The sequence below is a fragment of the Humulus lupulus genome, chromosome X, assembly GCF_963169125.1.
Source record: "Humulus lupulus chromosome X, drHumLupu1.1, whole genome shotgun sequence".
In the NCBI taxonomy this organism is placed as follows: Eukaryota; Viridiplantae; Streptophyta; class Magnoliopsida; order Rosales; family Cannabaceae; genus Humulus; species Humulus lupulus.
The window spans coordinates 17,634,259-17,706,347 of NC_084802.1; the positions used below are offsets into that span (position 1 = coordinate 17,634,259).

The 72,089-nt window shown below is 37.6% G+C and overlaps 2 protein-coding genes across 5 annotated transcripts; one reads left to right on the forward strand and one right to left on the reverse strand.

Annotated features, from left to right (window-relative positions):
• Positions 1 to 21,815: 21,815 nt before the first annotated feature.
• LOC133805003 (LRR receptor-like serine/threonine-protein kinase RGI2) lies at positions 21,816 to 25,647 on the forward strand. Its single transcript, XM_062243100.1, has 2 exons — positions 21,816 to 24,931; positions 25,036 to 25,647. The coding sequence occupies exons 1-2, from the start codon at positions 22,114 to 22,116 to the stop codon at positions 25,470 to 25,472; spliced, it is 3,255 nt and encodes a 1,084-aa protein (XP_062099084.1). The 5' UTR covers positions 21,816 to 22,113; the 3' UTR covers positions 25,473 to 25,647.
• An 829-nt stretch (positions 25,648 to 26,476) lies between these two features.
• LOC133805004 (uncharacterized) lies at positions 26,477 to 36,015 on the reverse strand. 4 transcript variants are annotated; one of them, XR_009878745.1, is made up of 11 exons: positions 35,704 to 36,015; positions 35,520 to 35,585; positions 34,106 to 34,186; positions 33,946 to 33,999; positions 33,797 to 33,865; positions 32,428 to 32,490; positions 32,105 to 32,187; positions 31,954 to 32,019; positions 31,768 to 31,849; positions 31,049 to 31,104; positions 26,477 to 26,676 (listed from the first exon to the last, which is right to left on the reverse strand). XR_009878745.1 is itself a non-coding variant. In XM_062243103.1 (10 exons), the coding sequence occupies exons 1-9, from the start codon at positions 35,935 to 35,937 to the stop codon at positions 31,807 to 31,809; spliced, it is 759 nt and encodes a 252-aa protein (XP_062099087.1). In that variant the 5' UTR covers positions 35,938 to 36,015; the 3' UTR covers positions 26,480 to 26,676; positions 31,768 to 31,806. The 4 variants fall into 4 exon arrangements, 3 of the variants coding, with proteins under 3 accessions (XP_062099087.1, XP_062099086.1, XP_062099085.1); XM_062243103.1 differs by lacking the exon at positions 31,049 to 31,104 and having other exon boundaries at positions 26,480 to 26,676; XM_062243102.1 differs by lacking the exon at positions 26,477 to 26,676 and having other exon boundaries at positions 30,775 to 31,104.
• Positions 36,016 to 72,089: the final 36,074 nt, after the last annotated feature.

Sequence of the window (72,089 nt, forward strand, 5' to 3'; positions counted from 1 at the left end):
TTTCCCATGGAACGCACGTCCTGACTCTTTAATAAGGGCCTTAATATGTAGCTCGTTTTGTTCCTAAACCCCGAGCTCGTAACTTCGAGCTCGAAACTCTTGCCTGCATGGCCCTCACCATTTTTTCTTTCTCGCTAGATGTCACAGAATCTGGAAAGACGGTGGGGGTTGCTGCTGGAAATCCCTTACGAGCCAAAATCTCCGAGCCCAGAATCGCTGTTCGCCCGGAATCAACGTCGGATAAGAGAATACGAGCTTGCGCGCGAGCAAGAGGACATTCGAGCTCACTATTGCTGCCAGATAGTCGAGGTCATAGAGGGGAAAAGGAGAGTTCTTCGGGAGGCCCTTTATCCGAAACCCAATTCAGGACCTAGGCCGATTCCCCTCGACCCTGCACTGAAGGTTACTGTCGCATACCATCCAAGAGAGCTCAAATTTTTACTAATGGGGGAACCTTCTTCCTTGCAGCCGAGGAGAGAAATGTTTGAGGCCGAGCACTATTGGAGCTCAGTTACCACAACTAGCCAGATAACTGAAATCCTGGCTTTCCACGGCCTCAGCCTGTCAAGCTCCTTGAAGTGTCGAGCTCCGGTCGACCATGAGCGAAGCTGTTTCGCCCCAGGGGGGCCACGACGTCAGGTTGAAGTACGTGGCGTGGAGCCAGGAGCACATGAGGGCAGGAGCACTATTTCCCTTGAAGTCTTTTTTCAAGGACTTCACGGATTTCGTTGGGTTGGCCCCGTTCCAACTCAACACCAACTCTTACAGGGTACTGTCTGCCCTGAGGTCCTTATACCACGAGATGGGGTGGAAAGGACCTTCGCCTCAAGAGATCTTGTATCTCTTTTGTCTGAAAAGTAACCCCTCCCGAGCTCAGGGAGGGGATGGCTTTTATTACCTCTCGAGCTATCCCAAGGAGAAGAAGGTCTTTGAAGATCTTCCCAATCATCCGCCTGATTTCAAAAGGGCCTTCTTCTGGACAGACAATCTGTCCCCGTCTCGACACTACTCGTTCAGGCGGATTCATAAGTATTCTTGTTATCTTTATTTCTGTGCTCGAGATTTTAGCTCTTAGATCCGTACTTACTAGAAATATGTTATCTTTTAGCCGATTTTCAGCGTCCCACTCCTGACGATACAATGAAGGAGCATAGAGAGACCCTGCTCCAACTCCCCCGTGGCAGGAGGTCTCTCTTATACCTTTTACACGAGGAAAAGCTCTGAAAGTGCGGAATTTTGGGGGAGGGCCAGTCCACCTTTGACTGGTCCAATATAAAATATGAACACTGGGAGCAGGTGCCCCTGCCCACAGGCGCCTTTCCTCCGAGGAGAGAAACGAGGCCACCACTTCCAGTTCGCCAGAGGAGTCCGCTGTCTGGGAATGAGTCTAATGATGAAGCCTCAAGCTCGGATTCGGATGAAGGTAAAGTCCTCCCTACCTCGAGAATGTGGTCCCCCACCTTACTAAAACACAGGCCCAATAGGTTAGTCTCGTGCCCATAGGATAGATACCACTTCTACATATGGAGTTGGGTAGATGACTGTGTCCATAGGTTTGATAGTGGGCTCGGGAAATATGGCACCATGTATACCACGGACGAGGTGTGGACCGGGATAGCTGTTCAGTACGGGACCAACGATTATAGGGACCTTTCGAGGTTATCACCTACATATAGGGAAGGCACTCCCCCCGCCTCCTCTGAAGACGGGGGAATTTCATGGTCCCCAAGCTCGAGCTCGGGGGAGAGTTACAGTTAGGTTTCTTCTATCATCACTTTATACGTCTGTGACACTGAAACAATTTGTATGCTTCTCATTTATTAACTCACTCTGTTGTGACTTGTGCGGGCAAGATGGACTCCGACCTCGACAACATCATCGATGGTGCTGGCGCCAAGAGGAGCAAGCGTCCCAGAGCGGGGTCGCTGAAGACTGACCAGCCGGGCAAAGGCCCCAAGAGGTCCAAGAAAACCCCTCCTCCCGCTCTGCCGGTTTCGAGCTCCATCGCTGCGGCGACTTCCTAGGCCGGCGCTTCCACAACGGCGCCGTCCTTTCAGGTCATCGCCTCTGCAGTGGCGCCGACTCCGCTGGTCGGTCCCTCCACTATGGCTGAGTCCCAACCTCCTGTGGTGGTTCAGTCATCCTTAGGTCCGCCTTCTAGAAGGCCTTCTGCTTCTCGAGCTCAGAAGCTATCAATTTCCACCCACATGGACGCATATGTGGTCGACAATGCCGTTGGGTCCCATGGATCTACGCTGGTCTCGGATGTTATGTCCCGGATCGGCCAGAGCTTTGGCGGCCTCGAAGCTCGCCAATGGCAATGCTTGAACGATACTCAAGATTGCACTGTCCTCTATGAGAAGAGTATCGAGCTCGCTGCCGCGGTAAGTATCCTTCTATAGTCCTTCTTCAAGGTTATGATCACACAGATTTGGCGTTAATGATGACTTTTTTCCTTTTCAGTCTCTTGCCTTTACTACCCAGCTCAACTATAAGCTGAACAATGAGATCCACTCGAGCAAGTCTCATGCTCAGGAGGCGAAGGATCTCCAACTCAAAGCATGCGATGATCTGAAGGCAGCGAATGTAAAGCTTGAGGCATGAGCCAAGGAACGTGAGAACATGGCCACCGAGCTCGGGAAGCTAAAAGCTGAGCTCGAGGAGCATAAGAAGGAGATCACCCAGCTTCAGGAGACCAACAAGAAGCTTGAAGAGGAAAAGGCTGCCACCTTCGACATCATGGAGGATGAAAAAGCTCGCCTCCTTGCTGAGTACAAAGAGAAGAAGGATCAAGCGGTTGACTCTGCTATGTACCGAATGTGGGCCTACAATGAAGATCTGGACACTAGCTTCTTAGGTCCTCACGAGGCGCCGCTTCTTGAAAGGTGGAATGCTTGGCTCGAGAAGGAAGAGGCTGATCATCTCGAGAAGGAGAAGGCTGATCAGCTCGAGAAGGAAAAAGCTGCTCGGGACGCCATTTCGGAGGGAGCCCAGGAGGATAGCCATGCTATTCGTCCTGAGGAATCCGGTGCTGCTGATGCTGAGAAGGCCAAGGAGACTCCTCTTCCTTAACTCTGTTCTCGGGGAAACCATTTATTAGGGCTGCGTCCCCTTATTTTTGTAATTATTTTAATTTATGCCCTCGGGGCTGATACAATTTCTTTAAATATTACTTATATATGCTTTACATTTCTTGGCTCGAAATATTTGGCACATTTTTTATGGATGAATCACTTATGTTTATTTATCCATACAAACATATTGTGGATTTAGGTTCGAAGCTCAATGCATTCATGCACAGTTTGTTCAAATTATCCGCTTCCGACCTCGTTATTTTTCAAAGTCGAATATTACTTTAACCATGAACCCAAGAGTACTTATATGGTATGTAATATAAATTATTTGGTTATATCTTTTTTTCTAAGTCACTTTTCCTCATCCTCAGTTTTTGCTCCGAGGTTAAGAGTTTGAAACTACTTTCTTTAAGATATTCCAGCCTCGATTTTGACTTATCTCGGAATAGGTTTAGGTTCCTACTTATCATCGATTAGTTTTTTGGCTGGTTTGTTCCAAACCTGTTAAGTTTGATAATTCGGTTATGTCCGAACTATCTCAGCTCACGTATTTGGTTATATCCAAATACTTTATATGTTTTTGATAATTCGGTTCTGTCCGAACTATCTAAGCTCGCGTATTTGGTTACATCCAAATACTTTATATGTTTTTGGTAATTCGGTTCTGTCCAAACTATCTAAGCTCGCGTATTTGGTTATATCTAAATATTTTATATGTTTTTTTTTTTTTGTATATGTTTTTTTTTTAAGATGATTGTATATGTACCAATGATGCCCCCTTAATATCCTATGAGTGTGACCATATGTTATTAAATTAAGAGAGATTGCAAAAATAAAAAGAAATAACATATTTGGACGAAATGGATCTTTTATTTGATGAAATTCAAAAACAAACAAATTAATACAAATAGAAACTCATGGTTATAGGCAACACTTTTCCTACACTACTGATAGTAAGGTCTTAGGTGTTCGCCATTCCATGCTCGCGGTACTAGGCTCCCGTCCAATCTCGCAAGTTTGTACACACCAGGTCGGATGACTGATTCTATCTGGTATGGTCCTTCCCAGTTCGGCCCGAGCACTCCAGCTGCCGGATCTTGAGTTGCCAAGAATACGCGTCTCAACACCAGATCTCCCATTCCGAATTTTTGATCTCGAACCCTCTTGTTGAAATATCTGGTGGTTCGTTGCTGGTAGGCAGCATTTCTCAGCTGAGCCTCTTCTCTTTTTTCTTCAATCAAGTCTAAGGTCTCCTCGAGCTGAGTATGGTTTAAACTTTGGTCGTAAATCTGAGTTCGGATCGTTGGGATTTCGACTTCTATGGGCAACATTGCCTCGCAGCCGTATGCTAGAGAGAACGGGGTATGTCCTGTTGAGGTTCGAGCCGTGGTCCTGTATCCCCAAAGGACTTGGGACAATTCTTCGGGCCACCGTCCCTTTGCTTCCTCCAACTTTTTCTTTAGAGAACTCTTGAGAGTTTTGTTCACAACTTCGACCTGGCCATTCGCTTGAGGGTGAGCCACTGATGAAAAACTCTTTATTATACCGCTATTTTCACAAAAGTTGGTGAATAGGTCGCAATCGAACTGGGTTCCGTTGTCGGATACGATATTCCTTGGCACTCCATATCGGCACACGATGCTTTTTACAACGAAATCAAGGATCTTCTTTGAGGTTATAGTTGCCAACGGTTCAGCCTCCGTCCATTTTGTGAAGTAATCCACGGCGACTACAACATATTTCACTCTGCCTTTGCCAGTCGGGAGAGAGCCTATGAGGTCGATGCCCCATACCGCGAAAGGCCATAGGGATGTCAACATGGTCAGCTCGGATGGTGGGGCTCGAGGTATCGTGGCGAATCTCTGGCATTTGTCGCATTTCTTCACATACTCGAAAGAATCTGCTTTAATGGTTGGCCAGAAATATCCCTGGCGTATAATCTTCTTGGACAGGCTGTGCCCCCCAGTGTGATCTCCGCAGAACCCTTCATGAATTTCTTCAATGATTTTCTTAGCTTCGGGAGGGGTTACGCACCTGAGTAACGGCATGGAATATCCCCTTCGGTACAGCCTTCCATCCAAGATTGTGTAACGAGGAAGTTGATACATCAACTTTCGAGCTTGGTTCCGATCATTTGGAAGAACCCCGTTTTCGAGATAATCAACTATCGGGGTCATCCACGTCGACTCTATCTCGATCATACACACATCTTCCTCTTATGGCTCGTTAATGCTAGGCGCTGATAGGTGTTCTATGGGTACAACATTCAGCTCTTCATTTTCGGCGGACGTGGTGAGTCGAGCTAAGGCATCTGCATTTGAGTTCTGCTCGCGGGGAACCTGTTCGATTGTATAGAATTCGAAACACTCTAACGCTGATTTTGCCTTCTCCAAATAACCTTCCATTCTCGTGCCGCGAGCCTGGTATTCACCCAAGATTTGATTAACCACTAGCTGGGAGTCACTGTAGCAATGTATAGCTTTAGCTTTGAGCTCCTTAGCTATACGAAGTCCCGCGAGTAAAGCCTCGTATTCGGCCTCATTATTCGACGCTTTGAAGTCAAATCTTATGGAAGAATGAAATCTGCTTCCCGCGGGGGTAACTAAAATGACCCCTGCCCCCGCTCCATTTTCATTTGACGAGCCGTCGACGTAAAGTTTCCACAGCTCGTGGGTCGTGGTTATTACCTCGTCGTCGGCTATACCAGTACATTCCACTATAAAGTCCGCCAATGTCTGTGCCTTAATGGTCGTTCTCGGGTGGTAGGTGATCTCGAACTGTCCGAGCTCAATAGCCCATTTAAGAAGTCGACCTGAAGCTTCTGGTTTAGACAGGACTTGCCTAAGTTGTTGATCAGTCAGTACATGGATGGGATGTGCCTGAAAGTAGGGGCGGAGCTTACAGGATGAATGAATTAGACTGAGCGCGAGTTTCTCCATCATTGGATATCTTGATTCTGCACCCAGTAATCTTTTACTGATGTAATAAACGGGTCTTTGCACCCTCTCTTCTTCTCGGATGAGCACCGCACTTATCGCGTGTTCGGTAGTTGAAAGGTATAGGTACAGTATTTCCCCCGTTTCAGGTTTTGACAGGATAGGTGGCTCTGCAAGGTGCTTTTTGAGCTCATGAAAGGCCAACTCGCATTCCTCTGTCCATTCAAACTTCTTACCTCTTCTCAGTAAGTTGAAAAATGAAAGACCGCGATCTGTAGATTTCGAGATGAATCTGCTTAGGGCTGCCATCCTGCCAGTCAGACTTTGGACATCTTTGTGCCTTCGAGGTGAGGGCATGTCAATTAGGGCTTTGATCTTGTCAGGGTTAGCCTCGATTCCGCGAGAGTTCACAATAAAGCCCAGAAATTTTCCTGAAGATACCCCGAAAGTGCACTTCTGAGGGTTTAGCTTCATGTTGTATTTCCTGAGCACGCCAAAGCACTCTTCGAGGTCATCAACATGGTTCTTGTTGAGTTGAGACTTTGCAAGAATGTCATCAACATAAACCTCCATGTTGTTCCCTATTTTCTCTGAAAACATCATGTTTACGAGCCGCTGGTATGTGGCTCCAGCATTCTTGAGCCCGAATGGCATGACATTATAACAATATAGCCCTTTATCCGTGAAGAAGCTCGTGTGTTCTTGGTCGGGGGCATGCATGGGAATCTGGTTATATTCAGAATAGGCATCCATGAACGACATCAGGCCATGCCCCGCCGTGGCATCTACGAGCTGGTCAATCCTTGGTAACGGAAAACAGTCTTTTGGGCAAGCTTTGTTGAGATCTGAGTAGTCAATACAGGTTCTCCACGTCCCATTGGGCTTTGGGACCAACACCAGATTGGCTACCCAGCCAGGGTAAAAGGCATCCCTAATGAATCGGTTTGCCTTTAACTTGTCAACCTCCTCTTTTAACGCCTTCTTTTTGTCTTCATCCAATTGCCTTCGCTTTTGTTGCTTCGGGGGAAAGCTTTTGTCTATGTTTAGTGCATGGCTTGCTACATTCAGGCTTATCCCCACCATGTCTGAGTGCGACCATGCGAAGACATCCTGGTTTTTCTTCAAAAAACAGATTAATTTCTATTTGGCCTCGTCTTGGAGGTGTTTTTCGATCTTCACCTTCTTCGAGGGATCAGCTTCCTCGAGCTGAACCTCTTCGAGCTCCTCTAAAGGTTCGAGGTCAACCTTCTCCTCAATCCTCGGATCGATCTCTTCGTCAACCTCTAAGACCGTTCCGTCTTTGTTTTGTATGATGACGAGTGCTTGAGCGTTCGTTTGTTTCTTTCCTCTCATGGAGATGCTATAGCATTCCCTCCCTGCCAATTGGTCTCCTTTCAACGTCCCGACTCCGCTAGGGGTCGGGAACTTAAGGGCCAGATGCCTTACTGATGAAACTGCCCCCAGCCCAACCAGGGCGGGTCTCCCGAGCAGCACATTGTAGGCAGATGGTAAGTCTACTACTACGAACTCCATTATCTTGGTCACCGAGACTGGATAGTCTCCCAAGGTTATGGGGAGCTCAATGGATCCCATACAGGCAGTTCCTTCTCCTGAAAAGCCGTACAAAGTAGTTGCACATGCTTTCAGGTCGCGAAGGGAGAGTCCCATATTCTCGAGGGTTGCTTTATAGAGGATGTTGACTGAGCTCCCATTATCTATGAGAACTCGGTGGACCCTTTTATTTTCCAACTGAAGAGTAATAACCAGCGGATCATGATGAGGGAATTGAACATGGGAGGCGTCTTCCTCGGTGAAGGTTATTGGTTGCGTTTCAATCCTCTGGCTTTTTGGTGCCCTGGGTTCGGGTTCATAAGGAGACCCGTCCCCTGTCTTCAACTCGTTAACATACCTCTTTTGGGCATTCCTGCCCCCTCCTGCGAGATGAGGCCCTCCCGAGATGGTTATTACATCCTCTCCATCTATCGGCGGGGGCCTATCTTCTTCCCGAGATCGGGAGTTATTGTTTTGTGTGGTCGGAGGCGCGGCTACTCTCTGGCTCGCGGCCACCTGACCAATATTCTGGTTTTTGACATAATGCCGGAAGTAACCTCTCGAGATCAACCCTTCGATCTCGTCCTTCATTTGTCGACATTCATCGGTTGTATGTCCGGTGTCTCTGTGGAACTGAAAATATTTACTGGAATCCCTCTTTGATTTTTGATTTCTCATCGGGTCCGGACGCCTAAAGGGGACCTGGTTTTCATTAGCCAGATATATGTTCTCCTGAGACTCATTGAGCTCGGTGTATACCTTATACACGGAGAAATACCTCTCCCCTTTCTTTTTCTTCCCTCCCTTAGCTTCGGGGTTACTTCCTTCATTCTTTTTCCTCTTGGAGGGGTTCTCCGAGGCAGGCTTTGGTGCCGCTGGGTCCGCCGAGGTTGAGGCAGAGTTGATGTTTATCGTTGTAGTTTCGGACTGGGAGGTCGCTTTGAGCGTCAACCTCGCTTCCTCTACATTGACAAACCTCTGCGCTCGTCTGTTAAACTCGGTTATTGACCTTACCGGTTTCCCTTTCATGTCGTCCCAAAGGGTACTTCCCGGTAATACGCCAGCTCGGATAGCCATGAGGTGTCCACTATCATCCACATCCCGAGCTCGGGCTACTTCCAGATTAAATCTTGTTAAGAAACTCTTCAATGTTTCGCCCGGTTGCTGCCGGACGTTAGTTAAGGTGGATGCTTCTGGTCTGACCCCTGCCATTGCTCTGAACTGCTTCTTAAAGTCTTTAGACAACTGCTCCCATGAGGTTATTGAGTGTCTCTTATACTTTTCGAACCAACTTTTGGCAGCCAATGATGTTGGAAACAACATGCACCTGAGCTCGTAACCCACTTTACTGGCTCTCATGATAGTGTTGAACATGCTCAGGTGACTACACGGATTGGTCTTTCCTTCAAACGTAGGGACGTGAGGAATCCAAAACCCTTGACGAAATTGAGTGTCAGAAATATGGGGAGCAAACGGCTCGAGCTCCTCATCAGAGTCCTCATATCGACCATTTCCTCGTTCATTCTTTAAAAGCCTAAAGGCTCTTTCGAGCTGATCGATTCTTTCTTGGACTGGGTCAGTTGAAGGTACTGCCTGGAATTGATTGTCATTGATAGTGATTCCAGGCTCGCGTCTCCGCAAGGGATCTCTACGCTTATTAAAATGATCCCTCAGGTCCGAATTTGTTTGATCTCCATTACCCCGACTCTGGTTCAGGTGATTTCGCAGGTCGGGATGATTCTTGCGACTTCCAGTATTCTTACGACCTCGGTCATGTTTACTGACGGACCTGGTCTCTCCGGACTCATCACTGATGGAACTCATTGCTTGGTTATTTCGCGATGGATTCTTTCCACGTCGCCTCGTCTCCGCAGTGCGAGACTGAGACGTCTGACTTCTCTCAGATGGTGCGCCTCTCAGCTCCTGGAAAGTCTCTCTATTTCCTTGTCTTTCCCCCGCACGCCCTTGATCCTGATCTCGAACAGGTTGAGCGTTTCTGTGTGGGGGCGAAGGATATCTTATGGGTGACGGAGGGAACCGTATAGGCGACGGTGGCTGCCACCCTTGTCGCGGCCTAGAGGGTCCAGAATTTGCCCGAGATGGGTCAGTCGCATTCGGTGCGCTCCCAGGTACCTGAGTCCGAGTCTCTGCAGGGGTTCGGTTATTCTCAGCTCCTGCAGGCACTTCCACAGGCGGGTTAGCCGGGGCCCGAGCTCGAGTACTCCTCTGGGGCCTAGGTGGAGCGGATGGCTCTGCTGATGCCGGAGGTTGAGTCGGCCTCCTTGTGGCAGCATCCTTTCGTGGACGCCCGTGGGGCCTCCGGGGAGGAACATGTACGTCCCTTGGAGGAGGGACTTGGTTTTCGCGTGGAGGCGGGGGCTGAGCCACCTGCGCCTCTGCGACTATCCTTGTCAACTCCTCATTCCGTTTGTTGGCTTCTGCCAACAACTGCTTCAGTTGTCGGTTTTCAAGTTCCACAATAGGAACGTATCGCTCAAGATTGTAGTACATATCCTCATCTCTTGGTGGAGGAGGTGGTCCCCGGGAATCAGAGGACCCACTTCTCTCTTCAACATCCGAGTTCTCCATTGGTTGTTTTCCAGGACGTCTTGGGTAATTTTCCTCAGGTGTGTTCTGATTGTTTGTGGCCATGATTTTCTCAGGGATGAATGCTTAAGGCTCTCAATGAAAGCACCAAACTGTTGACGCAGTTTTTCTTCAAACAGTGAAAGAAGAGCACGTAAACAATAATTGATAATGGCCAATTGAAATAAGACAATACAAACACACGATTTTTACGTGGTTCAGCAGTTAAATCTGCCTAGTCCACGAGTCTCTGTTATTAAACTCAAGATTATCTCTGAAAATTCTTCAGGAATGAATTCTCTAGAGTTTTCTCTCAAGGTTCAGAATTTCGGTCTTTTACAATGGTGCATGGCCTCTCTATTTATAGAGAAGATCGAAGAATACTATCCCACATATTTTGGGTAGTTACTCTTTTTTTTTAATAAAATTAATGGCTTTAAATGCCTATAATCAGATATAAAAGGAAACGTCCCCTAAAGACCAGGGGACGTATAACTGACCAAATAATATCCCACGATTCTAGGGGATTTACAGTAATAAATGAGGATTACATCTCGTATTTACAACACTTGTAGATATTCAAGGTGGTTATCACGTATCTCTAAGGCTTTATCTTCCCAGGTTTCCCGTCATCTTTCGAGCTAGAGACATCTCCCGAGGTCACATGGCTTTTGAGATCGTATGTGCGTCGAGCTCGGGACCCCTGATCCGAGGTCATCCCTGAAGATGAATGCGTCCCTGGAGCTACCTTTCGAGATCATGAACACTCCGAGGTCACCATATTCGAGGTCGTCTATGTCCTGCAGGCTCGATATTTAATCCTGGAGCATACTTCCAACCTTATGAGTCCACTTGTTTGTGAATCCAACTTTCGAGGTCATATTTAACATAGCTCGAAATCTGGGTATAACAGTAGTTATAGTGGGCTGAGGGGTCATTTTTAATGCTAACCTCGCCTCCTCTACATTGACGAATCTCTGAACCATTTTGTTGAACTTGGTTATTGTTCTTATTGGTTTTCTCTGCATATCATCCCAAAGATGACTTCCTGGTAATATACCAGCTCGAACAGCCATAAGATGACCACTGTCATCGACGTTATGGGCTCTCGCCACCTCTATCTTAAACCTCGCAGATAACTTTTTAACGACTCTCCCGGCTGTTGTCTGACATTGGTCAAGGTCGAGGCCTCGGGCCTGACGCCTACCATGGCTTTGAACTATTTTTTAAATTCCTTCGCCAATTGATCCCAAGACAAGATCGAATGTCTTCTGAATTTTTCAAACCAGTTTTTTGCTGGTCCAATCAAAGTGGTTGGATATAACATACACCTGAGTTCGTAGCCAACGTTACTGGCTCGCATGATGGTATTAAATGTGCTCAGGTGGCTGTACAGGTTTGAGTTCCCGTAAAATGGAGCTACATGGGGTATCTTGAACCCGACATGGAATGGCGTGTTTGAAATATGTGGAGCGAAGGGCTCGAGCTCCTCATCGGAGTTGTCGGCCCTGTCCTTGATCCTTTCATCCTGAAGGAGCCTGAACGCTCTTTCGAGCTGATTAATTCTCTCCTGGACCAAATCCACTGGAGGCTGAGCTTGTGATTGGGGTAGTTGGTTATTATTTATAAAAACTCCAGCTCCCTGTCCCGACATAGGGTTATATTGGTTCCCATATACTGGCTGCACAAGTTCCTTTTGGTTGTTCAAATGATCGCGCAAATCGAGGTTTGAGGGATTGGCCTGCCCCTGGTTCTGGTTCAGATGATCTCGAAGATTAGGATTATTGCCATAATTCCCAATATTCCTGGGTTCGGTTTTATATACGCCTACAGACCTAGTGAGGTTTAAGCTTCCATTCATAAAACTAACGTTTCTTTCTGGTTGATAGGCTCGATGGTTACGAGGTGGATCTTCCACAGGCCCTCTCGCTCTAGTTGTTTGTGATCTTGACATGTGGTATCCCGCTGGTTGGGCAGCCCTATGTCCTTGGGTTGCCTCTCGCTTTCCCCCATGTCCGGTTCGAGTTCGACGGTTCCCGTCTCGGCTACCACTTCGAGATGGCCTTTGTGGTGCACGCTCCCCTGCCTGGTTCCTATGAGAAGTTGGCTGGGGTGCCTCTCTGAGTGGTGAGGGGTGTCTTATAGGAGATGGTGGATGCCTTGCAGGTGATGGTGGTGGCCTCCCTTTGTTGGGCCTAGAAGGCCCAAAATTGGCCCGGACGAGTTTCGGGTTATTCCTGAAAGATTCAGAGTTAGAGCTCCAAGCTGCTGGGGGAGCTCGGTTATTCCATGTTCCTGCAGTTACTGTAATGCCCTACTACCTTAGAGTCGTTACTAAGTGAGTTTAAATCGTGCAATTAACTCGCTAAACGAGATTCTTAGAACAAAAGTGTGACTAAGCTAAACTCAAAGTCATTATCTTTGAAAATAACCTCATTTCATTGAAAATTATAAAAGTTTAACATTTGGGATCCCAAAATACAGTTTAGCAATATTTACAACTCAAAATACAATTACAGTCGACTAAATGAAAAAATCCAGTTTCATACATTCATCTCCCAAAAATGCCCCTGACCGTGGCAATCAGGCTGACCAAACATGTACACACCACCTCACGCTCGCCATACTCATGATTGGTTGACTTTCTCCTTGCCCTTACCTGCACCATAGAGCACCCGTGAGCCGAAGCCCAGCAAGAAAACTCACAAACAGATAACATATGCATATCAAACACTTATCAGTTAAACAGGCCATCAACTGGCTAAACACATACAGCCACGCCGTCCCAGGCGCCTTACCATGCCCTGGATTCGCGGTCTATACCATGAGAATATCCTAGGTATCCTTTAGGATCTATCCTAGCAACTCGCACTCCGCGTGCTAAACGCTGCTTCCGGCCCTGGCCCCTTGCCGCACACGGCCTTGCACTCCACGTGCCTATCGCCGTTCCCGGCCCATTGTCGTTCTTAGCCTTTGCCGTTATCGGTCTTCACCGTTCACGGCTCATGTCGTACAGTCATCACACTCACATATGATAAAGGTAATCAATAAGCTAAATATACATAAACTCAAACAAAGGGTCAAACCCCACATCACAGTCATATAGGGTCAAGCCCATCAACTCATGCTCTACGGGAAACAGTAGTTTTCTTACTTGTGTCCCGAGCTTCTTACGCACCAAAGTCACGAGCACGGTCCTCTAACCCAAGCCTCTCTGAAAACCTAGTCACAACACATTTAAAACGTTCTTTAATACTAACCAATCCAAAATCATTTCCCGGGACCAATCTCGTACTCTTGGGACCTCCAATTTCCCAAAACAAAGTAGCGGAAACATCCCCCGAGCCCCCTTGGCAAAATCCCTAAAATGGAAAATTTCCCCTACCCAAAAATATCCTAGTGCCACGGCACTACCCATTGAGGGTCGTGGTGCCCAGAAGGGCTCCTGATGCCTGATACTGCTTTGCGCCGCGGCACCAAAGAACATGGCCACGATGCCCCTACGCGAACCCAGAATTCTAGGTTTCCCCCTGCATTTTCCCCGAGCCATAACACTCCCAATTCAACCCCAATGCATACCTAAACCCCAAAATCACTCTAAAACCTCAAATAAACCATCTAGCAACCTATAAACACCAACATCAAGCACAAACACATAATCACACCCACAATTCACACTTTGGTTTCAAATTTCAGAAGTTTAAACCAGTAAACCAGAAACTTAAACCAAGGCTTATAAAACTTAAACCATGCTTCAAAATTTCTTAAACGACACCAGAAACAAACCTCAGAATTACATAGAATTCTTACCTCAAGTGGAGAATTCGACCTTAAGCTTCCTTCAATTCCAGCTTCAAGCTAAATCCTCTTGTTTCTCAAACTGAATTCCCACGCAAACCAGCCACAAACCAACTTTCAATTTTCATGCTCACACTCTAAAAATCAAGCTTAGAGACTTAACAAAACATAGATAAATTCTTACCTCCGAGAAAATCTTGGCCTATACTTGGTTTTAGTTGCCTCAAGCCACTTTGATTCTCCTCCTAGGTTTCACAATTCCAGCTCTCTGCCTTTTCCTCCTTTCCTTCTTGGTTCTCCTCAAACTTCCAGCAAGAACAAGAGCTTCTAGGTGCAAAACGTGAATGACTTCTCTTCTCAGCTGAAGTTATCTAAATCCTTGCCAAAAGACCATTTTACCCTTCCATCTAATTCCATTTTCTAACTAAACCTCAAGGGCATCCTAGACATTTCACATCCCTTACAAATATACCATTTTATCACTTAGGGTAGTTATCCTCAATGGTTACCAATGGTTACTCAAACCACTAAAATACCATTAATCAATACTTACAAATTCCCAATCTCAAATTATAATATTCCCAAAATACCCCTAGGCTCTTCCCGAGCCAGGTATTTAATCCCGTTGTGACTTTTAAACTAATTAGCTCCCTAGGACCGTCTCGGCACGTGCATCACAATTATATCACCGTTATACCATAAATTTCACATATATTACGTTTATGCCCTCAGCGGGCTAAAATTACCAATTTACCCCTAACAATCAAACGGGGCCCACATTATTATTTATTCCACCTAAACATGCATTCTAATCACATATTCATTTAAATTCACATAGATTAACACAGTATAACAATTATTGCCCTCCAGGCACACTAATCAAGGCTCCAAGCCTGATTAGCAAATTTGGGTCGATACAGTTACCTCCACAGTCGGGTTACTAGCAGTATTGTCTTGAGTATTCCTTCCAGGGAGTTCATTGCCAGTGTTTGCCCTGGGCCTTGGCTGGGCCTACTGAGCCCCTTGTTCGACCCTTCTAGCGGTCATCCTCTGGGCCTTCGAGGTGGCGTCTGGACCTCGACGGCCTGCCTAGAAAATTCTTCATTGCGCCTTGTGGCCTCTGCCAATTGCTGACGTGGTTAGCGATTCTCCAGCTCCACGATGGGAATGTACCTCTCAGATTATAATAGAGGTCCTCATCGGACCTGGGAGCGGGCGTCCCCCTGGAGTCAGATGATGCACTCCCCTCGTCTAGGTCGTGGTCTGTCATTGGTTGCTTCCCATGCCTCCGTGGGTAATCTTTAGTGTGAGGAGTTTGCTCCTCAGGTATTTGGGGCAATGGTCTCTCACCAGCTCCTGGGTTATTCGCACGGCCATTGGTAATACAGGAGGTTTCTGATTAAACATTCCAAAGATTTGCTTAATGCTCTCAATGAAAGCACCAAACTGTTGACGTTGTTTTTCATCAACTTAAATCTGAAGAGCACTAAAAAAAGATTCAGAAAAAAAGAAAAGAACAGTCGGGTTTTTACTTGGTTCAGCTGTTAAAAATCTGCCTAGTCCACGAGTTAATATTATTAATTCGTAATACTCTCTTAAAGATTTCTCAGAGCAATTCAACAGAGTAATCTCAGTACCAGATTATGCGTGCCTACAAATGAAAAATATCATGCTATTTATATGCTTGGTTAGGAGAATATCTTCTCTTGATTCAGGGAAGTTACAACTGATTATTCTAATCTGAAATAAATGTAATTAAATGCAATAAATACATAATATCCTATGATAATTGAGATTTAATTATCAGATAGAAACAAATCCTTAAAGAATATGGATCTCCTAATAGCTACAGTATGGAAAATGCGTTGCTGACCTCGAATGTGAGGTTAACGCGCTTTCGAGATCGACATAAATTCGAGCTTGTTAATTCAGTCAGCCTCCTCCTCAGCTGGTGGTTTCATCGAACTCAGTCTTTGTAGACCAATACCTTCGAGCTTGCAACTAAGGCTCGAATAACACCCATATGCGTCGAAGAAGATTTGTTCTTTCGAGCTTGATGCTTAAGCCTCGAGCCTTTTAAACTTGTGCTCAAATCGCCAACAAGAACAAGTCAGGAATCATGCATATTTATACAAGTGTTCAGCCACTGCTTGTTATTTTCGAGTTTACGCTTTACGAGCCTACATTTCGAGACTCATTTATTCATTCTCGAAAGTTGGGTGTAACAATAGTATTAATATAAACAAAACCAATTAAGCTAAAAAATAATAATTAAATTACAAAAAAAAACTTCCAATTTAATAAACTTAATTAAGAGTAAAACTATGGCATAAACCAACTTTTATACAAAAACATGTGATACTAAATCTATAAAATTATAAATTCTTTAAAAAAAGGCATAAAATAAGTTTTTTTTTTTAAAAATTAAATCCATATTTTTTATACTTGATTAAAAAGGCATATAAAATATAATTTCCACTTTTATATAGACTAGCAATCAATCTACTAGCCCTCCATTGAGCCTAGCTCACAAATTTTTTGGCTCTTTAATTACACGTGTTAGTTTTTTTTTCAGTAATTAAATGTGTTAGTTATATATGCATATGTACTGTTCTTTGTTCTTTCTGGGAGGCTCAAATCCTGTTAGAAAATTTCTGATGCATCTCCAGTGTGAATTCTTAGTATTTATCTTAAGAGATTTTTAAGTGCCAAAGTTAGGAAGAGGAAGAAAAGAGAATTTCCTTTTTAATAGATTTTATTTTATTTTCGTTAATTAATAAATAAAAACTAAGGCCATTTGGTCTTATTAAAAATATTTTAATTAAATTTGAACTCGTTAAACATTTTTAACCATATTATAAAATAGCATGGTTGACTTGTAATTTTTTAAAATGGGTCTAAACTAGAATAAAACTTATACAACGAGGACACCAAAGTTCAACTAGAATAAGATCCTTTTAATTCATGTTGTTGAAAACTTTATGTGTTAGTATTAAATTGAATAAATTTTATTAAAGCAAGATCTCTATAAATATATATAGTGCATACATCAAAATTACAATCCAATATATTTGGTTCAACAACCTACATCAAAATCAAAATCAAACACTAAATTAAAACTATATACAGTATGTTCATGATATTATATTATAATAATCCCTGGGAAAAAAAACTAAGCCTGCTGAATCTGGAGAACTTCTAGAGACTACCCTTAATCTATAAAGATAAGTATAAAATAGAAATTTATAAATTAATTATGTAAAAATAATAATCCACTAAATAAAGAGAAAAACGTTAAGGTGGTGCATCTAGCCAGATGGAAACCAAACAATATTAACCAACAGAAAATACAATTGCATCAAATCAAATCAAATGATAATCATCCAATGATAAACATAAATTTATGTTTATGCAATGCTATATTCTGCTTCATGTTCACCTAATTAGCTTCAATTTACATCTCATTAATGATTGATATTGCTACTTCAAGCAAAGCATTTAACCCACATCGCTTTGGTATATTATATGGTGATTATTTTCTTCTTCAAAAATACCTATTGGAGAAAGGTGATGTTTAATTATATGTATTCCCTTAATTCAAGTTTTGTGTTTTTTATCATTCAAGTAATAGGTATAACTATTGTTTAACACTATAATTTATATAAGTATGAGTTTACATATAAAAGTTTAATATGTAATCTACCTCCCTAGTGGGTAGATGTATCTAGTGCTATCATACATATGAGATTATGCTAGTTTTACATCAATGTCTAATTTTCTTTTTCGATGTCGATTATTTTTGCACTGACATTTCTTGACCGATGTTTATCATCCAATTTGTAGAAGTGTTAGCAATAATTGCAGATATTTAATACTATTGAAAACAGATAGTTATGTCCATTCTACTCTTTTCTTTTCCATATTTCGTTTAAATCATAATTATCTCAATATGGCTAACAAATTTTATTATATTCTCCTCAAAATCAAATTTTAAATTCATTACATATATAATGCCTATCCATCATCATCACACGTGTGAATGTGATATAATAAAAAACATTCATATTGGAAAGAGACTGATCTTTTAGGGCTATATGATAATTTTATAATAAAACTAATACTTATATATTAAAATAAAATTTTATTTTTGTATAGATATTCGATGCATGCATGTATAGCAGCAGAATTAATAATATAACAATATACATACAATGCTTTTCGTTAGACTTGTACACATTCTGACCAGACCATTAAGCAAAAGGATCATAATATTATGTACTACTATTGTCAAGGCCACATGTGTGAATTGTCATATAGTGATTTTGCCAATATGAACTAAATGCTTTTGGTCCCATTGATACTTCTCTTGTAGCTAGCTATATCACATACAAAATACAGCACAAAAATTTAACACCAAACCGGGACACACATGGACCACGGAAAATAAAATTGTACTATATATATATAGTGTATTTAGGGTTTCGATCTTCTTAATTCTCTTGATAAAATTATTATGTCTTTTTTTTTTTTTTTTCTTTTCTCTAAGAACAATCCAATCCGTATATGTAATATGGGCAGCAGTGGTCCACGGCCAATGATATATCCCTGTACAAACTAGGTTGCTGACCCTTGTAGTTTATATCTTGTATAACTCAGAACAACTGTCATTTGTCTAGACCTAGCTAGATTCTGTACATGTGCAAGTGTTGAGTTTCTAGTACGTAACACAAACCTACAATAACTTCTCTCTTTTGTTTGTTTGTTTGTTTGCAAACACTATCCTCTTCTTCTTGTTATCTTACACACAGATTAACCAACCGGTCACTCCATGCATGCATTTTTGTTTGGCCAATTAACTTCTTTCCTTTCATAGAGTTACTGTGCATAATAGTCCTATTTTGATATTTCTTTTTTTTTACAAAACGGTTTTCCAGACACACTGACACTGATCTGATGAGAATTTCTTATACCCTATCAAACAATTTTGAAATGTTGTCTGGATTCCAAAATAGATATTATTTTGCAAAGTGGTTCGACTCTAAACATAGACCATTTTATAATGTCACTATATATGCAAAATGATATTTTTTTGAATTTTTTTTACAAAATGTTCTAGATAATGTCAAGAGTGTAAAAAATCTTTTACAGATTGTCAAGAATTTTCAATAGGGTAATAAAATAAAAACTATTTTGTCAAACAATCCTTATAAGATATCCTTCTATAAAAGTTTAGTACGGCCTAATTAATGTGTGTGTGTGTTTTTTTAACTTTTTAGTTTTAGAAAAGAAGCTTGATGACTGAGGGCATAATCAAGGGCAACCTTTAATTAAGCATCTCTAACTAATTATTACCAAAACTTTTTAAATATGTAAAGTCCGAAGTGTCACATGAGAAATGAAAGAATTACTTTCACTTTGTAGAGGACCCTCGTCAATTAGACAATTACCCCTTTTGATGCCATGATTTTGTCTGTTTTAACTATTTTAACCTTCACAATTTTATAACAAGACCAAAGCGAAACATTTATTCTACATAGCAAAGTGATGAGCGAGTTGTTTTTATCTTCTAAGGAATAAATCGCTCTTACCATAACTTTGTTCTCTAATCATTTTTAATTTAATATATATATTTATGTGTAAACAACTGCATAGTGTAAAAAAAAATATGTTCCCTTTTAGTGTACGTTTCCAAACATTACATCATATTAAAAAATATAATCATTATAGATTAATGTCAAGAGTTAATCATTTTATAATATCTCTTTGCAAAATGTATCTTCTTTTGATAATTTTGTAAAATAACCTCCAGATAAAGTGTCGAGAATTCTAAAGAGAGGATGCCAAGAATTTTTGAATAAGTCTCAAGGAGTACCGAGAGTATCTAAACTGTTATTTTACAAAAAATTTATCAAAACAAAACTATTATTATTATGATCATTTTTACTGTATTTTGTAATAATATAGAGTAAAAGAAAGAATAAATAGAAGTGAAGAGATGAATATATTATGTTATGAAGAAGAAGAAGAAGAAGAGTGTCGGTCGGCGGTAATTGTGGTTGGGGAATCAGTTGCCCCCACCACCCCATACTAACTTTTATCTCACCAATGGGCCACACAATCCCTAAATAGATATGCAACTTGTTTATATTTCCCATCACTTCACATCTCTCAGACCCACTTCGATCAACTATCATTTTCCTTCTTTTTTCCTCTTCTGTTTGTATGTTATCCTTTTTTCAAAATTCCCCTTCATAAATTTCAATTTAATTATTTCACATTTATATTGTCTAATGTCTTCTTCATAACAAGGACCCCTCATATATACTATAGCTGGAAATTATTCATGAAACAAATGTTTCACGTTCTGGATCAAATTAAATTGTTGAAAAACCTCTATATACTCTCATATCTCATTTATTCCGATATAAGTGTTCATCATTGTGAAAATGGAAATATTTGTCAAGTCATAGTACTAGGAATTTTAACATTTCCCTACCAAGCATTATTTTTGGAATGCAAAAGTCTTGGTCTTGTACTTATGCATGTTTATTCTTATTGCAATTATTTTCATCGATTTTTTTCGTGTTTGGTTAAATAGCCTTTTTTTATAGTCATTTTGCTTAATAATCTTGTTTTGATAACTTTGTGCAAAATAATCTTCTACACATCCCAAATACTAAAAAATTATCGATACTTCGTGTGGATTTTAAACAGAAGCCGTTTTGTAAAATATTATCAAAAGAATACCATTTTATAAAGTATCAGGGTCTACTCTTATACATATTGCTATGCATTGTTTGTGTAGACACTAGAAAGGTTCATGCATTGGAAAGGAAAAGAGTCTTCTCTAAATTAGGCATGGACCTACACCATTGTCCCTTCTGAAAATCACTTCTAACTCACATGACATGAACAACTTTATCAAATATATATGAGTCGATTATGAGGCCTTACCATACTTGTGACACATAAAAAAGTTATAGTGCCTACCTTTCGTTTAATTTATTCAATATAAATTTATATATTATATGTTTCTTCTTCTTTTTTTGGGGTGTTTTGGTGCTACTTTGTCCTTTTCATTAAGTGGATTGTGATGCAATTTATTGACGAAAAAAATGAAAGATGGGCAATCGATGTATGAAAACCTTTGAGAACTAAAAGTTATATGTTTGTCAAACACTTTGTTTCGTACAAAATAAGTGTTGAATTGCCAATATTATATAATAAACATTTGAAAACATTATTCATAATAAGAAAGAGTGTTGTCATACCCTTTCATTTTTTATTTATGGAGAATATTTACATGTCAAACTCCATTAATGACAATGGTAGTCATTGGTAAAGTGAAAAGATAAAGAATATATCCCATATAATATATATATATATATATTTATATATACACATGATTTTCTTATTTAAATTACTATAAAGCTTACCTCATAGTGAGTTTTGAGAGACTTTACTGTAGAAATCCAACATATAGCAGATATTGCAATATGTAGAATTGGTTAACTTTCAGTACAGGGTAAGATGAAATTTTAGGGGATAATAATATTTATATTATATAATTTGATAAACTAGTGATCATTTATCAAATTTACATATATGTAATATGTGTGTGTGTGTATATGTATATTTATATATTGTCTTGTTGTAATTTCTGTTGCATGAGAAGTAAAAAATAGAAAATGGGAAACAAAATATCTCATGCAGCCAATAGAGATATGAAAGTGAATGGTAAACACATCCAATTATTGAAAAAGTAGACATGACTCGTGTAGCCCCAATCATGGAAACTTGAATCATGTCCTTTGATACTCAATTTCCTTAATTATTTATTATTATTATTATTATTATTATTATTATTAAAAATAAAAAAGGTACATCATCTCTGCATTTCAAGCCTCAAACTGATCTGTCCCTCCCAAGTCCAGTCCTTTGTTCCAACCAATCTACTTTAGGCATGCTGTTCCTGAAAAGAAAGAGCATTTTGAAGACCTTCAAGTGTACAGATCATAATTCTTCTTCATCAATTTTGAAAGGAACTATAAGTTCATAATTTCCACTACTACTCATTATCCCACAAATGAGGGAACCAGTATAGCTCAAAATAAGATGAGATATAACAGTAGTATTACCTGCCACTGTTATTACCAACATTTCTAACCATGATAGAAAATTCAGTATTATTCACTTTCTTTCTCTTGTCTCTCACCATTTCTGGGTTTCTAAACACAACTTCTGCTCTGAACCAAGAAGGTCTGTCCTTACTTTCATGGCTCTCAACTTTCAATTCCTCTTCCACATCTTCTGCATTTTTCTCTTCATGGAATCCAACCCACCCAAATCCATGCAAATGGGATTATATCAAGTGTTCAAGTAATGGTTTTGTCTCAGAAATCTCAATCACCTCAATCAACATTCCCACCAGCTTTCCATCTCAGCTCCTCTCCTTTAATCATCTCTCTTCTCTTGTTATCTCAAATGCAAACATCACTGGAATCATTCCAACCTCAATTGGAAACTTGTCATCACTTGTTATCTTAGACCTCAGCTTCAATGCTCTCACAGGAAATATCCCAGAAAGCATTGGAAAACTATCAAAACTCCAGTTGTTGTCATTGAATTCAAACTCACTTCATGGTGGAATTCCTTCAGCCATTGGGAACTGCACGAAGCTCCGGCAGCTTGAGCTGTTTGACAACCAGCTTTCTGGCAAGATTCCAGCTGAGATGGGCCAATTGGAGGCCCTAGAAATCCTCCGGGCTGGCGGGAACCCAGGTATCCATGGAGAAATCCCAATGCAGATATCCAATTGTAAGGGACTAACTGTGCTGGGACTTGCTGATACAGGAGTGTCAGGGCAGATTCCAAGTAGCATAGGAGAGCTTAAAAATCTCCAGACACTTTCAGTGTACACTGCTAACTTATCAGGTAATATCCCACCAGAGATTGGCAACTGTTCATCTTTAGAGAACTTGTTTTTGTATGAGAACAAGCTCTCTGGTGAGATTCCTGTTGAGTTTGGCCTCATGAAAAACCTCAAGAGACTCTTCATATGGCAGAACAATCTATCTGGATTCATTCCTGATGCTCTGGGGAACTGCTCTGCTTTGATGGTTATAGACATCTCATTGAATCTTTTGAGTGGTGAAATTCCAGCCTCTCTTGTCAATTTATTATCACTCGAAGAGCTTCTCTTGTCTGACAATGAGATTTCTGGAGAGATACCACGGTTTATAGGCAATATCACCAGTTTGAGACAACTTGAATTAGACAATAACAGACTAACTGGAATGATTCCATCCACCATTGGAGAACTGAAGGAACTTAATCTGTTTTTTGCTTGGCAGAATCAGCTTCAAGGCAGCATACCCTCAGAGTTGGCCAACTGCAAAAAGCTTCAGGCATTGGATCTTTCAGGGAACCAACTCACCGGGCCAGTTCCAAAGTCACTATTTAATCTCAAGAACTTAACTCAGTTGTTGTTAATCTCAAATGGGATTTCAGGTGAGCTTCCATCAAATATAGGGAACTGCCTCAGTTTAATCCGTTTAAGGCTAGGATCAAACAACTTCTCTGGACCAATCCCAGCTGAGATTGGACACCTGCGTCGTCTAAGCTTCCTCGAACTGTCCAAAAACCGCTTCTCCGGAGAAATTCCTCAGGAACTAGGCAACTGCACTCAGCTGGAAATGGTTGACTTGCATGCAAATGAGCTTCAAGGAGTGATTCCTTTATCTTTTCAATTCCTCTCTTCTCTTAATGTTTTAGACCTTTCCATGAACAAAATTTCTGGCAACATTCCTGATAGTCTAGGCAAACTAACCTCCTTGTATAAATTGATGCTTAGTGGGAATTGGATTAGTGGCAGTATTCCAAAATCACTTGGACTCTGTACAGATTTACAGTTGTTGGATTTGAGCAGAAACAAACTTTCTGATTCAATCCCAGATGAGATTGGTCAATTACAAGGCCTAGATAATCTCTTAAACTTGAGCTGGAATTCTCTAAGTGGTTCAATCCCAGAAAGCTTTACAATTCTCTCAAAGCTTGCCAGCTTAGACCTCTCTCATAATCACTTGACTGGAAGCCTTAAAGTTTTGAGTAGTCTAGACAACCTTGTCTTTTTAGATGTCTCATACAATGATCTTTCTGGGCCCATTCCAAATACCAAGTTCTTTGAAGATCTTCCCAATAGTTCATTTGCTGGGAATCAAAATATCTGCCTAAAAAGAAGCGAGTGTCACATTAGTAGTGATATTCATGGAAAGAGATCAACCAGAACTCTTGTTGTTTCTATTCTTTTGAGCCTAACGGCTACTATCTTGCTTGTCCTTGCTTCCATAACTTCATACATCAGAGTTTGTGGGAGCACGAGCAACGATGATGAAAATGGCTTAGATTGGGATTTCACTCCATTTCAAAAGCTCAACTTCTCTATCACTGATATCCTTACCAAGCTGTCAGATTCAAGCATTGTTGGGAAGGGTTGTTCTGGCGTGGTTTATCGCATTGAGACTCCTTCAAAGCAGGTTATTGCAGTGAAGAAGCTGTGGCCCGCAAGTAGTAATAGCGAGGTTCCTGAGAGGGACTTGTTTTCTGCTGAAGTTCAAACTCTTGGTTCTATTAGGCATAAGAATATATTGAGGCTTTTGGGGTGCTGCAACAATGGGAGAAGTAGGATGCTCTTGTTTGATTATATCAGTAATGGGAGTTTGTCTAATTTACTCCATGAAAAGAAGCTCTTCTTGGATTGGGATTCAAGGTACAAGATAGTACTTGGAGCAGCTCATGGCTTAGCTTATCTTCACCATGATTGTATTCCTTCAATCGTTCACCGTGACATTAAGGCTAACAACATCTTGGTAGGACCACAGTTTGAAGCTGTTCTAGCAGATTTTGGCCTCGCAAAGCATGTTAACACCTCCGAAAGTTTCAGAAATTCAAGAACAGTTGCAGGTTCTTATGGTTACATTGCACCAGGTGAGTGTTTTGTGTATAGCTTTTGATCTTTTCCATTTGTCGTATCTGGATTATCGGGTCAAACTTAATATTATTATTTTCTTTGTGATCATAAATTTATGCAGAATATGGATACAGTTTTAAGATCACAGAAAAAAGTGATGTGTATAGCTATGGAGTTGTGCTACTAGAGGTCTTAACTGGAATACAGCCAACAGATAGTAGATTCCCAGAGGGATCCCACATCGTAAGTTGGGTTAACAAAGAAGTTCGCGAGAGGAGAAGAGAGATAACATCAATCCTCGACCAACAACTAATTCTCCGATGTGGGACTCAAATCCAAGAGATGCTTCAAGTGTTGGGAGTGGCTCTCCTCTGCGTGAATCCTTCACCAGAGGAACGACCAGCCATGAAAGATGTCACATTAATGATCAAAGAAATACGACATGAAATTGAGGAAAACCATTGTCAAAAACCAAGTCTTCTTGGCAATGAAACAGTAAAAAGCCCCAAACAAGAAGCAGCAACACTTCATTGCTCTAGTTTCTCTAAGTCACATTGATGCCTTCACCAATAATCTCTTTTAGAAGTCGATCAGCTTTTATGTTCATTAAAACTGTTTTCGTTAAGTATAATTTTGTATAGATTAGTAATAGGGACCTTGTAACAGGCTATTACAAGACATCATCTTCCCTCTTTTTCTTTCACTGCTATTCATCCCCTTGCTTTGTCCAAAATGAGGTCAGTTTGGTAAATTTACAAAGCAAGAAAATGAAGGGAAAAAAATGATAATAACATCTGAAGAATCCGTATAAGAATGAAAAAGTAATTCTATGAACTAATTATTGGTGGTGTGTGATAACAAGTACTGATTTTCAATCAATTACTTTGTTGTTTGAAACGTGATAGCTTGAGTATGACAACATATCATTGTGATGATACTATTGCATTATTTATTTATTGGCGATAGAACATTACTAACACTTATTACTATATAAGAACCTAGATCGATACTCTGTCACTTTTCCATAAAAGAATGTTTGTTTAGTTTTTTCCATTAATGCTAGTTATACATTCTCTTTAGCCAAAATAGTTAGACAACTTGGATCACTCCCTACATAATTAGCATCTTTGTATTCGTTCGGTTCTTTTTCGTGTCAAAGGTTATCTTTTATATGCCAAAAGTTATATTGTATGTACAAAAACTTAAATTTTATGTGTCGTTTTTAGTAAGTACATCAATTAAGGACACATATGACCTAATCTTTTACATATAAAATATTTTTTTTTTGTACATAATAAGAACTTACCCTTGGTGGCACCAAATCCAAGCCCCAGCCATCATAAGTTATTTTAATGCTTTATTTCATACATATTTGTTTGAGTTTTTTAAATTAAAAGAATGTATGTTTGGTTGGGAAGAAAAGGGACAGGGAAGAAACACTAGATTAGAAAAGTGAAAATATAAGGTTGTATGATAAGAGAGAAATAAAAATAGAATATTGAAAAGAAGAGAGTTAGGTGGGGCCACTAAATATTTTACTCACCACGGTAGAGAGAAAATAGGAAAGATGTTTTTCTTTTAAATATGAAATTACTAAATTAATTTTACAAACCAAATTTTAAATTAATAATATAAGGGCAATAAGTTACTTTAAAAATAAGTACTTTTCTTCTTCATATTCTCCTCCTGTATATTTAAAAGTCTAACAAATATACGGATCTAACAATAGTGCTTGGTTGCTTTGGCCAATTGAAGAGATTCTCTGCACACCAAACTATCTCTTATTATTTTGATATTTAACTTTGACATAAAACCAAACATTTAAAAAAATATATATTGTTATTACTAAGGTGTTAGGTGTTTAATGGTAACACTTAAAAAAATAATTTTTTATTTAATTAATTAAAAAATTGACAATTAAACAAAAAAAATGTATTTGGTAACTCTATTTTTATTTATTATTTTTTTTAATTTTAATTAAAATTTATTAAATTTTGAAAATATAATTTTTTTACTTTCAAACTTTTTTTAAACAGTTTTCAATTTTTTCTTCTTCTTCAAATCAACACCTCATATTGTTAAATAAAAAATAAAAATAAAAGTTATCAAACACGTTTATTATTTTTTGTTTTTAAAAACAAGAAACAAAAATAGTTACCAAACATATTTTTATTTTTTAAAAATAAAGAAATAAAAATAAAATAATATTTCTATTTTTGAGTTTAAAAAATTCAAAAACAAAAATTTTACCAAACGGACCCTAAATTATTAGCCTTTGGTTGAATAAAAAAAAAACAGTTAGTAGTAAACTTAAAATAAATTTATAACACCATTAGACTTATGTCCTATATCATATTTCAAACATAATAGTCATCACCGAATGACATCTTTCCACCAATACAAAAACATATCATAGAATCTTTCTTAACATCATCCCAAAAAGTAATTAAAAATAAGCAAGAAGCATCAAAGTCATGGCTAAGAGCTTTTAAGCAATACTACAACACTCCAACACTCATGAATGCTATAAAAAGACCTCACAGTTACAGACTTTCACTGTCCAAACAAAGAAATAACAAGTTTCCATCAACCCCATATGATTCCAAAATCCATAAAGGAAGGAGTTCACAGGCTACACTGAAATATCAAGGAGCAAACCAAATTTGACTGTTGTGGCTAAGCAAATTGTGGGGGCCAACTAGAAGGAGACATTGCTTTCAAGTCCCATCAAGTTAGCTTACTAGCTCTTGGCCAACTCAAAAATTAAATAAATAATGAAAAAACTAGGTTGTGGTGACATAGGTTTTGTTTGAGCATAACAATGAATATGATATAGATATACAATGAATATTATATAAGAATATAATAGGACCACTATACTATACTCTCAAGTTTCCCAACAATTATACTTTTTCCCATAGATAATGAGATTTCATGTTCCTTGTTCTTGGAAAGATACAGTGGTTTTAGTCATGTGACATTGAATCTCAGAGGCCCACTACTGATATATACATATTGTACCTTATCAAACTCCACTGGAAAACAATCAATACAAGCAACCTTCCACCAAATAAAATATCCCTCTAATTATTTGATATATCTTAAAGTAACAAGAATTCCACTAATAATGATTATTTAGCTGAATTGGTACATGGCCTTCTACTGTTTCCTCAAGTCCTTTAAAATCTTTTATTATAAAGAAAAAGCTAGCAATTAAAGCACTGCTAGGGAGGAGAAATTTCTTTTTATGTCTCTTCCCTGGTTGGCAAAAATTAAAAAACCCCACATTTCTATAAATTTGTTAAGGCTTTAGAAAATTAATAAGACAATTATAGAAGGAAATCATACAATAGAAAGGCAAAAAACTTATTTGCGAACTCAATAAAGCTTTAAACTTCATTAGATTGAATTCATGTAGTATAAAATTAGAAATTGCATATAATTAATCTTACAAGTATCAATTAAAAAAAGTAAATGAAAAATAAGTAAACCAAGATCCTAGAATTGAACAAATTATAGATAAAAAAAAGTGTATAAATCTCCTACAAACTTTTACACAGAGCTCCCACAAAATCAAGAGTCATTCATGTCTCAATTATAATCCAAAAGTAAGTCAATGTAAACTGACTGACAAACAAAAAGCAACCAACCTAATTGAAAAAGGAAATTTGAGTTTCTATCCTTATTGGACTCGTAAATCTAAAATGTGTCACCCTATACTAATATTACAAAATAATGTTATTATTTGCTTTGTTTCCAAAAATACCTCTTCTATCTTTTTAGCCTCCCTCTTCTTCTTTCTCCTCACTCTCTCTATTGGTTCATTCGCCGTTTCTCTTGGGAGAGCCATGGCAGCCACCACCACACCATCATCACCACCAAATCTCTTTAAAAAAACGTCCACGACTTTAGCACCCTACTCTATTTTTTCTTCTCTCTTAAATTATCTTAAATTATCTATGGAGACTAAAACAAAATACCCCATAATAGTATTTTATGATTTAAAAATTAAACTCATAAAAAATTCAATTAAAACACTAATTTATGCATTTTGAATAGATTTGTGTATGATTTTTTGCAATTTTTTAGATCTAAAATGTAAAAATTTGTTGAAAACTCGATGTGCCCTTAAAAATCATGATTTTCATGAAGAAAAAAAAACGATCTGTCTCGATGAAAATCGATGCCACCTCAATACACCACAATGAAATTCGATGCAATTCATTGAAAATGCATAATTTTTCCCCGAGTGTCTATTTAAGGTGATTTTTTTTAATTTGGGTATTTGATCTACACGTCTGAAATGTATACATATACATCGAAGTTGGGTATGATTTTAACCTTTAAACTTCTCAAATGTATATGTACATATCTCAAACATGTAGATCAAATACCCAAATTAAAAAAATAACACATCAGATGCACATTTGAGTGAAAAGTTATGAATTTCCAATTAATTGCATCGAGGTGAATCGATCTCAATGGGGCTTTAAAATCATGATTTTCATGATAAAACTCGATACAATTAATTAAAAATGCATGAGTAAAACACTTGTGTGTCTGTTTGAGGTGAATTTTCTTAATTTGGGTATTTTTGTTAGATCTACACGTTTGAGATGTGTACATATACATTTGAGAAATTTAAAGCTTTAAAACACCCCAAAATTCAAAACAATACCCCTATTTTTTTGAAGTTGGTTATGTTTTCATCCTTTAAACTTGTTAAATGTGTATATACATATCTCAAACGTGCAGATCTTGAAAAAATACACAAATTAAAAAATAAATCACCTCAAACGAACATCAAAGTAAAAAGTAATGCATTTTCAATGAACTGCATCGTGTTTCATCGAGTTAACATCGAATTTCATCGATTTTCATCAAGGCATATTGATTTTTTCATGAAAATCATGATTTTTAAGGGTCATGCATCGAGGTACGTTGAGGCGTATCAAGTTTTCTGCAAATTTATATGCTTCAAATCTAAAAGATCGTGAAAAATCTTAAAAATATTGAAAAAAAAAACCAAAAAATCATGCCTAGATCTATTCAAAATGCATAAATTTGTGTCCTAATTGAACTTTTAGTGGTTTAAAATCATCAAAAACTATCATGGGGTATTTTGTTTTAGTCTTCATGGATAATTTAAGAGAGAAGAAAAAAACGGAGGAGAGTGTCGAAGTTGTGGACGTTTTTTTCAAAGAAATTTGGTGGTGATGATGGTGTAGTGATGCCTGCCATGACTCTCCAAAGAGAAACGAAAAGTGAACAAAGAGAGGGAGGGAGAAAAGAGAAGATAGAAGAAGAGAGAGGCTAAAAAAATAGAAGGGGTATTTTTGGTAACAAAGCAAATAATAACATTATTTTGTAATGTTAGCGGGTTGCACTTTTTAGATTTATGAGGCCACAATATGGATGGAAACTCAAACTTCCCATTGAAAAAACATATGATATTTGTGAACCATATCTAGAGGTGTAGATAGAGAATCTTAAATTCTAATATTTTCTCTTTTTTCAGGTATTCACTGCATAAAATTTACCCAGTCTTAAATAAAAATCTTGAAGCTTATGTATCAAATTGTACATGTATAAAAATAAAAATAAACATAAAAATACAATTTTATGCAAAGCAAATAAATAAAAATACAAGTACATAGGTAGCATGTCATTTTCAGCTTTTTAAAAGGTTAAACTACTTCAACATTCTCAAGGATTCCAGCATATGACATCAAAACTTGAAATCTTTACCTGTCTATATCGATGTAGATGCATGTCTAATGATTAAACATGTGTGGTTTCAGATGTGAAATAATGATAAGATTTTTACTTTTTTTTTTAACTAGGGGATACTCTATATAGGTAGCATATGAAGGATAGGGAAATAGCAAATTCCCTTGTTTTCCTTGTTTAGAGTTCTGCATAGTTCAATGACTAGGCCTTTTGGTTACTTTTCCAGATACATTCTTATACAAATCCATAGTTGAACCTAATGGAGATGACTTTCTCATTGGACTAGCAAAAATTAGGCATGATCTCAAGAAAATCAAAACAAGAAATGGATATCATTACATTATCAATCCATCCTAACAGCCTAAGCAGGGCCAACAATAGTATTATACTAGTCTAACACTTACCCTTTTCAAGCAGGCCTTTATCAAACAAAGATCACATCACAGTACAAGTTATAGAGCTGCAAATGCAAAAATTAGAGGTTAAGACCTCTTTCTCAATTACGTTGAAGACTTTATTGAGAAGAAAAAAAATATTAATTACCTTGATTACAATAAGCATCTGGGATCAATCACTTTATCCAAATTACAACTTACGGAAGCAATCAACATTTATGATCCTTTTTTTATACACAAAACTATCTCAAACTCGCTTAGCGGGCCTAAGTTCAAAATTAGGGTTCATTGCCTAACAATTGCTATTAAAGTGTCCAGAAAGGACTCAAAACTTCAAATCTTGTGGCAAAAAACTACAGATCTGATCATTTGGGCTAACCTATCTTGGGAAAGATTGTTCTATTTATAGCTGAAGCATGTTAGAACAACTTTTAAGTTACATAATCAGGGTTGGGTGTGAACAGAAAAAGGAAAGCCCAGTTTGTCATGGGTGTGAACTCTTCATCTGAGGGAGGAAACTCAGATTGAATAATACTATAGATATACAAAAAAATGTGGAACTTACATCAAATATTGAACTTATATTACATGCTCAGTAAACAAAAAAAGAATTGAGAATTTACACCGAGAATAAGGAAACAACACAAAAAGGAAAGACAGATAAGTTAATTGTTAAATTCAAAGGTAAGAAACCAACTGCAGAACATGGGACAAGAAGTTCTACTCACATATTATGATAGCAATAAAGTTGAGCCAGGGTGTACAGATTAAAAACTTGTCTCAGGGTGCCACTTTATGCTGCATCCAACACTTTTTCACAAGGTAAAATAAATTAGAGCAAGTAGTCAAAGAAGAACCAGTGCATATCTGATGGAAAAACTAGAAACAGAGAACTAATTAAAAGGAGAAGATACCTTGGTTTCTGCACCGAAGACACTGGTTGCCCACTAAGAACACAATCTATTGCGAGGCTTAAGTCCCTTGATGAATTTAATAAAGCTAATTTACCATCAGAAAGAAATAAACATGCAACTGAATTTAGCAGAAAAAACAACAGTGTCCAACCTTCCAGTAACAGGAACACCATTACTTGGTCTGGAATCATCAAATTGTCCATGATACACTAGCTCAAATGGTCTCCGACCATCCTGTTAGAAGCTATTGTTATAGATGGACTAATAAATGCATGCATAAGCAAGTAAGCAAAATTCTACAGATTACCAACCAAGAATTTAAAAAACAACAGAACAACTAAATTATGCTAATAATCCAAGAAATATAATGCTTTATTAACATATGTGTGTGTGTGTATTTACACAATTCTTCTTTATAAGCTAGAACTAAGAGGTGCATTTGAGAATTTAATTTTTGCATCTTAGCTCAGTCACCTTTTTAAACAGGAAAAACTCAGGGGTGCAAACTGCCCCAAAATCTCTTGCAACATCTTGCGTCTGCATTAAACCACAGAAAGACATGTATTAGGATTACATGCTTCTGTCAAAAAATAAAAAACAAAAAAAAGATAAACAACAATAACAACCATGAAATACACATTTCAAGTAAAGCACTTTATGGTTATGCCAGTGTTAGGTGCAAGTTATCCTAATTAATTCCGTTCTATCTACTTCAACACAACAAAATTAAATCACAATCAACTGTAAACTCTCCTCAAGCCACCTTTGCTTCAGATAGTTTGACTTGCAACACTTATGTAGAACTCATTCCCAAAGCACTTGCCTGCGAAAGGAGGATGCCCAAGTGGTTATAGACCAACAACTAAGTTCATACTCAGTCAATGTGGGATCCTAACAATACATCTCCCTTTAGAGCCAACATTCATATCGACCCACTCTAGGCTTCTCCATGGTCCACGTTGTTCATAACCCAATAGGTGACTTCACCCAGGTTGCCCATTCTATGGCGTTGGTTCTAATAGAGAGTGTTGGCTTTGATACTATTGTCGTCACAACCACTTAGGTAGAGCTCACTCCTAAAAGACTTCCATATGAGAAGGTGCCTAAGTGATTAAATACCACAACTCTGCTTATACTTAGTTGATGTAGAATCCTAACATCTACATTGTCTATTAACTATGAAATCATAAATAAGTCATATTTGGATCACGATATGAAGAGATAGTGATTGATGTTCAAAATACAAAGTTATTGGTACATTCAAAGCATCACATCAACATGTAACCCAACGTGCTCATATATGTATGGTAAAGAACAAGTGTATGTAGGACTAGGAGGTTCAGCTAAGAGAAAGAAAATAGGTATCATTGTTGCTTTAGCTATTTGTTGGGCAATATGGCACAAAAGGAATAACATAATTTTTTAGGTGATAGAGGGAGTTCTTTCAAATATTTGGGACATAATCAAATTTTGGGTGGCTCTTTGGATCTTTATTCTTTAATACTAAAGATTTCAAAGTTTTTTTTCCCTTTCTGAGTGTATTAGAAATTGGCATCTCTGGCTGCAATATGAGATGATATCTTATCATCTTTTGTAATCTCCTTCTTTTTATTTGATATATTGATATCATCAAGAAAAAACCAAACAGGTTAATGCAGTTGTAATCAGAAAAGAACTAGATTAGTGAGAATTGAAATATAAGATCACTGCCCATATTATACAATAAGAAGAATTCTAAAAGACGGTGTGTGTAGAGAAAGAAAAACAGATGGAAGGAGATATAGATTAAAAGCATGGAAAAGAATGTACTTATAAACATTAGTATCAGCAGTATACAGTATACCTCATCATATAGATATGGGAAAGGATACTGAAAAAGTTTAGCATCTTCAGCCATGAATTCAGGTCCATCCTGTCAGTAACATTCCATGTTGGACAATCAGACAATATATTCAACCGAGCTCTAATCCAAAATTATGGAGTTACTACAACCTGTGGGTGTGTAGAGGCAGAATTTGAAGATATCGCAACAACCGCAAGTCCTTTCTGCAGTAAATATAATCACATTTTGTGGTAGTAGTTGTGTACATCCACTCATATAGGTTTTAAAAGAAAAAAAACAAGCAAGGAAAGATGCAGAAAATTGTCTCACCTTCATGTAAAAATTAGAAAGCTTCACAAAATCTTTCTTCAAGAGTTTAACAAATGGGCAGTGGTTGCAGATAAACATAACCTGCACTACCAAATCAGTTTGTTAGAAGAATCTCATAATTTTCTATATTAAAGGAAAAGATCAGAATTACATATTTTGGTAGGTAGTTTCACGTTATGATCCGGCTTAATGAATCACATAGTTGTTTTACTTTCACATGGTAACAAAATTTACCTTTCTTATCATGACCCTACTAAGAAAAACCACCCTCCTTTCAGTGAAGTGATATTGTGGAGATTTTGATTCAAGGATTATCACTTGTACACTAGCTATACATAATGAATAATCCTGAGTAATTAACCTCTCAAAGAATCCTAGATTAGCCTCAAAACCCTCTCAATTATCTCTCAGATGATACCAATTAACAAAATAGAAAACAATTAAACAAGAGACAGAAATCATCATCGTCTGAATATCATATATCCACAGCGACCACAATCAGAGAGACTCTACTAATGCCTGACAAAATTTACAAGAGAACTCTGTTTTCACAACACCCTTTCTCACTTTACAACAAAGTAAATGATATGTTTCTTGACTGTCTCTCAGCTTAGAAAATATCTATCATAACCCTAAGATTCCCATTGTTATAACAACTTGAAGCATGTGCAGCCCTCTAACATAAAACAGGAAGCAACGAGCTTTGACTAAATCTCAGTCCCATTAGTTCATTATCCTGACTGATCCTTCTCAGTATAACACTGATTTTGAGTCTCCCCATTTACAGTAAAGATTAAGAAGTGTAGCTCGACATAGAACCATACCAGATTGAACATTATACATTAAATGTGAACTTCAAGAATCTTAGAAACATTCTGCTTAGGTAGAAGAGTCTCTTTACAAAAAACCTCGAATTCGAAAATCAAGAATATGGATAAGGAACTTTGGCTTCTAATTATTGATGCCTTCTCAGTTATTGAAATTTCAATTTTCATCCAGCTCCTCCCTCCCTCACTAGAATCTCAGATTCAGTCAAGCTAAACTCTTCTACAACATTTTTTTGGCCATATTAACATGTTTGTACATCTTTCCTTGTTGAGCACAAAAGCATAGTTCTACTGCAATTTAGCAGTCATTGATCAAATTGAAAAGGTTTAGCATTCAAATATTTGGGCATTTCATATAGACATATTTTAGTTCCCCCTCTACGGCTTTACGTTAATGACTTATGACAGAAAAAAGTTTGACAAGAAACTCCATTAACATGACAATTCTATTGATTGTCCATCCAAAAAACTCAAAAGGCATAAACTTCAGCCAACGATGACAAATACAAGCTAACATGATTGCAACGTAGAAACAGAACACAAACAAAACGAAAAAGGCTAGAGAGAGAGAGAGAGAATGTACGCACCAGTAAAGCAGGATATGATTCAAAATCCTCCAATGTCCAAACTTTCCCAGTAAGAGGCTCTGGAAGCTAAACAAAACGACAATCCAAAACCCCCATTAATGTCCAACATTTTAAATTTTCGACTGAATTTGACAAAACTAAAGATAGCCCAGATAAATACATTCCAGTAAAAACCTTAAAGGACCTGAAAATCTGCAGCTCTGAAGCCCAAGGAGACCCCTTTAGACTCGGTCCTAGCGGCTCGAACCAGAAGCTTTCTTGAAGATAAAGAGCTCCGCAGCTGCAGAGGAGCAAAGCTCAATTTACAGAATGAGGATGGCGACAGGAACTGAGACCCCTTTGCTGCCAAAATGCAAGGTGGGCTCAGCAAACGTATCCCAACCGAGTTCGCGCTAGCAAAAGCAGCAGGAGCAGCCATGTCTGATAAGGTGAGCTTTGCTGGCCTAACGTGCAGTGTAAATTGTCGAAGCTATTATACTGGGCTTGATAACTAATTATGAGAAAAGATTTTTAATAGAGATTGTAAAAAGAGAAAATTATGGAATACACCGTATAAACAAAAAAAAATTGAAATATACCATGCTTTACATTTATACAGTTTCTTATTTCAATTTTACCCTAAATTACTATTATTTTTTTAATACAATTTTAAATCAAATAAAAGTTAAAGGTAAAATAAATTTATACTATCTCATCTCTCTTTTTACGATACCCTATAAGTTATCTCTCTCTTACTTTACTCTCCCAACCTCTTCATCTTTCTTTTTTCTTATTTTGATTTTTTCCTCTCATCCCTTCTAATCATCCATGGCAGTGAGATTGATTATTTGATTGTCAACATGTTTCTTCTATCATTTTCATTTTCCTTTGTTATCCCTAAAATGGCAGTCACCCATTCAGGATCTACATGTCGTGCTATGAAGGAAGGGGGCGATGGGTGGCTCAGGTGAGTCTAAGGAGGCCGAAATTGGTGGTTCCGGTGGGTCGAAGGAGAAACACATGCATGGATCTATTAAATTGACCGATCAAGTGTTGAGTACTTGATAAACTATTTGGCTACTACGTGTGTATATATATATATATATATTTCTTGTTGGGTCTATCAAATTGTATAGTCTTTTATGATTTTTGCTTGCTTTTAACACGCTTTATGGCTTGTTAAAATGTGTTACAGGTTTGTTAATATACTGACTCAAGCTGCTAGATCATGATTCTATAGATACTAGGTACTATTTATTTCAATCTTGTTAACACATGTTATAATTATGTAAAGATATGTATGAAGGGGCAGGGTTAGCCAATCACCTGGCATTACAAACTTGTTAACACATATTCTGGTTTTGTAAAGATATGTTACAAGTTTGTTAATATGTTATGTACAATTTTGTAGTTGCAGCATATTAAGTCTTACCAAATCTCTTTATAATTGTTTCACTCTTCTGTAACAATCTGCTTCAAGTTTGTTAACACCTATTTTGAATGTGTAACAATCAATTACAAGTTTGTTAATGTGTTTATAGTTTTTATTTTTATTTTTTGAGAGATAATGTGTTTGTAGTTGCAGAATGTTAAATCTTAACATATTTGTTTAATATAGAATTTAGTTACATTTTAACAATAGCAATGTTTTATTTTTTAAAAATTATATAATTAATAAAGTGAAAGTTCTCTCAAATATTTATGAGTACAAACATTTTTTCTAAAATTTTATAGTTTAATATATGTACAATTAAATTGAAGCAAGACCAGTATAGAAATCTTGATAAAATCCAGTATACAAGACCAATTATGTAAATGATAGTTACAATATCGTAACAGTTTGTTTCAAGTGAAGAACTTTGATGTAGCTTCATCAATATACTATTGCAAGCATGCTTTTTTCAAACTGTTGTTGGTTGCTATAAATTCAGAGATTTTATTTTTTCGACAGCTTTCGTTGGGGCATCTTCATTATGTAGTTGGTGTGGGTTTGTGATTATTAATTTTAGGAATATGGAATTGGGATGGATGGTCTTTCCCGTGTAAATTGTGTAGTTTTAGGGTAGACTTTAATATATAATGGGCTAGGATGATTCCACCGTAAAAATATAATTAGTTGTAGTTATCGTACATTTAGATTTTTTTTTTAAATTTACCGTATATTTGAAAATTTCCCTTGTAAAAATATGGTTTTTTTTTTTTTGGGAAATCTACAAAAATGCACTAAAACTTAAAAAAATATATGAAAAATACGGTACATTACAAAAATACAGAGCTTTTGTATAAAAACACGGAGGGGCAAAAGTGTAAATACGAAATGGCAAAATTGTAAACAAAAACTAGCTATATGTAGTGTTTTTGTGAACAACGTTTACAAACTTGTAAACATTTGTTACAATTGTAAATAGATGTTACATTTTTGTAAATATCTGTTACAAAAATCAGTTATTAACAAAATTTAACAAAACTAGTTTTATAACTAACATTTACAAAAATAATTTATAATTTTAACATCAAAATGATGGTAACAAAGATTTACAAATCTAATCTAAAACTATTCAAAATTTAAGATGGTGACTCTTAACAACTATATTGTAACACACAATTATTTAACCAATAATTAATGTTACTACATTATAACAAGTAAACATATGTTACATTTTAGTAAAATAACTTTTACATTTTTGTGAACAATTTATAGAAAAATCAATAGAAAAAAAATGTCTTTTTGTCAACAAAAAATATTATAGACTACTTTATAACTAAAAAAAAATCATTTTTGTAACAAAAATTTTTAAAACTAGAAAGTAAGAAATTTATTTTGTAGCTAACATTTTAAAAATATTCAAAAATAATGATATTGTGATTATCCTTAATTGCACATTATAACATATAGTTATTAATATTAATTTCAATTAATTATATATTGTAACGTATAAACTATAATAATTTATATAAATATTTCTTATAATATTAATAAAGAAATATATCATTTGTTTAATTAAGAATATTATATATATATGATGTTGACGCCGTTTTTCGTCAAACAGTGAAAGAAGAGCACAAAAAACAATAAAAGATAATGGCCAAATACAATAAAACAAATCAAACACACGATTTTTACGTGGTTCAGCAGTTAAATCTGCCTAGTCCACGAGTCTCTGTTATTAATCTCAAGATTATCTCTGAAAATTCTCAAACATGAATTCTTTAGAGTTTTCTCTCAAGGATCAGAATTTCGGTCCTCTACAGTGTTGCATGGACTCTCTATTTATAGAGAAAGCTGCAGAATAATATCCCACATATTTTGAGTAGTTACTCTTTTTATGAATAAAATAAATGGCTTTAAATGCCTATAATCAGATATAAAAGGAAATGTCCCTGAAGACCAGGAAACGCTTAACTAATCAGATAATATCCCACGATTCCAGGGGATTTACATTAATGAATGAGGATTACATCTCATATTTATAATACTTGTAGATATTCAAGATGGTTATCACGTATCTCTAAGGCTTTAGTCTCCCAGGTTTCCTGTCACCTTTCGAACTGGAGACATCTTCCGAGGTCACTCAATCTGTTCGAGATCGTATGCGCGTCGAGCTCGGGAACCCTGATCCGAAGCTGTCTCCGAAGATGAATGTGTTCCCAGAGCTATATTTCGAGATCATGCCCTCTTCGAGGCCTGCAAGCTCGGCATATGATCCTGGGGCTTGCTTCCAACCTTATGAGTCCACTTACTTGCGAATCCAACTTTCGAGGTCATAACTAACATGGCTCGAAATCTGGGTATAACATTTTGCCCCCTCAAAAGTATTTGTTCGAATCCTAAGAGAAGGAAACTTTTGAACTACTTTTCTTGAGAGCTGTACCGTCACACCTTTGAAAATGGACACGCGTCAGCTAGGTATTGCTCACTTTTGGTACTTGAGTGCCTTGGAAACACGCCCACGATCGTCCGTCTGACAACTTTTCGGCGCCTTCTTGTCATTGATCCCCACCCGTTCGATCTAGTAAGGATTTCACTCGACGCTCCTGATTAATTCCTTTTCCCCACTTATATATACAAGACCCCACTCTTCATCTTCTTCTTCACTTTTACCTTCATTCGTCATAAGCAAAAAAAGAAAAACAAACTCAGAGACCTCTTTGCAAAATTCCTATTCTGTGCATGTTTTCTCGACCAAAAAAGCAAAGGAATCCTGGTTTGTTCAAGTCAGTGAATTCTTTCCTCCAACCTCTTCTTCGATCGACGATCTCTCTGCAATCGCCATTACTGTGTAAGTATGCCATTTTTTTTTCGTTCTGCCAGTTTTTATTTAAACTGTTCTTGCTGTGTATCTGTTTATACTGGTTTGCATCCACGATAGGAAGTTTTAACCCGATAGGCTTTCATGCCTTTTAGACTTTCATTCTGGATTTTCGTCTCTGGTTTATACCCAGTTTTGACGTTTGAATGTGGTTCCCATTTTCTGGGTTTTGAAATTTTTAGGCAACGTTTCTTGTGCACTAAGCTTTCGGATAAAAACGTGGGTCTTGATAAATGCACGAAACCCAAAGACGCCTTTCCTGGTTAACCGCCACTCTTCTTTCCCTTGAATTTCGAGATTTTCAAAAAATTATCCACGCTCCTTTTCTTTTTCGTGGAATACACGCCCCTGACTCTTCAATAAGGATCTTAGTATTTAGTGTCTCGTTCCTAAACTTCCGAGCTCATTCCATCGAGCTCGTGATTCTTGCATGCATGGCCCTCACCATATTTTCTTTCTCGTTAGATGTCACAGAATCTGGAAAGACGGTGGGGGTCATTGCTGGCAATCCCTTACGAGCCAAAATCTCCGAGCCCAGAATCGCTCTTCGCCCGGAACCAACGCCGGATAAGAGAGTACGAGCTTGCACGCGAGCAAGAAGACATTCGAGCCCACTATCGCCGCCAGATAGACGAGGTCATTGAAAAGAAGAGAAGAGTTCTTCGGGAGGCCCTCTATCCGGAGCTCAATTCAGGACCTAGGCCAATCCCCCTCGACCCTGCGTTAAGAGTTACTGTTGCATATCATCCAGGGGAACTCCAGTTTTCCTTAATGGGGGAACCTTCCTCCTCACAGCCGAGGAGAGAGATGTTCGAGGCCGAGCTCTACTGGAGCATGGTTACCACAACCAGCCAAATATCTGAAATACTGGCCTTCCATGGCCTTCATTTGTCAGGCACCTTGAAGTGTCGAGCTCCGACTGGTCAAGAACGGAGCTGTTTCGCCCCTGGCGGCCGCGATGCCACAGTGAAATATGCGGCATGGAGCCAAGAACATATGAGGGCAGGAGCACTACTGCCCTTGAAGTCTTTTTTCAAAGACTTTACTGATTTCGTTGGGTTGGCTCCGTTCCAACTTAATACTAATCCGTACAGGGTGCTGTCTGCCCTGAGGTCCTTATTCCACGAGCTGGGGTGGGAAGGACCTTCACCTCAAGAGATTTTATATCTCTTTTGTTTGAAAAGTAACCCCTCCCGAGCTCGGGGAGGGGATGGTTTTTACTATCTCTCGAGCTACCCCAAAGAGACGAAGGTTTTTAGGGATCTCCCCAACCACCCGCCTGATTTCAAGAGGGCCTTCTTCTGGACAGATGGTCTGTCCCTGTCTCGACATTACTCGTTCAGGCGGATTCGTAAGTATTCTTGTTACTTTTATTCCTGAGCTCGAGACTTTAGTTCTTAAATCCACATTTAGTTGAAATGTGTTTCGTTTTTCAGCTAACTTTCAACGTCCCACCCCTAATGAAGCGATGAAGAGGCACAGAGAGGCCTTACTCCATCTCCCTTATGGTAGGAGGTCTCTCTCGTACCTATTACATGAGGGCAAGCTCCGAGCTTGTGGGCTGTTGGGAGAGGGCCAGTCAACCTCTGACTGGTCCAGCAAAAAATATGAACACTGGGAGGAGGTGCCACTGCCCACAGGCGTCCTTCCTCCGAGGAGAGAAAAGATGCCATCACTCCCAGTTCGTCTGAGGAGTCCGCGGTCCGGGAATGAGGCCAATGATGAAGCCTCGAGCTCGGACTCAGATGAAGGTAAAGTCCTCCCTACCTCGAGGATGTGGTCCCCCACATTACTAGAACACAGGCCCAATAGGTTAGTCTCGTGCCCACAGGATAGATACCACTTCTACATATGGAGTTGGGTAGATGACTGTGTCCATAGGTTCGATAGTGGGCTCGGGAAATACGATACCATGTACACCACGGACGAGGTGTGGAATGGGATAGCTGTGCAGTACGGGACCAATGATTATAGGGACCTCTCGAGGTTATCACCTACTTATAGGGAAGTCACTCCCCCCGCCTCCTCTGAAGACGGGGGAATTTCATGGTCCCCAAGCTCGAGCTCGGGGGAGAGTTCCAGTTAGGTTTCTTCTATCATCACTATATATGTCTGATACCGAAATTACTTGATGTACACTTCTCTTTTACTGACTCACTGTGTTGTGACTTGTGTAGGCGAGATGGACTCCGACCTTGACACCCTTATCGACAATGCGGGCGCCAAGAGGAGCAAACGCCCTAGGGCGAGGTCACTAAAGACCGGCCAGCCGGGAAAAGGCTCCAAGAGATCCAAGAAGATACCTCCCCTTGCCCCGCCGGTTTCGAGCTCTGTTGCTGCGTCGACTGTCCAGGCCAGCGCCTCCACGACTATGCCATCCTCGCAGGTCGTCGTCTCCGCGGTTGAACCGACTTTGCTGGTTGGTGCCCCTGCCATTATTGAGTCCCAACCTCCTGTGGTGGGCGAAACGTCTTCTGCTCAACTTTCCAGAAGACCTTCTGCTTCTCGAGTTCAGAAGCTAACAATCTCCACCCACATGGACTCATATGTGGTGGACAATGTTGCTGGACCTCACGGATCTACGCTGATCTCGGATGTCATGTCCCGGATCGGCCAGAGCTATGGCAGTTTCGAAGCTCCCCAGTGGCAGTGCTTAACCGGCACCCGAGACCGCACTGTTCTTTATGAGAAGAGTATCGAGCACACTGCTGCGGTAAGTATTCTTCTATATTCCTTTTGCTTACATTCATACTGACCAGAGGCTAATGGTGGTTTCTTCCTTTTTTTTTTGTTTCAGGCTCTTGCCTTCACTGCCCAGCTCAATTACGAGCTGAACAACGAGATCCATTCGAGCAGGACTCATGCTCAAGAGGCGAAGGACCTCCACCTTAGAGCGAACGATGATTTGAAGGCGGCGAATGCTAAGCTCGAGGCAGTGGTTAAGGAGCGTGAGGACATGGCCAAGGAGCTCGGAAAGCTGAGAGCTGAACTCGAGGAGCAAAAGAAAGATAACACCCAGCTTCGGGAGACCAATAAGAAGCTCGAAGAGGACAAGGCCGCCACCTTCGACATCATAGAGGATGCCAAAACTCGCCTTCTTGCCGAGTACAAAGAAAAGAAGGAAAAGGCGGTCGACTCAGCCATGTACCGGATGTGGGCTTATAATGAAGATCTGGACACCAGCTTCTTAGGTCCCCACGAGGCGCCGCTTCTTGAGCGATGGAATGCTCGGCTCGAGAAGGAAGAGGCTGAACAACTCGAGAAGGAGAAGGCTGCTCTGAACACCGTTTCGGAGGGAGCTCAGGAGGATAGTCATGCTATTCGTCTTGGGGGGTCTGGTGCCACTGACGCTGAGAAGGCCAAGGAGACTCCTCTTCCTTGAATCTGACCTCGAGGAGATCAGTTATCGGGGCTGCGTCCCCTTATTTCTGTAATTATTTTAATATATGCCCCCGGGGCTGATACAATTTCTTTTACCATTCTTTTATATGCTTTTACATTTCTTGGCTCGAAATATTTTGCTTATTTTTATATTGATGAGCCAGTTATGTTTATTTAATTCATACAAACATAGTTTGGATTTAGGCTCGAAATTCGATGCATTCATGCATAGTTTATTCGAATTATCCGCTTCCGACCTCGTTACTTATCAAGGTCGGATATTACTTTAACCATGAACTCAAGAGTACTTATATGGTATGTAATGTGAACGATCTGGTTATATCTTTTTTTGTTTAGTCACTTTTCCTCATCCCTCATTTTTTGTTCCGAGGTTAAGAGTTTGAAACTATTTTTCTCTTAAGATATTCCAGCCTCGATCTCGACTTGTCTCGTGATAGGTTTAGGCTCCTACTTATCATCGATCAATTTTTTGGCTGGTTTGTTCCAGACCTGTTAAGTTTGCACATCTGGTTAACTCCAAACGTTTTAGATTTTTGGTAGTTCGGTTTTGTCCGAACTATCTAAGCTCGCGTATTTGGTTATATCCAAATACTTCATATGTTTTTGAAAACTTGGTTATCTAGGCTAGCGTACTTGGTTATCTCCAAATACCTTTATCTTTTTGATAAGTCGGTTATGTCCGAACTATCTAAGCTCGCGTACTTGGTTATCTCCAAATACTTCATATATATATATATATTTTATTTTTTAATCTGATGGTTCATATACCAATGATGCCCCCTTAATATCCTATGAGAGTGACCATAGGTTATTAAATTAAGAGAGATTGCAAAAATAAAAAGAAATTACATATGGAACAAAATAGACCTTTTATTTGATGAAATTCAAAAACAAACAAACAAACTAGTACAGGTAGAAAGTCATGGTTACAGGCAACACTTTTTCTACACTATTGATAGTAAGGTCTAAGGTGTTCGCCATTCCATGCTCGCGGTACTAGGCTTCCGTCTAATCTCGCTAGTTTGTATACGCCAGGTCGGATGACTGACTCTATCTGGTATGGTCCTTCCCAGTTCGGCCCGAGCACTCCAGCTGCTGGATCTCGGGTTGCCAAGAATACGCGTCTTAATACCAGATCTCCCATTCCGAACTTTCGATCTCGAACCCTCTTATTGAAATATCGTGTAGTTCGTTGCTGGTAGGCAGCATTTCTCAGCTGAGCCTCTTCTCTTTTTTCATCAATCAAGTCTAGGGTTTCCTCGAGCTGAGTGTGATTGGAACTTTGATCGTAAATCTGAGTTCGAATCGTTGGGATTTCGACCTCGATGGGCAACATTGCCTCACAGCCGTATGCTAGAGAGAACGGGGTATGCCCTGTTGAGGTCCGAGCTGTGGTCCTATACCCCCAAAGGACTTAAGGTAATTCCTCGGGCCATCGTCCTTTTGCTTCTTCCAACTTTTTCTTCAGAGAACTCTTGAGAGTTTTGTTAACGATCTCGACCTGACCATTCGCTTGAGGGTGAGCCACAGATGAAAAACTCTTTAGTATGCCGTTCTTTTCGCAAAAGCTGGTGAACAAGTCGCAATCGAACTGGGTTCCGTTATCGGATACAATTTTTCTCAGCGCTCCGTATCGGCATACAATGTTCTTTACCACGAAATCAAGGATCTTTTTCGAAGTTATGGTCACCAACGGTTCAGCCTCTGTCCATTTCGTGAAGTAATCAACGGCGACTACAGCATATTTTACTCCGCCTTTGCCAGTCGGGAGAGAGCCTATGAGGTCGATGCCCCATACTGCGAAAGGCCATGGGGATGTCAACATGGTCAGTTCGGATGGTGGAGCTCGGGGTATCGTGGTGAATCTCTGGCATTTGTCGCACTTCTTCACATACTCGAAAGAATCTGTTTTAATGGTTGGCCAGAAATATCCTTGGCGTATGATCTTCTTGGACAGGCTATGCCCCCCGGTGTGGTCTCCGCAGAACCCTTCATGAATTTCTTCAATGATCTTCTTTGCCTCGGGAGGGGTTACACATCTAAGAAGCGGTATGGAATACCCTCTTCTGTATAGCTTTCTGTCCAGAATGGTGTAACGAGGAAGTTGATACATCAACTTTCGAGCCTGATTTCGATCTTTTGGAAGAATCCCATTCTCGAGATAGTCAACTATCGGACTCATCTAGGTCGGCTCCGTCTCAATCATGCACACATCTTCCTCGTCTGGCTCAGTAATGCTGGGTGTTAACAGGTGTTCTATGGGTACAACATTCAGCTCTTCATTTTCGACGGAGGTGGCGAGTCGAGCTAAGGCATCTGCATTTGAGTTTCATTCTCGGGGAACCTGTTCCATTGTATAAAATTCAAAATACTCCAATGCAGATTTTGCCTTCTCCAGATAAGCTGCCATTCTTGTGCCGCGAGCCTGATATTCTCCCAAGATTTGATTAACCACGAGCTGGGAGTCACTGTAGAAATGAATGGCTTTGGCCTTGAGCTCCTTTGCTATTCGTAGTCCCGCAAGTAGAGCCTCGTATTCGGCCTCATTATTCGATGCTTTAAAGCCGAATCTCAAAGCAGAGTGAAATTTGCTCCCTGCGGGGGTGATCAGAATAACCCCTGCCCCCGCTCCATTTTCATTTGACGAGCCATCGACGTAAAGTTTCCACAGCTCGTGGGCCGTGGTTATTACTTCGTCGTCGGCTATACCAGTACATTCCACTATAAAGTCCGCCAATGCCTGTGCCTTAATGGTCGTTCTTGGATGGTAGGTGATCTTGAACTGTCCGAGCTCAACATCCCATTTAAGAAGTCGACCTGAAGCCTCTGGTTTAGACAGGACCTGCCTAAGTGGTTGATCTGTCAGTACATGGATGGGATGTGCCTGAAAATAGGGGCGGAGCTTACGAGATGAATGGATTAGACTGAGGGCGAGTTTTTCCATCAATGGATACCTTGACTCTACCCCCAGTAATCTTTTACTGATGTAGTAGACGGGTTTTTGCACTTTTTCTTCCTCTCGAACGAGCACCGCGCTTATTGCGTGCTCGGTGGTTGAGAGGTATAGGTACAATACTTCTCCCGTCTCAGGTTTTAACAGGATGGGTGGTTCAGCTAGGTGCTTTTTGAGCTCCTGAAAGGCCAGTTCGCACTCCTCTGTCCATTCAAACTTCTTACTACCTCTCAATAAGTTGAAGAATGGAAGGCCACGATCCGTTGACTTCGAAATGAATCTGCTTAGGGCTGCCATCCTGCCGGTTAAGCTTTGAACATCTTTGTGCTTCCGAGGTGAAGGCATGTTAACCAGGGCCTTAATCTTGTCGGGGTTGGCCTCGATTCCACGAGAGTTTATAATAAAGCCCAGAAATTTTCCCGAAGATACCCCAAAAGTACACTTCTGAGGATTTAGCTTCATGGTGTATTTCTTGAGCACGCCAAAGCACTCTTCGAGGTCATCAACATGGTTCTTGTTAAGTTGAGACTTTACAAGCATGTCATCAACATAAACTTCCATGTTGTTCCCTATTTGCTCTGAAAACATCATGTTTACGAGCCGCTGATACGTGGCTCCAGCATTCTTAAGTCCGAATGGCATGACATTATAGCAGTAGAGCCCTTTATCTGTGATGAAGCTCGTATGTTCTTGGTCGGGGGCATGCATGGGAATCGGTTATATCCAGAATAGGCATCCATGAATGACATCAGGCCATGCCCCGCCGTGGCGTCCACGAGCTGGTCAATCCTTGGCAGCGGAAAACAATCTTTTGGGCAAGCTTTGTTGAGATCTGAGTAGTCAATACAGGTTCTCCACGTCCCATTGGGCTTTGGGACCAACACTGGATTGGCTACCCACTCAGGGTAAAAGGCATCCCTAATGAAATGGTTTGCTTTTAACCTGTCAACTTCCTCCTTTAATGCTTTCTTTCTGTCTTCGTCCAGCTATATTTGCTTTTGTCGCTTCGGGGGAAATCTTTTGTCTATGTTCAATGCGTGGCTCGCTACATTCGGGCTTATCCCCACCATGTCTGAGTGTGACCATGCGAAGACATCCTGGTTTTTCTTCAGAAAGAAAATTAATTGCTATTTTGCCTCATCTTGGAGGTGTTTTCCGACCTTCACCTTCTTCGAGGGATCAGCTTCCTCGAGCTGAATTTATTCGAGCTCCTCTAAAGGTTCGAGGTCAACTTTCTCCTCAATCCTCAGATCGATCTCTTCGTCAATTTCTAAGACTGTTCCATCTTTATTTTGTATGATAGCGAGTGTTTGAGCGCTCGTTTGTTTCTTTCCCCTCAAAGAAATGCTATAACATTCCCTTCCTGCCAATTGATCTCCTTTTAATGTCCCAACCCCGCTTGGAGTTGGGAACTTAAGGGCCAGATGCCTCACAGATGAAACTGCCCCCAGCCCGACCAGGGCGGGTCTCCCGAGCAGTACATTGTAGGCAGATGGTAACTCTACTACCACGAACTCCATTATCTTGGTCACCGAGACCGGATAATCTCCCAAGGTCACAGGGAGTTCAATGGATCCCATACAGGCAGTTCCTTCTCCTGAAAAGCCGTACAAAGTAGTTGCACACACCTTCAGGTCGCGAAGGGAGAGTCCCATTTTCTCGAGGGTCGCTTTATAAAGAATGTTGACCGAGCTCCCATTATCTATGAGAACTCGGCGGACTCTTTTGTTGGCAAGCTGAAGAGTAATAACCAATGGATCGTGATGAGGGAACTGAACATGGGAAGCGTCCTCCTCAGTGAAGGTTATCGGTTGTGTTTCAATCCTTTGGCTTTTGGGTGCCCTAGGTTCGGGTTCATAAGGAGACCCGTCCCCTGTCTTCAGCTCGTTTACATATCTCTTTTGAGCATTTCTGCCCCCTCCTGTGAGATGAGGCCCTCCCGAGATGGTTATCACGTCCTCTCCATCTATCAGCGGGGGCCTGTCTTCTTCCCGAGGTCGGGAGTTATTATTTTGTGCCGTCGAAGGCGCGGCTACTCTCTGGCTCGCAATAGTCTGTCCAGTACTCTGGTTTTTGACATACTGTCGGAAGTAACCTCTCGAGATCAACCCTTCGATCTCGTCCTTCAGCTGTCGACATTCATCAGTTGTGTGTCCGGTGTCTCTGTGGAACCGGCAATACTTACTGGAATCCCTCTTGGATTTTTGATTTCTCATTGGGTCCGGACGCCTGAAGGGAACCTGGTTTTCATTAGCCAGGTATATGTTTTCCCGAGACTCGTTGAGCTCGGTGTGTACTTTATACACGGAGAAATACCTCTCTCCTTTCTTTTTCTTTCCTCCCTCAGCCTCGGGGTTATTTCCCTCGCTCTTTTTCCTCTTTGAGGGATTTTTCGAGGTAGGCTGCGGAGCTGCTGGGTCAGCCGAGGTTGAGGCGGAGTTAATGTTTATCGTTGTAGTTTCGGTCTGCGAGGTCGCCTTGAGCGTTGACCTCACCTCCTCTACATTGACAAACCTCTGCGCTCGTCTGTTAAACTCGGTTATTGACCTCACCGGTTTCCCTTGCATGTCATCCCAAAGGGCACTTCCGGGTAAAACACCAGCTCGGATAGCCATAAGGTGCCCACTGTCATCCACATCTCGAGCTCGGGCGACCTCCAGATTAAATCTCGTCAGGTAGCTTTTCAGTGTTTCGCCTGGCTGTTGTCGGACGTTGGTCAGAGTGGATGCCTCTGGTCTGACTCCCACCATAGCTCGGAACTGCTTCTTGAAGTCTCTAGACAACTGTTCCCATGAAGTTATTGAGTGTTTCTTGTACTTTTCGAACCAACTTTTGGTAGGTCCTGCCAATGATGTTGGAAACAACATGCATCTGAGCTCGTAACCCACGTTACTAGCTCTCATAATAGTGTTGAATGTACTTAGGTGACTACATGGGTCGGTTTTTCCTTCAAACGCTGGGACGTGAGGAATCCGGAATCCTTGAGGAAATTGGGTGGTGGAAATATGTGGAGCAAACGGCTCGAGCTCCTCATCAGAGTCCTCATATTGACCATTTCCTCGTTCATTCTTTAAAAGCCTAAAGGCTTTTTCGAGCTGATCGATCCTTGCTTGGACTGGGTCAGTAGGAGGTGTTGTCTGGAATTGACTGTCATTGATCGTGATTCCAGGCTCGCGTCTCCGTGAGGGATCTCTACGCTTATTCAAGTGATCCCTCAGGTCCAGATTTGTCTGATCTTCCTTCCCCCTACTCTGATTTAGATGACTTCGCAGGTCATGACGATTCTTGCAACTTCCAGTATTTTTACGACCTCGGTCGTGATTACTGACGGACCTGGTCTCTCCGGACTCGTCACTTGTGAAACTCATTGATCGGTCATTTCGTGATGTATTCTTCCCATGTCGCCTCGTCTCCGCAGTGCGAGACCGAGACGTTTGACTTTTCTCAGAGGGTGCGCCTCTCCGCTCCTGGAATGTCTCCCTGTTTCCTTGTCTTTCCCTTGTACGCCCTTGATCCTGATCTCGAACAGGTTGAGCGTTTCTGCGGGGAGGTGAAGGATATCTTATGGGAGACGGAGGGAACCGTATAGGCGACGGTGGCTGTCTCCCTTGTCGCGGCCTAGAGGGGCCAGAATTTGCCCGAGATGGGTCAGTTGCATTCGGTGCACTCCCAGGTATCTGAGTCCAAGCCTCTGCAGGGGTTCGGTTATTCTCAGTTCCTGGAAGCACCTCCACAGGTGGGTTAGGCGGAACCCGAGCTCGGGTACTCCTCTGGGGCCTAGGAGGAGCAGATGGCTCTGCTGGCGCCGAAGGTTGAGTCGGCCTCCTTGTGGCACCATCCTTTAGTGGACGCCCACGGGGCCTCCGGGGAGGAACATGCACGTCCCTTGGAGGAGGGACTTGGTTTTCGCGTGGAGGCGGGGGCTGAGCCACCTGCACCTCTGCGGCTATCCTAGTCAACTCCTCATTCCGTTTGTTGGCCTCTGCCAACAGCTGTTTCAACTACCGGTTTTCCAGTTCTACAATAGGGACGTAACGCTCAGGATTGTAGTACATGTCTTCATCCCTTGGTGGAGGCGGTGGTCCCCGGGAATCAGAAGACCCACTTCTCTCCTCAGCATCCGGGTTCTCCATTGGTTGTTTTCCAGGACGCCTTGGGTAACTTTCATCAGGCGTGTTCTGATTTTTCGTGGCCATGAATCTCTCAGGGATGAATGCTTAAGGCTCTCAATGAAAGCACCAAACTGTTGACGCCGTTTTTCGTCAAACAGTGAAAGAAGAGCACAAAAAAAAATAAAAGATAATGGCCAAATACAATAAAACAAATCAAACACACGATTTTTACGTGGTTCAGCAGTTAAATCTGCCTAGTCCACGAGTCTCTGTTATTAATCTCAAGATTATCTCTGAAAATTCTCAAACATGAATTCTTCAGAGTTTTCTCTCAAGGATCAGAATTTCGGTCCTCTACAATGTTGCATGGCCTCTCTATTTATAGAGATAGCTGCAGAATACTATCCCACATATTTTGGGTAGTTACTCTTTTTATGAATAAAATAAATGGCTTTAAATGCCTATAATCAGATATAAAAGGAAACGTCCCTGAAGACCAGGAAACGCTTAACTGATCAGATAATATCCCACGATTCCAGGGGATTTACATTAATGAATGAGGATTACATCTCATATTTATAATACTTGTAGATACTCAAGATGGTTATCACGTATCTCTAAGGCTTTAGTCTCCCAGGTTTCCTGTCACCTTTCGAACTGGAGACATCTTCCGAGGTCACTCAATCTGTTCGAGATCGTATGCGCGTCGAGCTCGGGAACCCTGATCCGAAGCTGTCTCCGAAGATGAATGTGTTCCCGGAGCTATATTTCGAGATCATGCACTCTTCGAGGCCTGCAAGCTCGACATATGATCCTGGGGCTTGCTTCCAACCTTATGAGTCCACTTACTTGCGAATCCAACTTTCGAGGTCATAACTAACATGGCTCGAAATCTGGGTATAACATATGAATACCAATATCCAAAAATCAATAAAACCCCATCAAGATGTGTTTATATTCAATTAATATATCTCATATAAATAATTTAATTTAATTCTATCACAATATAAAAGAAAAGAGAAGAAGAAATTTATAGTTGCTTGAAAAACGTGTACCACTGTTTGCATATATATATACACACCGTATTTTAGTAATTATTTTGAAAAACAGTATAAATCAAACTATTTTTTAAATTACCGTGTTATTTTTTTTTTTTAGTAAAAGTTAATTTATGGTTTTTAAAAAAAAAAATTCATTTTTGTGGGTTTAGTTTATGATATTTTTGTATAAAATTTTGTTTATGGCTAATCAAGATGTATTAATTTGGAATGGTATGTTTGTAATTTGATTATTTTTTTAGTTTATTTGATTTTTTTTATATTAATTTTATATAACTATTTTATATTAAAATTTTCTTTGGTTGTTTTGCAAATTTTTTTTAATATGAATTTTATTTATTATAAAAAAAAATCCTTTTTTTTAGATTGTATGTTTTTTTTTCTTCAAAGTCTGGGTAAGGTAACTAATTACTTAATTGATTTTTCTCGGTTATGTAAAAAAAATCCTAGAGCTAGGTTAAATAACATGTATCAGGAGGGGTCACTACAACAAAATAGAGGTTTTATGACTTTAATTGGGAGACATTGGAAGTCTACAATGTCTCCCACTTAGTGAGACGTTGTTGCTAGGGTCATTGTAGGTATATATCCCACGTCTCCCATTGGAAGACGTGCCTCACTTCCCACGTCTCCCACTGGGAGAGGTGGAAAGTCAAACGTTGACTTTCCACCTCTCCCATTGGGAGACGTGGGAAGTGACTCACCTCTCCCAATGGGAGACGTGGGAAGTCCCTAGGAGGCATCCCACGTCTCCCATTGGGAGAGGTGAGTCACTTCCCACGTCTCCCAATGGGAGAGGTGGAAAGTCAACATTTGACTTTCCACCTCTCCCATTGGGAGACGTGGGAAGTCTCTCACCTCTCCCTATGGGAGACATTGAAAGTCTCCCACATTTAAAAAAAATAAATTAAATAAATTTATAATTAATATTATTTTAATTTGATTTAATAATTAATTAAATTGAAATAATATTAATTTAAATTGAAATTATTTTAATTTAAATTGAAATTATTTTAATCTAAATTGAAATTAATTTAATAATTAATTAAATTGAAATAATATTAATTTAAATTGAAATTATTTTAATCTAAATTTAAATTAATTAAATTGAAATAATATTAATTTAAATTGAAATAAAAAAATATATTTGTTAGATATATACAAGAAATACAATATTTGTTAGAAATATTCAAAATGAACAAATATTGCATTGTGTATGAAGAAAGAGTTAAAAAATTTTAAAAAAACCTGTCAACGAGGTCGGTAACTTTGGATTATCGGCAACATATATGTCGCCCATTCTTGTCGCAACTCATCAATTTGTGCCTCTGTATATGATGTGTTTGTTAGCTGCAAGAAATATAAAGTAAAATATATTAATTAATTATTTGATTACATTTATAGTTTCAAAAATAATTTGTAAATTTTAATTAATAATACCGTTCTCAAGTAATGCCCGGGACTCGCATGTTCAATCAAGTAATGCCCGTTCTCAACTAATCGTTTATTATCCTAAATAATATCGGGCATCATTTCCCCTATAATAGTGACCTAACCATCTGCATGTGAATAACAAAACAAACAATTCAAACAACATACAATAAGTTTCTTCCTTATAGAATGCCTATATAAAATTAATTGTTTATTATCCTAGATAAAATCGGGCAGCATTTCCCCTATAATAGTGACCTAACCATCTACATGTGAATAGCAAAACAAACAATTCAAACAACATACAATAAGTTTCTTCCTTATAGCTCCGCAGCACACAGTCAAATTTCTCAGAACCTACTTCACTAATACACACAAGTTCTCAACCTTCCGTTATCACCGCAGCACACAATTTTAATCTCAGAACCTACTTCACTATGGATGAATATTTAAGATATTCAAACTCTTCTAACATTTGTTTAATAATATTAAAAGTAGAAGTAAGAGAATATATATTTACCTCTTGCAATTAATAATTCAAAAGCTAGCAAAATTACTTCAAGTAGTAATCGAATTCGCTATTAAATCCACAAACCAATATAAATAAATTAATAAATAATAAATAAAATATCACTAAATATCTAGCAATATATAACTTATTATTATAATTTTAGAAACTTAATTACCTCAAATGTGTGATTGATAGATATATAAGTTTTGATGCAAAGTACTCTCTAAAATCTCACCACCAAAATCACAACTTACGAAATTAAATTAATTAATATGTTAAACATTACTAAAAAAATATCACTAAATTCCTAATAAGTAATTGATTGGTAAACAAATAAAAAAAAACTCCAATGAGCCACTAATTATAACCTAAACAAAAAATCAATAAAAAATTTCATAACCTAAAATCTCAATAATCAACAAAAACTTAAATTTTTGCATATATTTATATTTTTAAAATTATTTAATAAATTTATTTTAACATAATAACTATATATATATATATAACAAAATAGTTAGAATTTAAAAAAAAAAGAAGTTTAAATATACATACAAAAATATATCTAAATTTCGAAATAAATAATGATAAAAATTAAAAAAAATCATGAACATATATATTATAATGAAATATATACAATGTGATAGGTTAAATTAAAAAAAAAACTATGAAATCTTAAATCTATAAAAAACCTCCATGGAAAAACAAATAAATCTAACAATGTATAGAAAAAAATGCATAAAAATGTAAAATTAACACAAAATCATGTATATTACTCATCCTAATGCTAAACCTATGATTTTCTATCAAAATAATTAACTAAAATTCATAAAAATTAAAAAAAACTAACCTTGAAAACCCTAAAATCACAGCCCCTTTCGTGCTCTCTGTTTGGTGTGCTCTCTCTGTTTGGTGTTATGAGGAAGAAGAAGACCCAAAATTCATTAAATGGCCAGGGGGACATCCAACGTCTCCCACTGGGAGACGTGGGACACGTGGCACGTCTCCCACTGGGAGACATTGAATGTATAGAGGGGTACATCCAACGTCTCCCATTGGGAGACGTGCCACGTGTCCCACGTCTCCCAGTGGGAGACGTTGGATGTACCCCTCTATACATTCAATGTCTCCCAATGGGAGACGTGCCACGTGTCTCACGTCTCCCAGTGGGAGACGTTGGATGTACCCCTCTATACATTCAATGTCTCCCAGTGGGAGACGTGCCACGTGTCCCACGTCTCCCAATGGGAGACATTAGATGTCCCCCTGGCCACTTCTCAACCTATTTCCAACGTCTTCCACCATTTTTAATGTCTTCCAATTGTAGTCATTAATAAAAACTTTCAATGTCTTACACCATTAGACATTTAAAACCCCTGATAAGTTTTAATGTCTTACACCAATGGTGTAAGACATTGTAGGGAGTCATTGTATATCAAATTTGTTGTAGTGGGTAACCAGTTACTTGTTTGAATTTTCACAGTTATCTAAAAAAAAATTCCTAGAGCTAGCTTAAATAACATGTATCAAGATGTAACGACCCAAATTTGCTAATAAGGCTTAAGGGCCTTGATTAGTGTGCCTGGAGGACATAATGGGAATTATGTGTGATTTTAATGAGTAAGATGCATGATTATGATTTAAAGCATGTTATATGACTACTTGAATATTTGAGATGCATGACTATGTGTATTAGTATGCATGTAGGCCCTGATTAGGTTAGAAGGGCATAATCGTAATTTTGGCCATTATGGGCATAACTGCTTTGATATATGTGATAACTATCGAGACCACATTATTATGTGGATATATCTGTGATCTGTGACTCGAGACGATCCTAGTGAGCAATGTAGCGAAAAAGTCATGGCAGGAATTTATACCCGGCTCGGGGTGAGCCTAGGGGTATAAATGGGAATTTAGTAGGTATATTGGTGTTGGTTTTTATTGATCAAATCAGAGATTATGCGCAGCGGAACAACAATCAAATTGTCAGATTAATCCCATAAGATTTCTAGATCTTCTTCTTCACACTCATATATATATTGAATCAAGGACAAGAATATAAACATTACCTCAGGTCCTTCCTTGCTGCTATCTTTTCGTATGGCTGAATCCTTGAGATCTCACACCAAGATCTTCTAAAATGTTCTCAGTCACCCAAAGAACGAGTGTGGGCTCGCTATACAAATAACAGGCAATAACTATTTATCAGATATTCTCAACACATGAGATCTGATAAATTTTGGACCTAGGTTTTGTGAAGAACAATGACCTTTGTTTTTGTCACTGTTCTCTTTTCTCTGAGAGAATCCTAGATATTTTTCTATCCCTGAAAACTTACGTTCTGTGAAAACTGATATCCAATATTTAATAATATCCAATATATTAAAATATTTGTTATTTTAAACAAATTCAAAATAACTGATCAGTTATCAGATTTTTGTTTAAATAATAATATTTAAATCAAATCAAAATATCTCATTATTTATTTAATATTTAAATAACTAAAATTGTGGAATCAAGAGACCAAGTCTATCTCTTATGCGTGTAGCACAGTGCCTGTGCACTGTGCCACACGTGTACCACATGCATGTGCATGCATGTGATTTTTCCCAATTTTTATTATTATTTAAATACCAAAAATCCCAAAAATAAATTAATTCAAAATTAATTATATTTTTGATAAATCAAATAATTAATTAATTCTCAATACACATAATTAATCAATAATTATGTTTGATACATAGAAAAATATTTTACTTATCACATAAGTCCTTTTTACCCATTTTTGTATTTGCCTTTGACAGTGATTGTTTGAGCCATTCTGGGGACCATGGACCTATAACATTAAGCTCCAATAAATTGAAACTAAATAATTAAACTCTTTAATTATAATAGTTAATTTATTAATTCTGATATTACTCCACTATAAATTCAGAATTGCACTCTTTATGTTATAGATATACTTTTACAGAAATCTTTTTCTTAAGTCGTCCATTGATATAACCATCTTTCAATAGTTCAACCCTCTAATTAATTAGTTCATAAATTAGAATGGAAGAATTACCATTTAACCTTTCTAATTTATTTCTTATTCCTTAAGTACCATTAATTCACTAGTGAATAATTAATCTATAATCTAATTATAGATTTGAGCTCAAAATCATTCAGTTCCAGAATTAACCCTTAAGGGAACTAATATACGATCCGTTAGGAAAGATTAGATTCCTTATTGTTGATACATGTTCCCAGCCATCCATGATATTAAATCTCCAAAACAAAAGTCATTAGCCTCATTCTTTGAAGAGACCTTAACGAATGAATCAAAAGATTTAATAAACATGAACAGGAGTTCATGCACACTCAGGATTCAGGTTGATCTATAAATGATCATCAGTTATGATATGAATTACAAGTCTTTATTGTTAAATGGTTTTTGGATAAAGACTTTAATTCACATCGGTCCTTGTCATATATAATCATATTATATAAAGCACCTTTACCGAGATGTCTTACCACATCAATAATCCGAATCTAGATTATTTGTATCATAATGATACTCAGTAAACCGTACTTACAACTCCAATTAAAGAATTCCATAACTTTAATTTGTTGTTGTTGACTACTTTTATTCATTCATGTGATCTTAATTCTCTCGTACTAATACAAGATCACATCCTCAATAATGAATATGGAATTTTTCTGATATTTACAAAATTATTCAAACAATAATTTAACAATCTAAATATAACAATAATAATAAACCCATCGTATTTATTTATTCACAGAAAAAACAAATGTCTTTACATGCTTTTAGGACACACTCCTAACAATTGGAGTCTATTTTTAACATCGAGGAACATAGTTGGAGATTAGTTAGGTATGGGGAATTAAGCGGGAAATATTAGAGACACTCGAGGAGTTAGCGGGAATTGGGTAAAATGACTAAGATGCCCCTAAGTGGATTAAAGGATTTAGACTTAATAGGGAGGGCATTTAGGTCATTTGGCTTGCAAGGGATAGATATGCTGAGGCTTTATGTTAGTAGGGGTTGTAGAAAGTAGTAGAAGTCTGGAAAGAAAAGAAGGAAAAGAAAGAAAAAGGAAAGGGAGAACACAGAGAGTTCCTAAGGTCAGTTTATGCATTTTCCATCAGTTTCCTAAGAATTTTGGAGCAAAGCTCAGGAAGGAGAGCTGGGTTAGGTTGAGCATCAGGAATCCTAAGCTAGGCTTGGAGAATTGGCAGAGGTTTAGCAGGAACACTCTAACACTTGAGGTAAAGTTCTATAGTTTCTTCAGTTTCTAGTTTTGGTTTTTGAACTATGGTGCATAAGCTGAGTTTGATGGGAATTCAGGTCAAGAGTTGAGGGAGAGCAAGCTGAGGAGGTGTAGAGGTTGTCTTGAAATCGAAACTCCATTAAAGGTATGAATTCCAAGCCTCTAACTCTGATGTTTTGACTGGTTTTGCTGAGTTTCTGAGCTTAGGGACAGCTATGGTGAATTTTGGGATTAGAGATGCATGTGATTGGGTTTTGGGTTTTTGGGGTGCTTGGGATGACTGGAGTATGTTTATAAGGTTGTTTTTTAGGTTGACAAAGGTTTGGAGAGGTTTTGGTTGAGTTTGGTTCGAGGAAATCGCAGGAAGGGAAAACTGGTATTTGTCTGTCTGTGACTAGCGCTACAGCGCTAGCCTTTGGGCGCTGTAGCGCTAGGCCATGCATGCTGAGGGGATTTTGCTTCTGTTTGTAGTGCTGTAGCGTCCTCCCATGAGCGCTTTAGTGCTACCCTGTCTTCTGAAGGGGATTTTAGGGTTGTTTGCAAGGGTTTTTGACCAAGGGTTTGGGGTTTGATTCCACCACCTTGTTTGGTGGAACTAGGACTTCCCGGGGGCTCAGGATTGGCCCCGAGGCTAGGTTTTGGACTTGAGGTTTGATGATGACATTGGCCTATGGTTGTGTTTAGGTGAGCGCTAGGGCTCGAGAGGGATCGTGCTCAAGGAGTCGAGTGATCAGAGCTAACAAATTGAAAGGTAAGAAAACTGCACCCGGTTATATGTTTGTGATGGGACTAAGTGCTCCCGATATCTGTATCGTGTCAAGGATGGTATTATGCCATGGGACATGTGAAAGCGGCCTAAGAGTGTCGTATATAATATTGCGCACAGGGCACGGCTTGGCCACTGGTAGCCGAGGACAGCTTAATACTCACTGAGCTCAGTTTAAGCGGGCCGGAGTCAGTGGGATAACAGAGGGAGCAGCCTGAGAGCGCTAGCCCTAGTTATCATTTGTGATTTGATATATGATATGAGTTGATATGTTTAGTATGTTGAATACTTGATTATACTGAATGATTATATGGTTGAGAACATGTGATGCGATATGTGAAATTGATTTGTCAGTTGATTGCTTATGCTATGTTGTTGTGTTTTCCTGCTGGGCCTTGGCTCACGGGTGCTTCGTGGTGTAGGTAAAGGCAAGGGCAAGTTGGACCAATCCTGAGATGGAGAGCTACGGGGTTGAATGTACATAGCCAGCTGTTCGATCGCCATGGTCGAGGAGTGGATCAGGACAGGGATTGCCTAACTGTCTGTTTTGTCTTAATATTGCTTGAGATTGTACTTAAACCTTATGTCTTTTGTAAACGATCTTAAAACTTAATATTTTTGGGATCCCGTGTAACAGGAAATGTTTCTTAATGAAAATGTGGATTTTGAGACCAAAACATTTTAACCCTAGTGCCTTTATAGCTTCAATAACACGCTTTTGATTAAATGACTTGATTAGCAAGTCTAGCACTTTACAAACACACTGTTGGGTTTTATGCCCTTATAAAACCATGTCGGAAATGTAGCACGATTTCATATTATCAATAAAAGTAGTAGAAATAATTTAGTTTGACAACGGTGTTGCTTGCTTGTTTTATTACATGATTATTGAAATAATACAAACATTTATAAAATCTCGAACATATGGATAGTTACAATTATAGTGATTAGGTCACAGTGGATTATAGTTGTAATTATATGTTCAAAAGAACGAGTCCTAAGATTAGATCAGTGCATTGGATTTTCACTAATTAGGCAATCTACGATATGATCTACTTACACATTCAGGGTGTGATGTCTTGTCCAAGGCTTCGACCAAGTAGATAAGATAAGATGTATTTAGTTACATTGGACTAGGACCGATATTGATTATTGATTGATAAATAAGTATCGTTGTTATCAAATCTAATCAATGTCACAATGTTGACCATATATTAAGTCGATCTTAATTCTGAGTGATAATATTCTGCTAATTATATTATTTAAATCTTTTTGACTTGTTCATTACCAGCTTACCCTACGGTCTAGCCCATACTTACATCTTGGAGATTTATTAGTGTAATTGAGTGTGAGTATTATTCATAGATACGAAATCTATAACTTCTGTATGAGAAGTGAAAAGATGATTTCCTTAATTGCTTTGTTCAAAAGGTTAAATGATTGAGATCTCATTTCTGTGATTAAGTTCACGGAAATATCATTTATAAGGAACTTAGTGGGAGTTAAGGATAAAATACCGATGAGGGGTAAAACGGTAATTTGCACCCAGCTCATTAGTAAGTCATCGATAGAGGATTGACTGATCGTAATGGTTATAACAATGGATAACGTATTTATGGTTTTGAAAATACGTTCTATGAATTCAAGAGTTCAATTCCGAGTCTATAGTGGAGTCACGAGGAATTAATAAGGTAGTGAAATTATTCGTAAATAAATTCACAGTAACTTGTTGGAGCTTGATTTCATGGATCCATGGTCCCCGCATCACCTTTGAGTAAATCATCTAGAATGTCTCAATTAATTGATTTAATTATCAATTAGGATTTTTAAAGTTGACTAGGTCAATTTTAGAAAATTTACAGAGATATGAGATTTAGAGAATAAAAGAGAATATTTGGGTAAATTTATTAATATTGATAAATTGGTATCAATATAAATAAATAATATTAAATCAAGTTTCAAATTATAATTAGTTAATTTGAATAAGGATTTAATTAATTAATTAAAAATAAATAAATAAATAAATAAAAGGTTTTAAATTTAGGCCCAGTGGGATTCAAATTCAAAACAAAGAGATTGGGCCCAAGTCCATTTATGGCAGCCCAAGACTTTTATTTTTGTTTATTATTTTTAATTAATTTAAATTTAAATAAATCCCATTAAGTTGCCTATATAAGGAATATGATATCTAGGGTTTTCATGAGGAAGTGAGTTTCAGTTGATTGGTAAGTGAAAACCTAGACAGTCTAACCTTTCTTGGCCACTCTCTCTTCTTCTTCTCTGCAAGATCTCTATCTCATGTGTTGAGAACCAGCCCACACTAGTTCTAGGTTGATCAAAGGCTTGGTGAGGAAGACTGTGTTGCTGATCTTGTTCAATCTCTTGATAATACTCTGCCACAGAAAGGAATCAAGGGTTAGAGAGATTGAAGGATGGAGTTGTTCCAGTTCCGCTGCGTAATGTAAGTTTTTACTTTACTCTGTATTTGTATCAATTTCATAGGAGCATGTTCAAGGAATTTTCATGTTTGTTTGATAATATGTAAATTGCATGAAAATAAATAAAGATCCTGTAATCAGTTTTATCCAACACACACAGTGTAGCGGTCTTGGCTATCCAGGGCGTTACACAAGAGGTATCCAGTTACCCTAAGAGGAGTAATCTTCTGCCATAAGAGGCATAATCAATTACCATAAGATGGGTGACGAGTCACACATATTATAAATGAAAAGAAACATCAAATTTGAAGGAAAAAGAAGAAGAGCACTTCATCAAAAAGGAAGAATAAGTAAGTATGATTTTAGTAACATATGTAACCAATTACAATAAAGAACCCAGAAATATACACACATCAGAACGTGAAGGTAACCAATTACTTCCATAAATATACACTCAAAGAACGTGAAGGTAACCAGTTACCACAGACCTGAAGATAGAAAAAAAAAACTGATCTGACCACGAACCACCCTCCTCCCTCGCCTCCGACCACCACCAGAACCCCCCGTCCCCTGCGCACAGAATCTTGTCGCAACCCCAACCATCCTCGTTGTTTTGCGCAACTCCGAGCACCACGGATCACACTCAGCCCAAACACCACCCTTGTTCCTCGCCTCCGACCACCACCAACACATCCCTCGTCTCAGCCTAGCCCCGTCGTTTTGGATTTGGGGGCTCATGAATGGAATCGCGCAGAGATGTGCGGATTGGGGCTGGGTTCGTCGATGGCACGATTGGGTGTTCTAGGCTGGGTTTCGCGAAGGTGCACGCCCAAGGTGAATCGCAGGTGTTGAGGGTGGGTGGTCGGAGATGATGATGGAGATGGTGAGGTAGGCGAAAGGAAGACAAGGGAGGTGGTGCCTAGGGCAAAAGGAAAGAGAAGAGAGATGGGAGAGAGAGAGAGAGAACTGGGTTTGGAGAGAGAAAAAGATTGTGTGGCTGGGGTTTAAGAGAGAGAATAATGAAATGTTAATTTACAATAATACTCATGTTTGACTGATGTGCTTTGGTTTTAAATTTAGCTTCCATATTTTAGTTAGTCAATAATTGTATTTCTCATACTTTATTTTTTTCTTTAATAAATTTTCTAATATAAATTAGGAAAAGTATAATTCTCATATTTTTGCACAGTGATGGCATAAAAACCATATTTTTTTAAAATTCCCACTAATTATCCACTATTTCTTTTTTAATTAGTAAAATGTCATTATTTTTTAAGTTAAGAATGATTAATCATAAACAAGAAGCTTATCAAATTTAGAATAACAAAGAGATTAAAAATAATAATTTCTAGGCATGAATATAGACGACATTTCTCATGAGACATCGTACTTAGTGCATATTCATTAATGTCAAGTCAACCAGTCAAAACCAAACCTTCCCCAAATTTTGTATTGCATAAAAAAAATGCCAAATTTTCTAATGGGTTGAAGAACCTTGGGTATTTGATCCTCAGGTCCCATTTGAGAAATTACAATAACTAGCCCCAAATAAGGAGCTTAAGAAGGGTCTGATTGGTTCGTGATTAGAAAACTATATTTTTAAAAAGTGTGATTCTGAAATGAAAATCTGAATTTAGTGATTGAAAATATGTTTATGAAAATGTGATTGGTTCACTATCTGTAAACTGTTTTTGAGTTTTAAAAAATTAAATATATAATTAGTAGAATATTTAAAAATATAACAAAAATAGAATATGCAATTGGTAGAATTAAATATAAAAATTAGTTTTGAAGATGTGAAAGGGCAGCTAAATGAGATAAGGTGAAACAAGGGAGGACTGGTTAAAATATGTTTTTTTTTTTTTTCTTCAGATAAATGAATTGAATACTAAGAAAACGTGAAATAGTCATTTTCATTTTTTCAGGCTAAATTTCTATTTTGTATTTGAACACAACTTTTGAAAATAACTAACCAATCAGTTATTCTTTGTGGACCCATGTATTTTGTGTTTTCAAAATGATAAAATCATTTATAAATTACATACCAATCAAGCCATAAAAGTCCCCTATTTGAAAATAAGAGAAAAATAGCCATTTGTTATTTTTTTTAGTTTATTATGTTACTGACTTTCCTAATTTACCCTTCTCATCTATTACATATCTTAGTCAGTTCAGTATTCTCTATTTTACTCTACAAATGTTTCAAACCACCCCTACTATAGCCACTACAAATTTTTTTCCTTCCAGTAATTAAGCTTAGAAATAAATACTACTTTTCCATCTCACACATATTTATATATACTAGTTGTTAGTAACATGTAAGACATGATTGCTTAGTTTTATTTAAAAAATTATTAATTATTTTTATTAAGTTTTTATGATTGTTATATAAATTTTAAATAAATAAACAGTTTTTATATATAAAAAAAATGACATAAATATATTAAAAAAATTAAACAAAAATATTGTTTATGATTTTTTTTAAATAATGTGACAACATTTTAGATCACAAACTACCATATTTAAGATATAAAACATTCATGATACTATTCAAAAAATAACTACTCAATAATTAGAGAAAAAACTTATTTATTCTTGATAGAAGCTAAATTTTATTATAATTTCTTATTTAGTTACACAATCATACTATTTAATTGTAAACATATGACACTTATATATAATGTATTTATTATTTATTATGTATTATTGTAATAATAATATATTATAACATGTGAAATTATATTAATATAATTATTGAATATCTAGTTTTGTATTAAATATCACTATAATAATGATATTTTATAATATTTGAATTTATATTAATATAATTACTAAATATTTATTCTATAAATTTTTTATAAAAGTAGGATTATATATTATATGTTATATATTATTATAATAATATTTATAACATTTTAATTTATATTGATATAATTATTAAATATCTAACTTTGTATTATATATTATTATAATAATGATACTTTATAACATTTAAATTTATATTAATATAATTAATAAATATTAGTATTAAATATTATTATAATAATTATATTTTATAACATTTTAATTTATATTGATATAATTATTAAATATCTAACTTTGTATTATATATTATTATAATAATGATACTTTATAACATTTAAATTTATATTAATATAATTAATAAATATTAGTATTAAATATTATTATAATAATTATATTTTATAACATTTGAATTTATATTAATATAATTCATAAATATCTAGTTATAATAATGATATTTTTATAATATTTCAATTTATTTTAATACAATTAGTAAATATATATTGTTAATTTGTTAATTATTAAATATCTAGTCTTGTATTATATATTATTATAATAATGATATTTTATAACATTTGAATTTATATGAATATAATTAATAAATATATAGTTATAATAATGATATTTTATAAATATTTTAATTTATATTAATATAATTAATAAATATATATTGTTAATTATTAAATGTCTAGTATTGTATTATATATTATTATAATAATGATATTTTATAACATTTGAATTTATATTAATATAATTAATAAATATCTAATCTAGTATTAAATATTATTATAATTGTTGACTGTTTTTTTGGCTATTAACATTAAACGAGAGATTAAAGAAATAAACAACAAGAAGACCACAGTTTTTATGTGGTTCAGGCTATAAAAGAGCCCTAGTCCAAGAGTCTCTAGTATTAGGGGGATTGGAAGCTTTTTAGGGCATGCTTCGATGGAGTAAGTACAAGTATTTAATTTTCTCAAAAATCGAACCATTTACAATGAGACTCACAGCCCTAGTTATAGAGACCAAGGTCTTTAATACTAATCATTTGTAATTAATATACATTCTTCCCGTTATTGGGGGATTAATATCAATTCAATGCATTTGGCTGCATTGAATAGAGACCACGACCTAAGCGAGATCTGCGGGGCCATTGTAGAAAGGTACCTAATTTATGGGAAACATGCCCCGGGTATTGTCAGGGCATGCGTTTTTCTCTGTCTGTAGTGCTGTAGTGCCCACCTGGTGGCGCTGTAGTGCTACCCTCCCTCCAGGAATGGGTTTTGGGTATTTTTCTTAGGGTTTTTGCTTGGGGGCTCGGGGGTCGATTCCACCACCCCGTTTGGTGGAATTGGGCTTCCCGAGAGCTTGGGATTGGTCCCGAATTTGGGTTACAGAATTGATATTTAATGATGGTTCTACTTTACGGTTGTGACTAGGTGTACGCTAGGGCTCGATTGGGATTGCGCTCAAGGATCGTTTCTTTTAACCAAAGCAATCGGAATCAAAGGTAAGAAACTACACCCGATTATGTAGTTATGTTGGGACTAAGAGTTTCCTATACTTGTATGTGATGTCATAAGATGGTATTATGCCATGGGGACATGTGATAAACAGCCTAAGGGTGCCGGAATCAATATTTGCGCATAGGACGCGGCTCGGCCATTGGTAGCTGAGGTTAAGTATATAATCACTGAGCTTGGCCTAAGCAAGCTGGAGTCAGTGGGACAATCAGAGGGTGCGGCCTAAGGGTGCTGACCCTGGATATTGTGTGATATGTTTATTGTTATTAATCTGATGATTATGTCATGTTTATTATCTGGATGATTGATTATTGGTTTGTAGATTGATATCATTGATTATGTGAACAATGTGACCTGCTGAATAACTGGTTGATCATTTGTGAATTATCTTATTGTTGATTATCATTTATGCTCTGTATTATGGTTTTCTTGTTGGGCCTTGGCTCACGGGTGCTACATGGTGCAGGTAAAGGCAAGGGCTAGATGGACCAATCTTGAGTTGGAGAGCTCTGGGGCAGAATGTACATAGCCAGCTGATTGGCCACCATGGCCAAGGAATGGTACAGGGACAGGAGAACCTAAAGTGTCTATTTTTCCATTAGAGTGGCTTGTGGTTGTATATAAACTTTGAAATTTTGTAAACTGTCCTTTAAAACCTATTTTGGGATCCCATGCATTAAACGCTTATTTTAATGAGAAGTTTCCTGTTTATGACCAAAACGTTTTAACCCTAACCCTATTATGACTTTAGGGTCACGTTTTCAACTATATGACTTGATTAACAAGTCTTGCACCTTTATAATCACACAGTGTAACGACCTTGGTTATCCAGGGTGTTCCATTCTCACTAACAAGACCATTAATGTGGGGCAGGTCATTCATGGCTCCATCATCTGAAGTATGAGCCAAGTGACGAATGATTTTTATGTTCCCTCATTGATCACTGCGTTATGCAAGAAGTGTTATATTATTTCATATAATATAATATTAGATTAAATAATGTGACAAAATGTGATTTGTCACACCTTGTAACATATTATTGAGAGCCACAAAATTGGACACATGTGTGTGTCCAAATGTGACATATTTTGGAGTTACAAAATCAGTTACAAATTTGTAACTCCCAAATATTACCCAATAATGTGTATATTATATGTTACACATTTGAGATTGGATTTCATAAAGCCATATGAGAAATGGCTGATAGAGATGTGATTTTAACTCCCATATTGTGTATGGAAGTTACAAAATCAAGTGGGAATAAATTGGAACGTTTTGGAAAAAACTCAAAAAATTGGTTGCTGAAACTGACCAAGGGCCGCGACGCTAGTGGCTGACAGCTTTATACAAATTCGGTTTTTATCCAATTTTGAACGTTTCCAACAGCCAAGTAACTCCCAAATCTCTATTTTAATTCCATAAAACATCCAATTAATCATTGGTAACAGCCATGGGAGTTGGTGTAATTTGAAATTCAAAGGGTGTCTCAAAACTCTATAAATAGGAGCCTAATGCTCACTTGTAAGACACACTATTTTTCATCCACAAAGCACTTGGCTGAAAAATACACCAAAATGCTTGATAATTCCAGAGAGCTATTTCCTAGAGAGATCCCTTAGTGCTTAGAGAATAGGGGGAAATAAGCTTTTGGACAAAGGTCTTGAACCTTGTTCAAGTTGGTGATCCCCACTACTCTACACTTTGGTTGTGTGAGAGTTTGTTTGTGTTTTTCATTCTTGTGTTCTTCTTATTTACTTGTATTGTTATAGTATTGAGTTTGTAATCTTCCTCTTCTACATCTTTTTATTTACTTGTATTTTGAGAAATTGAGTTGTAATACTTATTTAATCTATATTATCTTGTCCATTGTATTTTTGCATAGAGTTGTATTTTTGGTTTTTCCACTTTTCCATTGAGCAATAAAATAATATTCTCTAACAAGAAGGCGGGTGTTCCTTGGGATGACTCTGAAGACAAAGTGCATCTGTTACGCATTATTGATCACACTACCCTCAATAGATTGAAGGAAAAAATTGTTTCCCATGCCAATGATCAAGCCCAGTCTTCTATTCCAACACTTATTCCCCCTATGAATGATGGTAGAAGAACCACTCAATGGTGTTTGCAAGCTTTTGGAGCAAGTGGTTTATAATGGCCGATTTGATATTCAAGTCAATACTCAACATATCCTAGCTCACAACCAGAGGTTTATTGAATATGCAAGCTATCAGGATATCAGTTATAGGATAGATCAGGCTCGCTTGAATGTGGATATGTCTGGATATCCACCTGCTCCTACTTGGTTGCAGGCATACCCACCACTGGTTCCCATGCCCATTGTGCCATATCAGACCCATGATGATGAGAATGTTGCTGGCGCTGCAGATATGGATATTCTTGAGGAGTAGCCTATTTTGAAGGAGTTTTTCTTTACTTTCCATTTTATGTTCTATTTTCCTAAGTTCATTGAGGACAATGTACTGTTTAAGTGTAGGGGAAGGACCAAAACTGCTTTCCTTTGTTTACTTTCTGTTTTGTTATGTCTTTGTTAACTTTCTGTTATTTTTGGTTTTATTTAGTGTCTGTCTTTAATTTTAGTTCAGTTGAGCCAGGTCTTGTTGAAAGCATTGGTCAATGATGAAACTTTGAATTGTGTTTAAAGTGATGTTAGACAATGAGGAATTTTGTATGATTTGTGTGCTTGACTCCTATGTGAATTGTTATTTTGATTTATGTTGTTTTTCACTCTATGCACGATTGAATTCACCCCTTAAATGTATTGGAAAAGATTTATGCTTGTTTGAAAAAAAAAACCATTTGAACTCCCAACCACTCTAGAAATCATTGATTAATTTTTTAAAGGCGAAATCATAAGTACACATGATTAGGGAGATGATTAAGGCAGTTCTTTGGATCATTCGAGTCGTTCAAGCTAACCTATTATATGATAATCCATAGTTTCCCATGTTTGAGCCATGATGACTGTTACTTTTCTTTTATGAACCGAAATTTTTGACCCTATACCTCATTGAAAAAATATATATATTTCTTTTTTGTAACCCATTGCATCATGGCTATATATATGATATTTTTATTTTGTGGGATGGTTTGTGAAAAAAAAAAGAAATACTTATGGGTTATGAAATTTGTGTATGATCTCTATTTCTCTCATTGAAAAAAAAAGTATTATTTGCAATGATGAAAAAAAATTGCATATATGCAAATTTTGCAAAAGTATAAGCGTGGGGGAAATAGTGAGATCATTATGGAAAGAAGAGTAAGAAAAAATAGGTATTTCTTGAATTGTATGAGAAATTTTGGGGAAAGTTCAAAGAATGGAATTGATGTATGCTATGGTGTGATTTGAGCTTAAATGTACCTTTCTTAACTACCCTTAACCTTAGCCTTACATTACAAGCCTATAAAGATCTTTTGATTTTTGATCATTGTGTGCTTATATTAGTGGAGAATGAATGGTTAATGTCTATGGAGTGGAAGCTTTTCATTGAAAAATATTTTGGTATATGGGGACTGATTTAAAAGAAAATGATTTGGCAAGCATGGATTAAACTTGATGCATTTGAGTTGGTGTTGTGATTAAGTGGTTATTAATTTTTTTTTTCAAAATCAAATGGTGAATTACATATGGAGTTGAAATTCTAAAGAATATGAAAATCTAATTTGTTTTGACATTACTTATTTGTGTGATTCTCAGAGACATTCAAGCTTTAGACAAGACTTTTGTCTAGTGAGTCTGGATTAGTTTGTATTATTTTTATTTGTAGTTTTGTTATTTTAGTGTTTTGCTAAGGGACTAGAAAGATTCAAATGTGGGGGAATTTGATAAGGTCATTTTTGTATTAATATTTGATAAGACATGATCTTTATTTATTTTCATGTAGATCTAATATTAAACAAATTAATACAGGATAACCTAAAACATGTTTCTAAAATTGAATTCAAAGATAAACAAAGAGTAGAATACTTACAGTATACGCAGCGGAATGAAACAGTCATTCCTTCAGTTTCTCTAACTCTTGTATCCTCTCTGTCGCAGAGTATTATCAAGAAACTGAACCGATCTTCTATTTTCTTCACAATCTTCCAATGTATCGTTAGAATCACCCAGACTAGTATGGGAAATTCTCAACATATGAGATAGATATAGAGAGAAGAAGAGAAAATAACAAAGAGGCTTAGAAAATGACTTGTGTTTAGAGAGAATCTAAAACTATCATAAAACTAGTGATTAAACTTATGTTTTGGCTTCTCTCTAAGCACTCATTTTATAGACTCAATTAGGTCATTTAATTTAATTAAAAAATAAATAAAATAATAGTCATTTTGAAGCCCTAGGTCGAAATTATCATGGGCTATAGGCCCGTGAAATTTCCCATTTGATTATAAGCCCATTGGACTTAAAATCAAGGCTTGCATTATTTTCTATTGATTTAATTAATTAAATAATTATTTAAATCCTTTATCAAATTAATTATTTATAATTTGAACCTTGATTTAAACTTATTTATTAATTTAGATACCAATTTATCTTAATTAATAAATCTGCTATAATTTCTCTTTTCTTCTCAAAATTACACAACTCTGTGAAACTATCCAAAATTGACCTGGTCAACTTTGATAATTCTAATTGATGATTAACTGAATTAATTGAGACTATCTAGATGATTTTATCCAAGGTACAATGGGGACCATGGGCCTATGAAATCAAGCTCCAATAAGTTATCATAAATCTAACAAATAAATTTACTAACTTATTAATTCCTCGTGACTCCACTATAGACTCAGAATTGCACTCTTGAATTCATAAAACGCTCTATAACAAATATAGATACGCTATTAATTATCCATTGTTAGAACCATAATTGTCACTCAATCCTCTATAGACGGTCTACAATGAGATATGACTAAAATACCATTTTACCCCTTATTGTATTTTATCCTTAAAACACTTAGTTCCTTGTAAATGATATTTCAGTAAACTAATTTAATTACTGAAATGAGATCTCTATCATTTAACACCTTGAACCAAACTAAAAGGAAACCATCGTTTCACTTCTTCATCAGAAGCTATAGATGTTCATATCTATGATTAACACTCCCACTCAATTATACTACCGAGTTCCCAAGATGTAAGTATGGGCTAGTTCGTAGGGTAAGCTGGTAACGAACAAGTCAAAGAACTCAAATAATACAATAAGTTAGAATACTAACCACTCAGAATTGAGATTGAATTGACCTATGGTCAACTATATGATATGACTAGAATAGATAATAACAGTATGTTTACTTATCTTATCAACTGTCAATATCGGTCTTGTCCGATGTAACAAATACATCCAATCTTATCTACTTTGCTAATGTTCTAGAAAGAACATAACACTGTAATGTGTAAGTAGATCATATCGTAGATTGGCAAGTCAGTGTAAATCCTGTGCACTGACTAATCTTAGGACTAACTTATTTTGAACATATAATCATATTTATATTCCACTGTGATGGCGTCACTATAAATAAGATTAGCTATATGCTCGGGATTTAATAAAAGTTTATATTAAACAAATAATCATGAAAATAAAACATGTGAGCAAAGTGATTGACCAAGTCAAAAAATGATTTCTATTCTTTTATTGATAATAAAATGAGATTACAAAAAATTTGAGTTTTAATTAGGGCATAAAACCCCAACATTTCCATGCTTGGATGGTGTTATGATAACATTTTTTAGTAGTTTTAACTGAGTTTCATGACTCTACAGCAAATTTTCTACATTGCATTTTATAATGATAAATATGACATTTTGATGACAAGTGTAGTTTATGAATCATAGGTTGAAATGGACTCGCTGAGATGAGGTTAAAATGAAGTTTTAGGAGCATTCCAGGCTTTCGGGATTAAATTGTTGAAGTGGCGGCAACGTACATGCTCTCTAAGTTCGAGAATTGAAGAAATTGAAGATAGGCCGCGACCCATAAAATTCAAACTGCGACACTTTAATTGGAATTGATGTTTCACATTTCATGTTCCAGACGGGTCGCTGCCCAGATTTTTCAGGCTGCGACCTGCGTGACCAGTTTTGCTCATATTTTGTTGTAGGTTGCAGCACACAAAAATTTAGGCTGCGGCCTGCGATGGTATTTTCAGATTTTTAATTAGATTTTAAATATAATTTAAAGGGGACTATAAAATATTATTAGGGTTAATTTGAGATTAGGTTTTTATTATGGGGTTTGAGAGAAAAAACTGAGAAAGGGCTGGAGAGAAGACTACAACACAACAACACTATTGTTCATCAATCTAGTTTCTTTTCTTCCCTTAATCTCCTTAATTTTAATTATAATTATGTTTGTGATTATGATTAATATTATGGAGTAGGTTCTTTTTAGGTTAAGATTTAATTCAAAACCCAAGACATGAATTCTTGATTGTTGATAAAGATTATTATTCTTTAATTTCTCTCAATATTAAATTGTTTCTATTTTTCCAATTGAATGTTATGAATTTTGTGATTTTTTGTTAGGTGGTCAAATAATTAAGGTTTTACATTGTTCAATTGTCATCTTAGGATTAATACTCACCTAATAGTTTAGGATTCTAATTGTATGTGATAAATTGCAATTGATAGTAATGTCAAAATAATTGTTGATTGTAACCCGAGATATTTGACTATTTTTATATGTTAATATAATTATTTCTATTATTATTTGGTTATGCTTGTAACACAAGTTAAGGCGGGCCATAGGCCCATATGTACATCCTTGAGCCTATAAATAAGACTCATGTGATTCATTTATTTGAAGCGCAATATTTTGTATTAAGGGAGAACAAGTGCTTTTATACACGATCTTTGTAGTCAACTTCGGAGCTTGTGAAATTTGGAGTCTACATCAATAAAAACACTAAGTGGACGTAGGTTATTACCAATCTTTGAGGCCGAACCACTATAAAACCATTGTGTCATTTTAATTCTTGTATTCAGTTCTATAATTCTTA

What these genes read in the sequence shown, in the direction of transcription:
- LOC133805003 (XM_062243100.1), top strand. Translation starts at nt 22,114, where the DNA reads ATGATAGAAAATTCAGTATTATTCACTTTCTTTCTCTTGTCTCTCACC. An exon ending in TTATGGTTACATTGCACCAG is followed by an intron (nt 24,932 to 25,035) that starts GTGAGTGTTTTG and finishes AAATTTATGCAG; the next exon opens with AATATGGATACAGTTTTAAG.
- LOC133805004 (XM_062243103.1), bottom strand. Translation starts at nt 35,937, where the DNA reads ATGGCTGCTCCTGCTGCTTTTGCTAGCGCGAACTCGGTTGGGATACGT. An exon ending in AATCATATCCTGCTTTACTG is followed by an intron (nt 34,187 to 35,519) that starts GTGCGTACATTC and finishes TTGGTAGTGCAG; the next exon opens with GTTATGTTTATCTGCAACCA. An exon ending in TCTTCGGTGCAGAAACCAAG is followed by an intron (nt 31,850 to 31,953) that starts GTATCTTCTCCT and finishes CTTGTGAAAAAG; the next exon opens with TGTTGGATGCAGCATAAAGT.